At 42.1% G+C, this 72,089-nt stretch overlaps 4 protein-coding genes across 4 annotated transcripts; 2 read left to right on the forward strand and 2 right to left on the reverse strand.

The window, feature by feature from the left end:
* On the forward strand, window positions 18,157-20,457 carry LOC108635907 (olfactory receptor 2F1-like). Its single transcript, XM_018047510.1, has one exon. The coding sequence runs from the start codon at window positions 18,157-18,159 to the stop codon at window positions 19,096-19,098; it is 942 nt and encodes a 313-aa protein (XP_017902999.1). The 3' UTR covers window positions 19,099-20,457.
* Window positions 29,691-30,971, forward strand: LOC102186275 (olfactory receptor 2F1-like). Its single transcript, XM_005679627.2, has 2 exons — window positions 29,691-30,090; window positions 30,599-30,971. The coding sequence occupies exons 1-2, from the start codon at window positions 29,768-29,770 to the stop codon at window positions 30,969-30,971; spliced, it is 696 nt and encodes a 231-aa protein (XP_005679684.2). The 5' UTR covers window positions 29,691-29,767.
* LOC102185981 (taste receptor type 2 member 41-like) lies at window positions 38,864-39,799 on the reverse strand. Its single transcript, XM_005679626.2, has one exon. It carries the CDS (start codon window positions 39,797-39,799, stop codon window positions 38,864-38,866), a length of 936 nt encoding a protein of 311 aa, XP_005679683.2.
* On the reverse strand, window positions 67,481-68,434 carry TAS2R60 (taste 2 receptor member 60). The gene has a single exon (XM_005679625.2). The coding sequence runs from the start codon at window positions 68,432-68,434 to the stop codon at window positions 67,481-67,483; it is 954 nt and encodes a 317-aa protein (XP_005679682.2).

Consider the following 72,089-nt stretch of genomic DNA (forward strand, 5'->3'; position numbering starts at 1 on the left):
GGATGTGGGCCCTGGATTGGCCGGTTTGCATATGAAAAGCACACTAAAGGAAGGTGCTTTGCAATGTCTAGGAATTAGCCAGCTCTTGAGAGGGGCAGCCTACCCCTACCAGCAAGGCCCCCAAGATATCAAAACATCATAAAGCATGAAAAATTTAAGACATGATTAATACAAACACAAACTCTACAAATGATAACTGAGACTGTTATGTGTGGAATAATTATAATCCTTCTGCTTGGGTTCCAGATTCCATATTTATCTACTTCCTCAGAGAGCTCATACATTACTTACTGCTGAATCTCCCATGCCTTGAACTCGAGCGTATAAACATCTTTATGATGGGAAAATTCTGATTACTTTGATTGCAAGGTCCTTTTCTTGAAGTGGCAAATTCCAACTGGAGTGGTGGTTAGACGAATGACTACTTCCCCACCTGGGGTAGGTAAAGGGACAAGCTGGTTAGAAGAGGATAGAGGGAAGGATCTAGAATACAGTCATGCAGAGAAGAAAAAGAAAGGTGAAGTGAGCATGGAAGATGTTTATTAAGTCTTTAATGAAACTTCCCTATGTATGAGGCAGTTGCCCACATCTAAACTAAAGCTCACTTAACAGGTGCATGAAAATAGACCTTTAAAGTCATTCCACTGATGTTAATGCTATAAAAACTAGTAGAGGAGGATTTTAAATATATGTCTGATATGGTGATAATAATTACCATGGTTACAGTACTTCTCCCACTAGAACTCTTAAAAGAACCAACCTAATACAACCTTTGGAGTAAGACTTAGGAAATTCTTGATAATGGGCACACTTTGTGTAGCCTAACAGCCTCAGTTTTATCCTTCCTCAGATGATACTGTGTCTGTGACATTGCTTCAAAGTAATTACGCATGATATAAGTGTAAGTTCTTTTTTTCTCTTTTCAGGATAAGGAGAAGACAACGCCCTTCTAGCCAAATCGGAGCTGGAGAGTTGTCTTTCTTCTGGGAGCGGAAGGAATTTCTCTAAACTTTTTTCCACTGGGCTTGGAGGAAGCAGGGAGGAGTGTGTAAGGCAGTTTCTCAGGACAGCACTCCTCACCTGCTCACCCTTTCTTCAGGACATTGGCAGGAAGCTCTCCATCAGCCTGAACAGAGGCAGGATGGGAAGGGCTGGTCGCCTCTGTGAATAGCTTCTGCACCCATATCTGCTCTTGAATAATCCTTCCCGGCCCCTGCACTCACTTTCCTCTTGAACTCCCTTCAGGCTTCAGTATCCCCGGGCCCACACCACTTGGTCAGAAGAAGGCTTCTTGGGCTGGAATCTGTCCTCTCCTTTGGTTCAGTCCCAACTGCCCTCTCCAGCTCCGCAGAACAGGAGCTTGGAAGTTCTCTATACGTACACCAAAGCATGCGCATCAGTTCAAACCAGTGACGTTTCTAAAAAGGTACTTCCAAAACATCTCACAAAATCGCAAAGTGGCATGAAACATTCTGTATCTGATGCAGAAAACTGTGGGAACAGCTTGTATCTTCCAAAAGAGAAAACAAGAAAATTTTGAGTTTACAGGGCTCAACGGGATGGAAGTAAATGTGTGAAGGGGAAGAAGCAGTTTTCTATTTATAGCACTGGTTTGGCTAGCATCTTTTTATAAAGTGTTGAAAGTATTTTAAACATAAAAATACCTAACATTGGTTGAGGATTCACCATAGAATAAGACCCTGTGTTGATGGCTTTACATGTATTCTCCATTTAATCCTCAAAAGAGCCACATGAGACAGATATTATCACTCTCAACACTTTACATTTGAATAAACTGAGGCAAAAGAGACTTTAACGTGCCCAGTGTCATCAGGACACAAGGTAGAGAGTCAAGATTCTGATGCTGGCATTTAGGTTTAGGCACTTACACTCTTAGCCACCAGGCTTTGCTGCCTCCAGCTATGGTCATGATCTGCTAAGTTGATAAAACCACCTCTGCTACATTGAGTCCATTTGAGACTTTAAAATGTTTGAAAGTCTTAGGCAAAGGTCACAGCCAGGATGGAACTCCCAGGCTCTAGACCACCGGATCTCAAGGGAACTAAGAGGAACTGGCTCATCAAACATCCTGAACTCTCAAGGTATAAGCAGAAAATAACTTTATTCCTTCTCACCTCCATCCCCTCACATCTGCATTGTGGGGTACCCTTGAGTTAAATCCACAGCATGGAGCATAATGTCCTGGTTCCCATAGAAAATATAAAGTTTTATAGTCACTTTAATTTCCCTAAACATCCCCATTTTGGTATATCAAAAATAGCCAACTTTGTTAGGGCAAAATTGAGGCAAATGTTGAGGCCTGGAGGTGAGAAGACTCTAGAGAAAAAGGCATTTCAGCTTCCTCATCTAACAGCCAGGAAACCAGTTGTATCTAAGAGTAGCAGGAAACATCTGGCCAGAACTTTTCTCTGCTCCTTTTGAGTGAGAGGCTTGGTTTTCTTAACTGGGACGTGGAAAAGATCCCAACTCAGGAAGATACTACTTCCCCTTCTGCTGACCTCTATGAAGTTCAGAACATCAGGGCATGAAGAGACTTCTCTATTCTTCCACTTGAAACCCCTTCATTTCAGAAGGAAAAGAAAGGTGGAGGCAGCAAGGTCTAGTGAAAAGAGACTAAGATTTGATGTCAGACATATGATAATTTTCATCTTAGCTGCTTTTTATAAATAGCCTAGCTCTGGCCGAGTCTGTATCACAGTTGTTCTGAATTTGACAGAACACTGTTATCCTCTCCTCACTCCCTGCGACATGGAAGATACCCAAGTCCCCCTTTAGGGTCAAGCCCATACTAACCTAGGGGAACTCAGAAGGGACTCTCAAAAAGAACCAAACAGGCTCCTTAAGCAAAGTATTCCACACAGCTTATGATTGAAACTGAAAGTTGCTCAGTCGTGTTCGACTCTTTGTGACCCCATGGACTATACAGTCCATGGAACTCTCCAGGCCAGAATACTGGAATGGGTAGCGCTTCCCTTCTCCAGGGGATCTTCCCAACCCAGGGATTGAACCCAGGTCTCCTGCATTGCAGGCAGATTCTTTACTAGCTGAGCCACAAGGAAAGCCCGAGAATACTGGAGTGGGTAGCCTATCCCTCCTCCAACAGATCTTCCTGACCCAGGAATCGAACTGGGGTCTCCTGCATTGCAGGTGGATTCTTTACCAACTGAGCTATGAGGGAAGCCCATCTTATGCTTAGTGATCACAATCTGATTGTCATGTAGCTGCTTGGTCCTGTGGTCAGAATTGTTGGTATATTCCTTCAATCTTTCCTCTTCCTAGATGCTTCCACAGTCCTAGTCAATAGCATCCATGGAACAGAATGAAACAGAATGACTGGAAATTCCAGAAAAGGCCAAGAAGGAGAAGCTGCATGCTAGATCAGGGCTGGGATACATATGGAACACAGAGATTAAAGGATGGAGAAGTAATAGGGGGAGGGGAGGGTCAAAGGTAGACATGTGTTCTTGATCCCCATTTGGAAACCTCGCAGGAGATAGTTGTTCAGGGAGGCCACAGTACGGCAGGGGAAGAGGGCACCAGATAGGTCTGGGGCATGTTCCTGGCCCCTAGAACATGGGCTGGATGCCCCAGTTCCTGCACATTTCAAATGAGAGGTACAGAAGGCAGCTGAAAGCCCTACCAGAGGACCTGCCAGGGTAGGATCAGGTACAGAAAAAGGCCTCCAGGTGGACTTTCTAAGCCATGGCCCCAAGAGGAATCACAGTCAGTTCTTGGAGGTGATGTGTGTTCTTGAAGGTAGGGGGAAATCACATCAGAAAAGTCTAAAATGGAGCCATCTCAACAAAAGGATTGCCACTGAACCCTGACAAAGCCAAGACAACAAACTGCCCCTTAGGCCCTTGGGCACAGACTTCAATAGTGGATGCCATGGGCTAGGTCCAGATTGGCCACATCTCAACAGAAACCAGCCAGTGTGTATGCACAGATAAGAGTGATCACCCAACTGCAAAGACCAGCGCCAGCACCAGCCTGAAACACAGGGACTCTGTACCCTCATCCCACATTCCACATTGTCCCATAGTAGCAGTTTTCTCTTATACCCAAAAGCCGCCTTGAGAAAAGAAAGAAACCATTCTGAACAAAGGCTGAACTTTTAATTAATTATTTAGCTGGAAAGATTATTTTTAGTCAAAAGATAATGTTTGTACTGTAGGAAACTAACATCCCTTAGTTCAGTTCAGTCGCTCAGTTGTGATCAATTCTTTGCAACACCATGGACTGCAGCACGCCAGGCTTCCCTGTCCATCAGCAACTCCGGGAGCTTGCTCAGATTTATGCCATCCAACAATCTCATGCTCTATCATCCCCTTATCCTCCTGCCTTCAATCTTTCCAAGCATCAAGGACTTTTCCAGTGAGTCAATTCTTTGTCAGGTGGCCAAGTATTGGAGCTTCAGCTTTAGCATCAGTCCTTCCAGTGAATATTCAAGACTGATCTCCTTTAGGATTCACTGGTTTCATCTCCCTGCAGTCCAAGGGACTCTCAAGAGTATTCTCTAACACCACAGCTCAAAGGCATCAATTCTTCGGCACTCAGCCATCTTTATGGTCCAACTCTCACATCCACACATGACTACTGGAACGATATCCTTAACAGGCCATGTTATATTGTTTGCTTTTTTTGGCTTAGAAGCTAAAGTTGAACGGTTCTATGAAGACCTACAAGACCTTTTAGAACTAACACCCAAAAAAGATGTCCTTTTCATTATAGGGGACTGGAATGCAAAAGTAGGAAGTCAAGAAACACCTGGAGTAACAGGCAAATTTGGCCTTGGATTACAGAATGAAGCAGGGCAAAGACTAATAGAGTTTTGCCAAGAAAATGCACTGGTCATAGCAAACACCCTCTTCCAACAACACAAGAGAAGACTCTACACATGGACATCACCAGATGGTCAACACCGAAATCAGACTGATTATATTCTTTGCAGCCAAAGATCAAGAAGCTCTATACAGTCAACAAAAACAAGACCAGGAGCTGATTGTGGCTCAGATCATGAACTCCTTATTACCAAATTCAGACTCAAATTGAAGAAAGTAGGGAAAACTGCTAGACCGTTCAGGTATGACCTCAATCAAATCCCTTATGATTATACAGTGGAAGTGAGAAATAGGTTTAAGGGCCTGGATCTGATAGATAGAGTGCCTGATGAACTATGGACTGAGGTTCGTGACATTGTACAGGAGACAGGGATCAAGACCATCCCCATGGAAAAGAAATGCAAAAAAGCAAAATGGCTGTCTGGGGAGGCCTTACAAATAGCTGTGAAAAGAAGAGAGGCAAAAAGCAAAGGAGAAAAGGAAAGATATAAGCATCTGAATGCAGAGTTCCAAAGAATAGCAAGAAGACATAAGAAAGCCTTCTTCAGCAATGAATGCAAAGAAATAGAGGAAAAGAACAGAATGGGAAAGACTAGAGATCTCTTCAAGAAAATTAGAGATACCAAGGGAACATTTCATGCAAAGATGAGCTCGATAAAGGACAGAAATGGTCTGGACCTAACAGAAGCAGAAGATATTAAGAAGAGGTGGCAAGAATACACAGAAGAACTGTACAAAAAAGAATTCATGACCCAGATAATCACGATAGTTGATCACTCATCTAGAGCCAGACATCCTGGAATGTGAAGTCAAGTGGGCCTTAGAAAGTGTCACTATGAACAAAGCTAGTGGAAGTGATGGAGTTCCAGTTGAGCTATTTCAAATCCTGAAAGATGATGGTGTGAAAGTGCTGCACTCAATATGCCAGCAAATTTGGAAAACTCAGCAGTGGCCACAGGACTGGAAAAGGTCAGTTTTCATTCCAGTCCCAAAGAAAGGCAATGCCAAAGAATGCTCAAACTACCACACAACTACACTCATTTCACATGCTAGTAAAGTAATGCTCAAAATTCTCCAAGCCAGGCTTCAGCAATACATGAACCGTGAACTTCCAGATGTTCAAGCTGGTTTTAGAAAAGGCAGAGGAACCAGAGATCAAATTGCCAACATCTGCTGGATCATGGAAAAAGCAAGAGAGTTCCAGAAAAACATGTATTTCTGCTTTATTGACTATGCCAAAGCCTTTGACTGTGTGGATCACAAGAAACTGTGGAAAATTCTGAAAGAGATGGGATACCAGACCATCTGACCTGCCTCTTGAGAAATCTATATGGAGGTCAGGAAGCAACAGTTAGAACTGGACATGGAACAACAGACTGGTTCCAAATAGGAAAAGGAGTATGTCAAGGCTGTATATTGTCACCCTGCTTATTTAACTTCTATGCAGAGTACATCATGAGAAACGCTGGACTGGAAGAAACACAAGCTGGAATCAAGATTGCCAGGAGAAATATCAATAACCTCAGATATGCAGATGACACCACCCTTATGGCAGAAAGTGAAGAGGAACTAAAAAGCTTCTTGATGAAAGTGAAAGTGGAGAGTGAAAATGTTGGCTTCAAGCTCAAGATTCAGAAAATGAAGATCATGGCATCTGGTCCCATCACTTCATGGGAAATAGATGGGGAAACAGTGGAAACAGTGTCAGACTTCATATTTTGGGGTTCCAAAATCACTGCAGATGGTGACTGTAGCCATGAAATTAAAAGACGCTTACTCCTTGGAAGAAAAGTTATGACCAACCTAGATAGCATATTCAAAAGCAGAGACATTACTTTGCCGACTAAGGTCCGTCTAGTCAAGGCTATGGTTTTTCCTGTGGTCATGTATGGATGTGAGAGCTGGACTGTGAAGAAAGCTGAGCACTGAAGAATTGATGCATTTGAACTGGTGGTATTGGAGAAGACTCTTGAGAGTCCCTTGGACTGCAAGGAGATCCAATCAGTCCATTCTGAAGGAGATCAGCCCTGGTATTTCTTTGGAAGGAATGATGCTAAAGCTGAAACACTCCAGTACTTTGGCCACCTCATGAGAAGAGTTGACTGATTGGAAAAGACTTTGATGCTGGGAGGGATTGGGGGCAGGAGGAGAAGGGGGCGACAGAGGATGAGATGGCTGGATGGCATCACTGACTCGATGGACGTGAGTCTGAGTGAACTCTGGGAGATGGTGATGGACAGGGAGGCCTGACGTGCTGGGATTCATGGGGTCGCAAAGAGTCAGACATGACTGAGCGACTGAACTGAACTGATACTAAGCATCAGAACATAGACTTAGGATGATAAGATCACTGTAGGAAACAAAGCTACACTTTCATTTAACATCCATGAAGAGTGTATTTAAAGTTGTTTTCCCATCTTGAAGTAAAGGCTGCTCCGTGCTCCATGTGTGTGCTAGTAATCTACTAAGGAAAGCCTTCCTTTCTAGAAACGGGCTGTACTGTTCCTGCCCAATGTTAATACATAATAAGGAAATTACTTAAAGTTTCAAGGAGATGACTCATAGAGCATTGAGTACTCATTACATATTAGTTGTCAAGTGTTTCTTTCTCATCCCCGCCACTACTACTTAAGTGGTTTCCCTCAAGTTGCACAGTTGGTTATGCACGGAGAGGAGACCAAAGCACAGAAACATCATTTTACATTGCTTAGTGTGTAAGGGGTAGGAATCAGGGTATTCAGACTCTTTCATGACAGAGATAATAGTGATGAATTGTAGCCAAAACTATTTAAGCTACTGTCAAATGTAGAGGTCATCAACCCAGGTAACCTGCTTCCTATAAGTTGCCTATTGACATTTCATGGGAGAAAGCTTGTCCTGGTTAAGAAAAAACAGAGTGGGAACTTCCCTATTGGTCAGGTAGTTAAGACTCCACCTTCCAAAGCAGGGGACACGGATTCCATCCCTGGCCCTGGAAGAGTCCACACGCCTCGGGGCAACAAAGCCTGTGCGCCAACACTACGGAGCCCACACGCCTACCACCCATGCTCTGCAACAAGGGAGGTCACTGCAATGAGAAGCCCATGCACTACAATGAAGACTAGCCTCTGCTTGCCACAACTAGAGAAAGCCTGTGCACAGCAATGAAGACCCAGTGCAGCCCAATAAAAACGTAAATAAATAGATCGATAAATTTTAAAGAGAGAGACCTTCTTTAAGAAAAAAAAGAAAGAGTGGAAAGAACTAAAAGGGGGTGCTTAACTGAGAACTAGATAACTGGGAATAAACTAAACTATTCCTAGTAACAGGAAAGTCCTGTGTCAAGGAGATAGCCTGGGAGAGAAATAAGGGTGGGAAGCAGCAGTGATGGGGCAATTTCATCAGAGAGAAGGGAGAGACCAGGGAAGCAGCAGGCCTGGGGCTGCACAGATAATTCACTGCAGGAAGTGAATTATCTCCAAGGGCTGGGGATCCAAAGAGTGCATAAAATATCAGTTCTGTCAATGAAACTCCTCATGGGAATCAAGCTGGAAGGAGGTAATTACTCCTATGGACCACAGTGTGGATCCTATGATGGTCTGACTCCAGTCTCAGACATCAGTATCTGGGAGAATACTGCAGTGTCCACCCTGGAAGACACAGACTTCCAGAGCTGCAGGGTCCCTAGAGTCTCACTGAATCTCTGTTTCATAAGTGTAAAACAAGGAAAGTAAATGACATGCCCAAAGTCATAGAGCTATTTTCACTGGAGCCAGAGCAAACATCAGCAAACATCCTATCCCCAGTCCGCAGTGTTTGTTATAGAATATTTACAGATTTACTTTTCATGGTATAAATGATTTAAAGCCTGCAGTCATATCTACTTTGCTGAGGCAGAATTTTAATTACTCCTTCTCTCCACCCGTTAACACTCACCCATTTTGTCCAAGGGCCAGTCAGTAGTGCAGGACATTAAGCCAGCAAGCTAACTTCCCAGCATCCCTGTCTCAATGTGATATATCAATAATAATTTCAAATTTTAATTTGGATTCATATTGGAACAATTATGTTTATTATAGACATTTTTTAAACTAGAGATGAGCAAAAAGAAGAAAATAAAAATACCTCTAAACCTATTACCAGAGAAAATCCATTGACATTTCATGATCATCCTTCCAGCTCTTTCTCGTGTTTGTCCTTATGCACATCTAATTGTATGTGTATTATTCTTTTTAACTTAGAATCTTACTAAATCTACTGTCTTTAACCTTTTCATTTCATCCAGTAACAGGTCATCTGTAACCTTGGTACTTGGGAAAGTATGAAAGATGGTTTTTTGCTTTAACAGCAAGGAAATATTTTTGTTAGAAGATCACACACTATGTCACCCAACAGACGGTGCCCAGCAGTCATTTTACCCTTGAGTCACCTCACTGCTTTATAGCTCAGTCCGTCTTTGATGTGCATCAAGAGTCCCGCCTGTCCGTTGTCAGTCTCTCTTTCTCTTCTCCCTCAGGGCACCCTCAGACTTCTTTTTTACCTCTGTGATCCCTTCAACTTTTGGCTCAAACTCTCAGTCCAAAGGCCCCATCAGTTTTCACCGCTTGAGGCTGGGAGAGCTTCAGATCACTTGAGTCCTGGGTTTATCTGAAAGGTGGAAGGAACGGAGGTGACCCTGAGGCAGGACAGGTCCTGCGCAAAGGGAAGAGCAGGGAGTGAAACTACCTTTCCTTAGCCCATCGTCATGAGCATGACAAACTTTCAAGATAATTAAAACTTTACCTTGCTGAAGAGTTCAGTTCAGTTCAGTCACTCAGTCGTGTCCAACTCTTTGTGACCCCATGAATAGCAGCACGTCAGGCCTCCCTGTCCATCACCAACTCCCAGAGTTCACTCAGACTCATGTCCATCGATTCAGTGAAGCCATCCAGTCATCTCATCCTCTGTTTTCCCCTTCTCCGCCTGCCCCCAATCCCTCCCAGCATCAGAGTCTTTTCCAATCAGTCAACTCTTCGCATGAGGTGGCCAAAGTACTGGAGTTCCAGCTTCAGCATCACTCCTTCCAAAGAAATCCCAGGGCTGATCTCCTTCAAAATGGATTGGTTGGATCTCCTTCCAGTCCAAGGGACTCTCAAGAGTCTCCAACACCACACTTCAAAAGCATCAATTCTTCAGTGCTCATCCTTCTTCACAGTCCAACTCTCACATCCATACATGACCACAGGAAAAACCATAGCCTTGACTAGACAGAACTTAGTCGGCAAAGTAATGTCTCTGCTTTTGAATATACTATCTAGGTTGGTCATAACTTTTCTTCCAAGGAGTAACTGTCTTTTAATTTCATGGCTGCAATCACCATCTGCAGTGATTTTGGAACCCCAAAATATGAAGTCTGACACTGTTTCCACTGTTTCCCCATCTATTTCCCATGAAGTGATGAGACCAGATGCCATGATCTTAGTTGTCTGAATGTTGAGCTTTAAGCCAACTTTTCACTATCCACTTTCACTTTCATCAAGAGGCTTTTTAGTTCCTCTTCACTTTCTGCCATAAGGGTGGTGTCATCTGCATATCTGAGGTTATTGATATTTCTCCTGGCAATCTTGATTCCAGCTTGTGTTTTTTCCAGTCCAGCGTTTCTCATGATGTACTCTGCATAGAAGTTAAATAAGCAGGGTGACAATATACAGCCTTGACATACTCCTTTTCCTATTTGGAACCAGTCTGCTGTTCCATGTCCAGTTCTAACTGTTGCTTCCTGACCTCCATACAGATTTCTCAAGAGGCAGGTCAGATGGTCTGGTATCCAATCTCTTTCAGAATTCTCCACAGTTTCTTGTGATCCACATAGTCAAAGGCTTTGGCATAGTTAATAAAGCAGAAATAGATGTTTTTCTGGAACTCTCTTGCTTTTTCCATGATCCAGTGGATGTTGGCAATTTGATCTCTGGTTCCTCTGCCTTTTCTAAAACCAGCTTGAACATCTGGAAGTTCACGGTTCATGTATTGCTGAAGCCTGGCTTGGAGAATTTTGAGCATTACTTTACTAGCATGTGAAATGAGTGCAATTGTGCAGTAGTTGAGCATTCTTTGGCATTGCCTTTCTTTGGGATTGGAAAGAAAACTGACCTTTTCCAGTCCTGTGGCCACTGCTGAGTTTTCCAAATTTGCTGGCATATTGAGTGCAGCACATTCACAGCATCATATTTCAGGATTTGAAACAGCTCAACTGAAATTCCATCACCTCCACTAGCTTTGTTCATAGTGATGTTTTCCAAGGCCCACTTGACTTCATATTCCAGAATGTCTGGCTCTAGATGAGTGATCACACCATCATGATTATCTGGGTCATGAAGATCTTTTTTGTACAGTTCTTCTGTGTACTCTTGCCACCTCTTCTTAATATCTTCTGCTTCTGTTAGGTCCAGACCATTTCTGTCCTTTATCAGGCTCATCTTTGCATGAAATATTCCCTTGGTATCTCTAATTTTCTTGAAGAGATCTCTAGTCTTTCCCATTCTGTTCTTTTCCTCTATTTCTTTGCGCTGGTCCCTGAAGAAGCCTTTCTTATGTCTTCTTGCTATTCTTTGGAACTCTGCATTCAGATGCTTATATCTTTCCTTTTCTCCTTTGCTTTTCGCCTCTCTTCTTTTCACAGCTATTTGTAAGGCCTCCCCAGACAGCCATTTTTCTGTTTTGCATTTCTTTTCCATGGGGATGGTCTTGATCCCTGTCTCCTGTACAATGTCACGAACCTCATTCCATAGTTCATCAGGCATTCTATCTATCAGATCTAGGCCCTTAAATCTATTTCTCACTTCCACTGTATAATCATAAGGGATTTGATTGAGGTCATACCTGAATGGTCTAGCGGTTTTCCCTACTTTCTTCAATTTGAGTCTGAATTTGGTAATAAGGAGTTCATGATCTGAGCCACAATCAGCTCCTGGTCTTGTTTTTGTTGACTGTATAGAGCTTCTTGATCTTTGGCTGCAAAGAATATAATCAATATGATTTCAGTGTTGACCAGCTGGTGATGTCCATGTGTAGAGTCTTCTCTTGTGTTGTTGGAAGAGGGTGTTTGCTATGACCAGTGCATTTTCTTGGCAAAACTCTATTAGTCTTTGCCTTGCTTCATTCTGTAATCCAAGGCCAAATTTGCCTGTTACTCCAGGTGTTTCTTGACTTCCTACTTTTGCATTCCAGTCCCCTATAATGAAAAGGACATCTTTTTTGGGTGTTAGTTCTAAAAGGTCTTGTAGGTCTTCATAGAACCATTCAACTTCAGCGTTACTGTTTGGGGCATAGACTTGGATAACTGTGATATTGAATGGTTTGCCTTGGAGACGAACACAGATCATTCTGTCATTTTTGAGATTGCATCCAAGTACTGCATTTTGAAATCTTTTTTGATCATGATGGCTACTCCATTTCTTCTGAGGGATTCCTGCCTGATGTAGTAGATATAATGGTCATCTGAGTTAAATTCACCCATTCCAGTCCATTTTAGTTGGCTGATTCCTAGAATGTCGACATTCACTCTTGCCATCCCTTGTTTGACCACTTCCAATTTGCCTTGATTCATGGACCTGACATTCCAGGTTCCTATGCAATGTTGCTCTTTACAGGATCGGACCTTGCTTCTATCACCAGTCACATCCACAGCTAGGTATTGTTTTTGCTTTGGCTCCATCCCTTCATTCTTTCTGGAGTTATTTCTCCACTGATATCCAGTATCGTGTTGGGCACCTACTGACCTGGGGAGTTCCTCTTTGAGTATTTTATAATTTTGCCTTTTCATACTGTTCATGGGGTTCTCAAGACAAGAATACTGAAGTGCCTTGCCATTCCCTTCCCCAGTGGACCACATTCTGTCAGACCTCTCCACCATGACCCGCCCGTCTTGGGTTGCCCCGTGGGCATGGTTTGGTTTCATTGAGTTAGACAAGGCTGTGGTCCTAGTGTGATTAGATTGACTAGTTTTCTGTGAGTATGGTTTCAGTGTGTCTGCCCTCTGATGCCCTCTTGCAACACCTACCATCTTACTTGGGTTTCTCTTACCTTGGGCATGGGGTATCTCTTCACGGCTGCTCCAGCAAAGCACAGCTGCTGCTCCTTACCTTGAACGAGGGGTATCTCCTTACCGCTGCCCTTCCTGACCTTCAACCTGGGATACTGGGCAACTATTACAGGATAACTCTAATGGATTACTTGCTAACCTTGTCTCTCTTTTTTCTTCCCATCTTACTAAAGAATCATGTTCTATTGTTACGGAAATGGATAAGTAAATAGGGAAAAATTCCCACACTAACCCACTGTTTTCTCTGCTCCTTGGAGTGATTCTGGTGAAGAGACCGAAACTTTCATGGAAGATGATTTAGATTTTGGAAGTCAAGTTTGGTGAAAAATGGACAAGTTTTGATAGCATGAGAATACACAACTCAAGTCATGTGAGATGGGAGACCACCAAGGAGACTGTGGCAGGATTTCAATGACTATGAACTTGCAACTTCTTGAAGGCTTCCAGGGCATGGACGTGACAGTTCTCCTTGACAATTTTTACTTTACTCACTACTCCCTGGTCACTAAAACTATATATGTGGAAGGAGGGGAGAAGATGCATTCGTCTTCTCTTAGTTAGGAGTTCAGATCTGGAGTTTAGTTCTACTTCTTCCCAGTTAACTGCAATCCTTCCCCCTCAAGTCAGAGGTGTAAACGGTCTTGTCTCCTGACTTCTGCCAAAAGTCCTCAGCAATGTCATAGCCTTGAAAAGCAGTGAAAGACCCAAAAAAGTCAGGGAAGAGCTCATTAGTCTGGAAACTAGAAAGACAATTAAAAGTTGAGGTAAAACATTTTCAGAATGTTTATCCCATTGGGAACTTAGAAGAGTGGAGAGCTGTGCTTGCTGGAGTGGGAGGAGGGGAAGAATGAATGAAAAAACACAGCAAGAGCAAGTAATTGCCCTCTGGGGATTCTTAGGTTGTGAAAAGTTATCACTAAGACTGAGAAAGTAAAGCTTCATTTCCAAGAAGAGGATGGACAGCTGCCTCAAGGACTTCCTGAAAGACAGTTCCCCCTCACCTAAAGTGAGTTCCATGCATAAGGTAAGCACTCAGCCTTGGTGAGTCCTCCACCGAGAAGAATAGGAGGAAGGTGAGAAAATAGAACCCAAACCCCCGGGAGCAGCCAGGACTGTCCTGGGATCCTCCACTGGGTTTTTCTCACTGGTTGCAGTTGGAGGCACTTTGATTCTTCCCACCCAACAAAGTCCTTGGCCTTGGTTAGTGATCCAATCCCCTCTATAAACTGAAGTGCTTAGTATACAGACATACATTCAACAAGCTAAAGAGTGGAGATCAAAAGACATAACACTCTTTTCTTAGCTTTATGTATTATATTGAAAAGGAACCGAGAAAGCGGAATTGGTATAAGAACCGAAGATAGACATGGATTCCTTGTCTTCTCAAGTTTGGCCCCTGATCTGGTGTTAGAAATTACCTCGCTATACAAAATATCTGGGATGAACTTTGAGAAGAAACTTGTGTGTTAAAGCCTACAAGTCTTTCAGCCTTGACCCAAATCATTCTCCCGTTTCTATTTGTTTTGTCCCTTCCCTATTTCCTTAGCTTCTGGTTTTCAAGTCAACTTGGTCTCATTCATCGGCACCTCACCAAACAGTTACATGTGATATTAATACTTTGAACTTTAAACTCAGTAACCCATATCTTATTTCCTACAGTCTCACTAGCTACCATATTTAGGATGATCAAAAGCAAAGATTTTTATCTTACATGCAGCTTACATAAATTCATTTATTGCAGAGCTTTAGAACGAGTAGAAATCTTAGTGTTTACCTAATTCACTCATTTTACAGATGAAGAAATTACAGTTCGAAAATATAGTGACTTACAACAATACCTAGATGGTTTATTGATACAAATTGAAAACCAGGTCTCCAGGTCTTACTACCTATCTACATGTGCCATAAACCATATCTACTTTTTCAAGAAGCAAATGCACTGTTTATTTCTTTGCTTCTACATTAGTATTTCTACATACCTTCCTGGCTATTTACATAGTCCAACTCTATTTGAACTCCAAGGAGATCAAATCAGTCAATCCTATAGGAAATCAATCCTGAATATCCATTGGAAGGACTGATGCTGATGCTTTGGCCACCTGATTCGAAGAACTGACTCACTGGGGAAGACCCTGATGCTGGGAAAGATTGAAGGAAGGAGGAGAAGGGGACAACAGAAGATGAGATGGTTGGATGGCATCACGACTCAATGGACATGAGTTTAAGTAAGCTCTGGGAGTTAGTGATGGACAGGGAGGCCTGGCGTGCTGCAGTCCATCCATGGGTCACAAAGAGTTGGACACAGTTGAGCAACTGAGCTGAACTGAACTGATGTCTCCAGTTACCAGACTTGATACTCAAATGTTCTCTGATAAGATCATGGTAACTTATCCTCTCTATCCACCTGCCAGGCTGAGTTCCTGGAGATGGAGACCAGGCTGTATTGATCCTTCTCACCCTGGCACCTGCCACTGGTCCAGGCTCTACTCAGTGCTCAGTAAATGTTCACTAAGTCAAGCAAAGTAGAAAGAAATTATCTAATTATCCTCAAAAGCTGAGAACAAAGCCATCTATTAATAAAATCAATGTTTTATCATCATCTAAAATTTTTGTTGAAAAAAGAAAAAGAGATTGTGCTTATACTGTATGTGGAGCATGGTATACTCACTGAATATAGACAGACTCTACATTAATTCATCTTATTTAAATAGGATCTTTTTAATTAGGTGACTTAGGTAAGAAGATTTATTGCAAAGGGGCTTTATGGCCCACATTCTGTTAACTCTCTGGCCATTATAGCACAAATTGATATTGTTTCTTATTCCCTCATCACCAGGCAAATTGACCTCACTTGTTGATTATAATAAAATAGCCCTTTGTGTTTACTTAGTACTTTACAAACCACAGTCATATTCATATCTTCATCTGTTCTTACTCAAAATACAGTGAGACAGGCATTATTATTATTACCACATTTCAAATGGAGAAACTGAGGTTCAATGAGGTCAACTAACTTGCCAGGGCACACAGCAGGCTAACTAGAACTTGGATCCCTTGATTTCTCATTCAAAGATTTTCCCACTAATCACATAGCATTTCTCTGCGTTGGCAGGATAGCTGTCCTGGGTTTCCAAACTAAGATTCTTCAAGTGCCTCCCTTCCTAGACCACATCCTTCTAGAACCCCTTCCCAGCCCTCACTAACAGGCTCAGTGAGAACTGAGCTGTGCAGCACAGCGTGAAGCCTCAGGTTCCAGGCCTGTTCCAGGTTTGCTCCCAGGTAGACCTGACCCCAGTGCCAGTCACCTCACCCCATTTCCTTGGTTTCCATCTGTAGAATGAAATGGGTGCAATACCTGATCTCTGTGGTTTCTTTCCTTTCTAACATTTTTAACTTTCTCATACAGTAACAGGGACCTTCTGGAGGGAATGTGAATCCATGACATCAACTCTGAAGGTGAGGATTCTGGATGTTGCAGCACCTCCAGAGATCAGAGCTGAATTGCTCTCTCTACTGACCCAAGGACTAAGCTCTGCGGGTAGCCACGGACTCCTTGGGACAGTGCTCAGAATCCCAGCCACCAACTCCTACACTCCGGACGCAGAACTGGGTTCCAATCCTGAGACCCTAAAGCCAGTTTCTATTCTTTGCAGTTTCTACAGTGACACCTGCTGGCCACTGCAGGCCCAGGGCTGAACAGACGGCAAGAGCTGCCTGCTTCATCCAGCTCTTGGCTCTCTCCTGCACCAGAGTCCAGGCCCTGCCCCCAGCCAGAAAGACTCTGAATTAGATTACCCTTCTCAGTTCTGTTGTATTTGATTATGTGCCTCCACTCTGGTTTCCTTAACACTGATATATTGCCTTTGTCCTTTGTTACACTGTCTCATTTGATTCTCATAGACTTTACAAAGATCCAATTTTTAAAATTTTTTATTTGATTCTGTTGCACTGCTGATTTTCTAAAACAAACTCCTAACATAGAAAGGCAGTATTTCCCAGAAGTTGGTTGAAAGCATAGTGCCTCATATACTCAATAAATATTTTGAATTGAATTAATTAATTTACTATTTTAAGAGCAAGAAATACACCTTAAGATTCTGTTTCTATTAAGAAAAAGCTGATGACATTTATTTATGCTTATAGAAGACTGGTCAATGTGCTGGAAGGAAAATAACCCAGTGCAATCTTAGCTGAGAAAGAATTCACTCCCCCTAAAAAAGTCAGCAGATGTCAGTCACTTCATACTCAGTACAAACATGTAAGTATCAATGGTTTACAAATGTTCTCATTACATTGTTTACCATTTATTTAAACACCTAAATAAATGCCCACAACTTACTATATAAATTGCATATTATTGAGAAATAAGGCACAACTGCAGTCATAATTTAATTACAGCTGCGAATTTAATTAACTAACTAGAAACCCTGTTCTTCTCCTTCCTGGCACTTAGCACAATTATACATAATTAATTTTGTAATTATTAATTTAGTCTGTGTCCCTGATTAAATTATAAGAACCAAAGGAACAGAACTTGTGCTTCTGTATTTCTGTTTCACAGACAGGCGTCTGATGTCTCGCACAGTCCGTGACACACAGCAGGGGCTTGGAGATACTGATTTAAACTTTATCCAGACTGTTGGGCACAAGCCCTATGTGAGAAGACTAGGCAGAGACCCAGACCTGAACATCAGAGAAAACATAAGGAGCGGGTGAGTTCAGACTTAGGCATCAACCCCTAGGCGCTCCTCTTGAGCTCAAGTGTCGTCTTTGGCCACCCCACACTGCAGACTCTTTCCTTTCTTCCCTGCCTTCCACTTTCCTTCCCTCATTTTTTGCTCTCCTACCTCCCTTCCCTCGTTTTTCTTTCTCTTTTACTCCCTTTTTTCTTTCCTATCACCCTTCCTCCCTTCTCTCCACCACCTTTTCCTCTATCTTTCCTTTTACACTGATCGCTTATATCCTATGTAATTGTAACTGTGTTGGATCCTAGATGCTTAAGGACGACCAGAACAGGGACTTCATCCTTGAGTCCACTGTGAGAACTCAAATCTCCCTTTCCCTCCCGCCTCATGGCATTGTCCCCTCAGCACCTAGGTTAAGGAACCTGAGGGGAGGTGCCCCACTTCCAGCTCCAGACCTGGCCCATGGCTTAATCCCAGACTCCTAAAGAGAGACCTTTACTTGCCCTTCCCTGCCTCTGCTCCTCCCTTGGCAGCCTGGCCCGCCTGCTCCATGGGGAGGAACAACCTGACCTGGGTGAGTGAGTTTGTCCTGCTGGGCCTCTCCGGGGACTGGCAGACCCAGGCTGGGCTGTTTGTCCTGTTCGGGGCCACCTATCTGCTGACCTTGCTGGGCAACGGGCTCATCCTCGTCCTGGTCCGGCTGGACTCCCGCCTCCAGCTGCCCATGTACTTCTTCCTCGGCAACCTCTCGGTAGTGGACATCTGCTACACCTCCAGCGGGGTTCCTCAGATGCTGGCGCACTTCCTCCTGGAGAAGAAGACCATCTCCTCCGCCCGATGTGGTACCCAGCACTTCTTCTCGCTGGCCCTGGGGGGCACCGAGTTCCTGCTGCTGGCCGCCATGGCCTATGATCGCTACGTGGCCGTCTGCGACCCCCTGCGCTACGCGGCCGTCATGGGGCTGCGGCTCTGCGCAGGCCTGGCCGCCGTCTCCTGGCTCGTGGGCCTGGCGAACGCGGCGGTGGAGACTGCGGTCACCGTGCGTCTGCCCACCTGTGGGCGCCACGTGCTGAACCACGTGGCCTGTGAGACACTGGCGCTCGTCAGGCTAGCCTGCGTGGACGTCACCCTCAACCAGGCGGTCATACTGGCATCCAGCGTGGTGGTGCTTTTGGTGCCCTGCTGCCTGGTCGCGCTGTCCTACGCGCGCATCGTGGCCGCCGTCTTGCGGATCCGCTCCAGCGCGGGGCGCCGCAAAGCCTTCGGGACCTGCGCCTCGCACCTCACCGTGGTCTCCATGTCTTACGGCATGGCCCTGGTTACCTACATGCAGCCCCGCGCCACCGCCTCCGCCGAGCAGGACAAGGTGGTGGTGCTCTTCTACGCGGTGGTGACCCCTATGTTGAATCCGCTCATCTACAGTCTGAGGAACAAGGAGATAAAGGCTGCTCTGACTCGGGTTCTGACGAGGAGCTCTGAATCAAAATGGTAGCCTGGGACCTTGTGGCTCAAGGGCTTCGCTCTGAGGACGGTGGGCAGGGCAGCGTGCCTGCCGCCTACTGTGCGTGCATGTACGTGTGTGGACATGTGAGTGCACGTGTGTGGTGTGTGTCTGTGTGAGGGAGCAGATGGGAGGGTCCTCAATCCCACACCATCGTTTGAAGTCCACAGAGAAATGGAATTTTATCTCTGGGCTCTGTTTTTGGTCCCTGACTTAGTCTTTAAAAAATGTGAATTACAACGACTTAGAAACACATACAGTCCACAGAAAATTATATGGAGAAAAAAAAAGATATACTGGTATATATGAATTAGAAAGGAAGACTAAATCGAAATGTTGGGCAGTGCACAGAATTTATGCCAAGAAAGTCTATTTCCTAAATTCTACAGCCACAAGTCTAAGCTTTTCTGAAATGAGTGGGGAAAAAAAGAGAGGAAAAGTTGTGACTTACAAGATTCACCATGCCCATGGGATCAAACAGGCCTTGGGCCAGAGGTAAAAGGGTCATCATGTGGTCACCAATGGTCCCACTCAGCTCCAAGGGTGGAGAGTTCACAGGGGGACCTGGAGCCAAAGTCGCAGTAATTATCCGCACATCCATGAGGAACAGGGCTGGCTCCATATGAGTCAGTGGATATCACGTCGCTCATTTTCCTTTCAAACTTGCCATGGTGGCAAGTGGCTGGCCAAAAAGTGAAGAGTTCATAACCGCAAACATCTCTCTACATAATCAGGTCTAAGGATATGCTCTTATGAAAACTGAAGGATATTATCAGAACTCATGCTTGCCTAAGAATCGTGCACAGACCATCAGAGGTAAGTCAGGCTACTTAAGAAAGAAGGGATCACAACTCCCTGTTAGTGATCTTTTCACTCTACTGACACAAAAATTAATGATTGAGCTCAAAACATCCTAGAATGTAAAGTGAGACCATGATATTTTATCTGGAAAAATGTTTAAAACTACTTTTAAAAATTGGAATGAAGCATCTCTTACATAAATATTATAGCTGTCTGGTTTATCTTACCCACAAACAAACAAAATATAAATTGAGAATAATTCAAACTGAGTCTGTTAAGAAAATATCGAAAGATTGAGGAGGAGGAGATGAAGTACCTTTGAAAATTCCTAGTAAAACAATTTTTCAAACATGAGGTAAAATTCACATCGCATACAATTCAAGATTTTGACCATTTAAAGTGTACAATTCAGTGGAATTTAGTATATTCACAATGTCATGGAACCTCATGCTTACACAGTTCCATAACATCTTCATCACCGCTAAAAGGCACTTCATACCCTTTAAACAGGACATCATGGGAAATGCTGAACTGGATGAAGCGCAAGCTGGAAACAAGGTTGCAGGGAGAAGTATCAATAACCTCAGACATGCAGATGACACCACCCTTACGGCAGAAAGCGAAAAGGAACTAAAGAGCCTTTTCATGAATGTGAAAGAGGAGAGTGAAAAAGCTGGCTTAAAATTCAACATTCAAAAAACTAAGATCATGCATGGCATCTAGTCCCATCACTTCATGGCAAATAGATGGGGAAACAATGGAAACAGTGACAGACTTTATTTTGGGGTGTTCCAAAATCACTGCAGATGGTGATTGCAGCCATGAAATTAAAAGACACTTGCTCCTTGGAAGAAAAACTGTGACCAATCTAGACAGCATATTAAAAAGCAGAGACATTACTTTGCCAACAAAGGTCCGTCTAGTCAAAGCTATGGTTTTTCCAGTGGTCATGTATGGATGTGAAAGTTGGACCATAAAAAAGACTGAGTGCTGAAGAATTGATGCTTTTTAACTGTGATGTTGAAGACTTTTGAGAGTTCCCTGGACCACAAGGAGATCAAACCAGTCAATCCTAATGGAAATCAGTCCTGAATATTCTTTGGAAGGACTTATGCTGAAGCTGAAGCTTCAATACTTTGGCCACTTGATGAAGAACTGACTCATTGGAAAAGACCCTGATACTGGGAAAGACTGAAGGTAAGCGAAGGGGATGACAGAGGATGAGACGATTGGATGGCATCACCAACACGATGGACATGAATGTGAACAAACTCCAGAAGTTTGTGATGGACAGGGAGGCCTGGCATGCTGCAGTCCATGGTGTCAACAAGTCACACACAAATGAGCGACAACTGAGTGACTGAACTGATTCCTCCCTCCTCCCAGGCTCTTAAAGCCACAGTGTATTCGGTCTTTAAGGATTTGCCTGATCTGGACAATTCATATAAATGGAATCATATGATATGTGATCTTTTGTGTCTGGCTTCTTTCACATAGCATATTATTTTTGAAATTTATCCATATTGTCAAATGTAGCAAGGCCTCATTCCTTTTTATGTCTGAATAATGTTCCCTTGTATGGAAATAGCCACATGTTTTTTTACCTATTCATCAGGTGATAGACATTTGGGATTTTTCCTAACTTTGGGCTATTGTGAATAGTACTGCTATAAACTTTCACGTACAAGTTTTTGTTATTAATAGAAAAACCTGTTTTTAATTCTTTTGGGTACATACCCGGGAGTGGAACTGTTGGGTCAGTCAGTAATTCTATATTTAACTTTTTGAGCAAATGCCAAACTGCTCTTCACCATAGCCGAACTGTTTTACATTCCCACTAGCAATAAATGAGAGTTCCAATTTCTCTGCTTTCTTGGCAAAATTTATGTTCTGTTTGACTGTAGCCATCCCAGTGTGTGTGAAATGACATGTTATTGTGTTTTTAATTTGCATGTCCCTAATTACTAAAGATGTTGAGCATCTTTTCATGTGTGTGTTGGCCATTTGTGTATGTTCTAGCAAACCTTTCATTTTAAATTTTATTGAAGACCCCCCCTTCCCTTCCCTTCCCTTCCTCTCACTCCTTGCTTTAGCCCCTCTCTGCTACCCTCTCCCCCTAAGACCATGACCACCAGCCTCCATCCTCCTCTTAATCCCCTCCCTGGTCCTTTCCCCTATCACGTATATGTGTGCTAAGTCACTTTTGTCGTGTCCAACTCTTTAAGACCCCATGGATGATAGCCCACCAGGTTCTTCTGTCCATGGGGTTCTCCAGGCAAGAATACTGGAGTAGGTTGCCATGCCCTCCTCCAGAGGATCTTCCCAGCCCAGGGATTGAACCCATATCTCCTGCTGTGGCAGGCGGGTTCTTTACCACTAATGCTAACGCCACTTAAGGAAGCCCCTTTCCCTCCCACTCCCATCTGAGGCACCCAGCCCTATCCCCTGGGAAAAATTTGTTAACTCTCGTTTTCAGACTCTTCTCATTTTTATATTATCAATTTCTCCCCCAGATCAACAGATTATCTTTTCCTTTCTCTATTCCTCCTCAAAGATCTCTCCCCCAACAAAAGCCTTCACACTTAGGCATCTGCTTGCCATTTGCCTGCTGTCTGTGATTTCTACAGCAAAGAAACCTCAAGAGTTTCTCCTGAAAGAACAAACCGAAAGCACTTATACTTTGGTATATTTTCTTTTACCCTTATCACAGGTCTATGGAAGCAGCTTTGAGCAGTGTGATATTCTACTATACTTTCAAACATAACCTGCCTACAAAAATGCTCATCAAATAGTTGAATGAGCAAAGTTTGTGGATGAGGTTTGATAAAAACCCATTAAAAGTTGGAAGTGGTCAACTGATGTTCATTCTATACTTGTTGAGCTATAATTCTTCATCAAATTATTATATAGTTGGGACAATAATCTACTGACATCTTCTAATCCTAATAATTACAGAGACATTACTTTGCTGACTAAGGTCCCTCTAGTCAAAGCTATGGTTTTTCCAGTGGTCATGTATGGATGTGAGAGCTGGACTGTGAAGAAAGCTGAGAGCCAAAGAATTGATGTTTCTGAACTGTGGTGTTGGAGAGGACTCTTGAGAGTCCCTTGGACTGTAAGGAGATCCAACCAATCCATCCTAAAGGAGATCAGTCCTGGCTGCTCATTGGAAGGACTGATGCTGAAGCTGAAACTCCAGTACTTTGACCACCTCAGGCAAAGAGTTGACTCGTCGGAAAAGACTCTGATGCTGGGAGGGATTGCAGGCAGGAGGAGAAGGGGATGACAGAGGATGAGATGGCTGGATGGCATCACTGACTCGATGGACATGAGTTTGGGTAAACTCCGGGAGTTGGTGATGGACAGGGAGGCCTGGCCTGCTGTGATTCATGGGGTCGCAAAGAGTCAGACACAACTGAGCGACTGAACTGAACTGAACTGAATCCTGATAATTAAAACGTATCTTTTGTAAGTAAAACTTAATTTCTATTGTCCACAGTTGTAGTGCATACATGTAGTTTATCCAAAGAAGATACCAATTCATGAGAATTATACAAAATATTTTCCTATTTCCTATTTTCTGCTCCGATTCCATTAGTTGAGCTTTAGGACTTTTTTTTTCAGCCCTTTAAAGTCTTTTTGGCCCTTTTGAGTCTTTAAAGAGAAACTCAATGTATTTAAAGGACAGTTACTATCAGGAGGCAAAAACTCTATTATCCTTCAAGAGACCCTTCTGATTAGAGTCATTTCACAGAGTGAACTCTGTGAAAACATCAATACTAAGGTTCTACACTGAGCTCCTAGATAAGACAATGAAATTTAAAGGAACCACTTCTCAATGAATAAATGATGTTCAGTCAGTCAGTCAGTCCACCAGCTCTATATGCCAGTCTCTGTTCAAACTAGAAAGCGCACAATAAAAAGCAGAAAATACTCTATCCTTTAAGCAGTTTGTTTGTTAGAAATCAGAAAAGGGGAGTGAAAGAGCTGGGTTTAGTGGAGGCAGTTTTCCAATTCTATCTCCTGGCTTCAGAGAAAGTTGAGAGTCCAGGTATGTGGGCTCCATCCTTCTACTTCACTATGGGGTGGATGCTTCCCTTTTATAGATAAAGTGGAAAGAGGTCAGTTGGTACTTGGCAAACTGGACTGCCAGTCCACTGATCTGGCCAGGCTACTCTTCAGTCTGTGTTCCTGCATTCAGTGCATCGTGTCCAACTCTTTGTGACCCCATGGACTGCAGCACGCCAGGCTTCCCTGTCCATCACAAACTCTCAGAGCTTGCTCAAACTCATGTCCATCGAGCCAGTGATGCCATCCAGCCATCTCGTCTTCTGTCATCCCCTTCTCCTACCTTCAGTCTTTCCCAGGATCAGGGTCTTTTCCAGGGAGTCAGTTCTTCACATCAGGTGGCCAAAGTATTGGAGCTTCACTATCAGTCCTTTCAATGAATATTCAGAACTGATCTCCTTTAGGATAGACTGGTTGGATCTCCTTGCAGTCCAAGGGACTCTCAAGAGTCTTCTCCAACACCACAGTTCAAAAGCATCAATTCTTTGCCACTCAGCTTTCCTTATGGTCCAAGTCTCACATCCATACATGACTACTGGAAAAACCATAGCCTTGACTAGACAGACCTTTGTTGGCAAAGTAATGTCTCTGCTTTTTAATATGCTGCCTAGGTTGGTCATAGCTTTTCTTCCAAGAAGTAAGCATCTTTTAATTTCATGGCTACAGTCACCATCTGCAGTGATTTTAGAGCCCTTTATGACAAAGTTTCCATCTGATTCCCCAGGAGCAGCATCCAAACACCACATCTTTTCTGACACCCCCTTCCCTATAAATCAAACCTGTCGTACATTTCATTCTATGGTGATGCTGCTCTCCAGTAGTGGCTGTGATACACTCTTGATGCTCCAGATGGTAACATATGTGATGTTACAGGAAGAACATGGGATTGTGGTCATCAGACTTCAGATTCAGTTCCAGTTTTGCTCCCAACTGGCAGAACAATCCTGAGAAAATCACTTCTGCTTTCTGAGCCTCAGCTTCCTCACTTGTAACCATCGAGGTTGAGATGATGATCCTAAAATTTCCTCCCAGCTTGTATTCTTTTTTGTGACTCTCACTGTGCATTTCACTTTCTTCAGTGGTGAGCATTTCAGGTGCTGTTCTCAGCACTCAAGAACCACATTTGGGGACCACAGCTTGGTTACTTACTGCACTGATGAAAGAAATAGGCTCTGTGGAAAGCCAGGGCTGGGTATTGTGCCAAAGCCAGTTTCTATTTTTGGCATTTTCTACAATGATACCTTCCAGCCACAAAAGGACTGAAAGAAGGAACTGGGTAGGTTCCAACTCAATAGGAAAGACAGAGGATAGCATAGAGCTGCTCTGCCCTCTTCACCCCCATCCAGCCAGAGCCCTATCTTCAAACCCTGTTAGAAAGACTTGGGTTGAATTGTTTTCATTTCCATTTCATTAGATTTTATGGCCCATCCCACATATCTTTACTACAAATCCTTTTTATTTAGATAATGCTCTGAAGTTATAAGCATTATCTAAATGCTCTGGAGCACCACTGGAGCAAGGGTGAGGAGATGCCCCACGTCTGCCACATGGCATTGGAGCAGCACCTGCGCTGTGCTGGAGTTACTTTAAGGAGATATCCCATGTCCAAGGGCAAAGGAGAACTCCCAGCAAGATGGTAGGAGGGGCAAAATCATGTTTAGAATCAAAGCCCATACTTGCCAGAGATTCTCAGAGTGCTCAAACAAACCTTGTGTGCACACCAGGACCCAGAGACCCCACAGAGACTGAGACAGAACTGTGTTTGGGTGTCTCCTGTGGCAGTATGGGTCAGCAGTGGACTGCCGTGGGGGCAGCACCTCTGGATGCAGCAGACCTGGGTGTGGCATAAGCCCTCTTGGAGGATGTCACCATTAACCCACCATAGAGCTGCCAGAACTTACACAGGACTGGGAAACAGACTCTGGGAGGGCACAAACAGAACCCTGTATGCACCAGGACGCAGGAGAAAGGAGCAGTGACCCCACCAAAGACTGACCCAGACTTGCCCGTGAGTGTCCAGCAGTCTCTGGCAGAGGCATGGGTCAGCAGTGGCCTGCTGCAGGGTTGGGGGCACTGAGTCAGGCAGTGCATGCATGGGACCTTTTGAAGGAGGTAGCCATTATCTTCATTATCTCCACCACAGTTTGGCCTCAGGTCAAATAACAGTGGATCACAATAAACTCTGGAAAATTCTGAAAGAGATGGGAATACCAGACCACCTGACCTGCCTCTTGAGAAACCTATATGCAGGTCAGGAAGCAGCAGTTAGAACTGGACATGGAACAACAGACTGGTTCCAAATAGGAAAAGGAGTGCATCAAGGTTGTATATTGTCACCCTGCTTATTTAACTTCTATGCAGAGTACATCATGAGAAACGCTGGGCTGGAAGAAGCACAAGCTGGAACCAAGATTGCCCGGAGAAACATCAATAACCTCAGATATGCAGATGACACCACCATGATGGCAGAAAGTGAAGAGGAACTAAAAAGCCTCTTGATGAAAGTGAAAGAAGAGAGTGAAAAAGATGACTTAAAGCTCAACATTCAGAAAATGAAGATCATGGCATCTGGTCCCATGACTTCATGGGAAATAGATGGGGAAACAGTGGAAACAGTGTCAGACTTTGTTTTTTTGGGCTCCAAAATCACTGCAGATGGTGATTGCAGCCATGAAATTGAAAGGCGCTTACTCCTTGGAAGGAAAGTTATGACCAACTTAGATAGCATATTAAAAAGCAGAGATATTATTTTGCCAACAAAAGTCCTTCTAGTCAAGTCTATGGTTTTTCCAGTGGTCATGTATGGATGTGAGAGTTGGACTGTGAAGAAAGCTGAGTGCCAAAGAATTTATGCTTCTGAACTGTGGTGTTGGAGAGGATTCTTGAGAATCCCTTGGACTGCAAGGAGATCCAACCAGCCCATTCTGAAGGAGATCAGTCCTGGGTGTTCATTAGAAGGACTAATGCTAAAGCTGAAACTCCAGTACTTTGGCCATCTCATGTGAAGAGTTGACTCATTGGAAAAGACTCTGATGCTGGGAGGGATTGGGGGCGGGAAGAGAAGGGGACGACAGAGGATGAGATGGCTGGATGGCATCACCGACTTGATGGACATGAGTTTGAGTGAACTCTGGGAGTTGGTGATGAACAGAGAGGCCTGGTGTGCTGCGATTCATGGGGTCGCAAAGAGTCAGACACAACTGAGCGACTGATCTGAACTGAACTAAGACAGCATATTAAAAAGCGGACACATTACTTTGCCAACAAAGGTCCCTCTGGTCAAGGCTATGGTTTTTCCAGTAGTCATGTATGGACGTGAGAGCTGGACCATAAAGAAGGCTGAGTGCAGAAGAATTGATGCTTTTGAACTGTGGTGTTGGAGAAAACTCTTGAGAGTCCCATGGACTGCAAGGAGATCCAACCAGTCCATCCTAAAGGAAATCAGTGCTCAATATTCATTGGAAGGACTTACGCTGAAGCTGAAGCTCCAATCAATACTTTGGCCACCTGATGTGAAGAACTGACTCCTTGGAAAAGACCCTGATGCAGGGAAAGATTGAAGGTGGGAGGAGAAAGGGATGACAGAGGATGAGATGGTTGAATGTCATCTCTGACTCGATGGACATGAGTTTGAGTAAATTCTGAGAGTTGGTGATGGACAGGGAGGCCTGGTGTGCTGCACTTCATGCGATCGCAAAGAGTTGGACATGACTTAGTGACTGAACTGAACTGAACTGAAGTTATGAAGAGCTTTCTCACATATCATCTCATTTGACACTAACTAGTTTTTCCCTGGATCTAAGATATTCTAAAACATTTTTTTGGGGTCAGACCTTAGAAGGTTAAGGGCTTCCTGGTGCTCAGACAGTAAAGACTCCTCCTGCAATGCAAGAGACCCAGGTTTGATCCCTGTATCGGGAAGATCCCCTGGGGAAGTGAATGTCTACCCACTCCAGTATTCTTGCCTGGAGAATCCCATGGACAGAGGAGTCCATGGGGTCACAAAGAGTCAGATATGACTGAGTGACTAACACTTTCACTTTAGAAGGCTAAAGCTAAGGGAGACCCAGCACACAAAAGGCAAGATATGCAGGATCACTTTTTAACTGATTCAGTGGGATTTGAGGCAAATCATTTTAACTCTCTTGGCCTCAACTTTTTCAAACAAAGAATGAGAAGTTTAGGTCACAGATTTTTCCTCCTCAAAAACTCTTCTGGGTTTTTATCTCAAAAAAGTACATCTTGAGTTTTCAAAAATAAGGTTAAAAGTTCCCGCGAAAGCAGTGATTCTCAAACATGTAATTAACGTTTTACACTTTAGTTACCAGGAAACAGTAAAGTTACTCACATATGAATGTCTGGGTTTCACCCTCCTGAGATTCTCTCTTAATTACTTCAGAGTTTGGTCTGGGCTTCTGGAGTTCTCAAAGCACCCCAGTGATTCTAAGGTATAGCTGATGTGGAAAGCACTGCTCTGGTTCCTACCATGGGTCCTGTGGGATTTTCATAGACAAACCCTTTAATCTGGAGTTTTTTCCTTCCCTCTCAAACTTCCCCTGTTCAGTTCAGTCACTCAGTCATGTCCAACTCTTTGCGACCCCATGGACTGCAGCACGCCAGTCTTCCCTGTCCATCACCAACTCCCGGAGCTTGCTCAAACTCATGTCCATCGAGTAGGTGATGCCATTCAACCATTTCATCCTCTGTCATCCCCTTCTCCTCCCGCTTTCAATCTTTCCCTTCATCAGGGTCTTTGCCAACGAGTCTGTTCTTCACATCAGGCGGCCAAAGTTTTGGAGTTTCAGCTTCAGCATCAGTCCGTCCTTGAATATTCAGGACTGATCTCCTTTAGGACGGACTGGTTGGATCTCCTTGCAGTCCAAGGGGCTCTCAAGAGTCTTCTCCAACACCACAGTTCAAAAGCATCAACTCTTCGGCACTAAGCTTTCTGTATAGTCCAACTCTCACATCCGTACATGACCACTGGAAAAAGCATAGCTTTGACTAAACAGACCTTTGTCTTTTTACCTTTTTGATAGAGGTTAAAGACCAGCAAAGTAAACAGGGAGGTGTTCCAGGGGCAAACATGTCTTTGCTATGACAGAAGGATTTACACATAACAAAGCTCCAAGGGCTTTACAGGCACTCCCTTACTGACTTCATCAGTGGGCACTGTCAGTTTCCAAATGTTGTTATTGCAAGTAAGTGGTGTGTGCATTCATCCTTTATTAATCACTTAGTTTAACATCCAAATGAATGCCAGAGTTTCACCAAGGAAATAGCATAATCACACAAAGTTGGGACATAATTATAGTTGGTATAATGTTCTACAGTGAGGCCTTGATCTTATCATCCTAGGACTAAGCCTGTTTAATCAGTACATTGAGAACCAAATGAGGGATTTTTTTTTCCCTGTCACTGACCCAGCCTGGATTACAGGAGAAGCTGGAAAACCACTGGCTCCAGAATGAGTAATAAGGACAAGGGAGAGTTTCAGTACTCAAGTCTTGTGTTTTGTGATCAGATAGTAATCCTCAACACTAGCACTTGAAAACTGTTTTATTCATTTCCCCAACACAAAGTTTGTTATTGTGAAACATTCATTAGAAATCTTTGTATGCAAAGAAAAATCAGGAAATGTCCCTGACTTCAAGAAGCTCAGAGTCTAATAGAGAAAACATACAAGTACTTGCAGTGTTACTTAAAGTCCTTTGTTCAGACTCAGACTGTGAATTCTGATTCTGGACTCTTTAAGCCACCACCTCCTCAGGTAGCCTGACCTGCCTGCTCCATGGGGAAGAACAACCTGACCTGGGTGAGTGAGTTTGTCCTACTGGGCCTCTCCGGGGACTGGCAGACCCAGGCTGGGCTGTTTGTCCTGTTCGAGGCCACCTATCTGCTGACCTTGCTGGGTAACGGGCTCATCCTCGTCCTGGTCTGGCTGGACTCCCGCCTCCAGCTGCCCATGTACTTCTTCCTCGGCAACCGCTCCGTAGTGGACATCTGCTACACCTCCAGCGGGGTTCCCCAGATGCTGATGCACTTCCTCCTGGAGAAGAAGACCATCTCCTCCGCCCGATGTGGTACCCAGCACTTCTTCTCACTGGCCCTGGGGTGGGGCAGGTCAGTTCAGTCAGTCATGTCCGACTCTTTGTGACCCCATGAATCTCAGCACGCCAGCCCTCCCTGTCCATCACCAACTCCCAGAGTCCACCCGTTAAACCCATGTCCATTGAGTTCGTGATGCCATCCAACCATCTCATCCTCTGTCGTCTCCTTCTCCTCCTGCCCTCAATCTTTCCCAGCATTGTATAGACTATATAGCAAAATCACTCAGTCATGTCCAACTCTTTGCGATCCCATGGACTGTAGCCTACCAGGCTCCTCTGTCCATGGGATTTTCCAGGCACCAGTCCTGGAGTGGATTGCCATTTCCTTCTCCAGGGGATCTTCCCAACCCAGGGATTGAACCCGGGTCTCCCATACTGTAAACAGACAGACGCTTTACCATCTGAGCCACAAGGGAAGTCCTAGCATCAAGGTCTTTTCAAATGAGTCAGCTCTTCGCATCAGGTGACCAAAGTATTGGAGTTTCAGCTTCAACATCAGTCCTTCCAATGAGCACCCAGGACTCAGGGACTAAGTTCTCACTGCTGACAGCAATGGTCTATGAACACTACGTGGTCAACCCCCTGCACTGCGGAGCAGCAATCAGTCCAAGGCCGACAGTGGTCTCTTGGTTTGTGGGCCTGGCTAATTTTGAAGTGGAGATGGCAGTCCCCATGCACTTGCCCACCTGTGGGCACTGGGTCGTGAGCCATGTGGCCTGTGTGGATGTTGCAGTGTTCCCTCTTAGTGTTGAGCGAATCATGGGGCCCTGGACTCCATGCAGGACTTGGAGAGAAATATCAATCAACAAACAGATTTTTGTCAAGCTCCACTGTGTTCAGTACACCATGCCAGGTGCTGCAGGAGACACACCCAATCTAATATGAAGTCCTTCCCCATAACCTGGGGATTATATGAAAAGATAAAAGGTAAATACCAAAAAGAAATTGCAACATAATTCAGTAATGGCAAAGTACAATTAGGCAATATTTGGTTAGCTGCCAAATATGAGATAGACATTAAAGCCCATGGAATTCACAAAATTCCCTTATGAAGGAAAAAAACCTAGGTGGTTTGCAAAAGAATTGATGGGGAAGGAAAAATTAAAATGGCCATAGAAAATGGTAGAACTTGGACAGATGAGAGAGTAGAGAGAGAGTTCATTCTTGGCTCACAGGGAAATGATGCAAGCCAGGTGAGGAGATAGAAAACACTAAGGTCTGTCTGGGAAAGAGTGAACAAACCAGTTTGGATAGAGCAAAGATTTCATTTTGAGGAGTCAGTGAAGAGGAAGTAAGGCTGGAAGGTGGGGGTGGTGTGCATAGTAGGGCTTTAAAAACAAGGCCATGGAATTTGCATTAGAGGCAATAGCAAGAGAGCACAGTTTTTGAAGTAGGGAACAGCACACCTAATATATAATATTCTAGAAATTATCCTCTTCTTCTCCACCAGGCATGTTAGACAAATTGAGACAAACTATTTTCTTCTTTTAGTCCAGCAAACTCTCTATTTCATGCTTCACTGGTGAGAGTAAGTGAATCAACTGTTTATAATTCAACTTCCTTTACTTAGGGAAGACTATAAGATAAGGTTGAAAGACCAAGAATTGGAAAGCTAGGGGACACAGACCAAAATTTATTTACAATGAAGAGAAATGTTAGAAATAAAAATGAGTGATCAGGTCTTGAAGTTGATAATTGAACAGAGGTTATAATGATAGATGAGGCACCTTCTATTTTCCTTTTTTTAATGCAGAAGATAACCATGCCATCTGAGTAACAGCTGAAGATCAAGCAAAAATAAATAGAGCTTACTTGGTGTTTTCTTTCAGTGTCAGCTCTGATGACAACCCTGTTTTTCTGGCTTGGGGTTAGACAACAACCCCCTGGTTAAGTAGGTCCTGCCCCAGTTCGGGGAGATTTGGAGTTTGTTTTTCTAATGTCAGTTCACAAAATGAGTCTGACTCTCACCAAGGCACTAGCCCAGGAAAGCCTTCAATTTCTTTTTTCATGGAGAATAAATCAGCGCATGAACCCCAGGAAAACAAAATTCAGGGTCCAAAATGGAAGCCAGATTAAGAGAGTATTTCTGGACTCCCTTAGAGACCAGGGAGATAGCAAACCAGTGCGACAACAGAACATCTGTCTGAGCCCGCCTGGAAACGCCCAAGACAGAGGGCCCCCTGACTTCAGGGCCTCCTGCTCCTTGGACACAAACCCAGTTTCTTCTACTCAGAACAAAATCTCCTCCATAGCATTCTCCGCTTTACACACTCAAGACCAGGAACACCACTAGAGAGCAGGGCTTCTTAGTCTGGAACTGACAGGTTTGGGGTCTATGAGCCCCCAGAAATGTGTGCTAAAGTGGGGTCTTATCCCAGTTTTATCATTTCTTGAGTAAGTCCTGCTGGTGCGTGCCTCTTCCCACCCCACCCACCCGAGTCCTCCTGCTACACACTCACAGGACACCAGGGTTTTCCTTCCTCACACTTGTCCCAATTTGTAATGACATGCTCACCTGAATGACTAGACACTATTCCCAACTCCCCACAGGACTGAACATTCCATGGGGTAGAAGCTTAATCTGTGATACTCACTACTTTATCCCCAGCTCAGGGCGTTGTCTACAGGTAAGCACTCAAAAAATATTTGATAACTGATACATTCTCAAAGAATCTGCGGCCACCACAAAAGGTTAACACATCCCAATTTATGTATTGAGTTTTAACATGTTTTTAAATTTTAGAAAATATGTTTTATAAAAGCTTTAGTAGTAAGCTGTGATATTTGCCACTGATTGATAAGATGAGGGTTTTAAATGAGCTTCCCTGACGTTATAGAATTGGACTTGTGTGCATGCTAAGTCACTTTAGTTGTGTCCAGCTCTTTGCAACCCCATGCACTGTAGTTCCACCAGGCACCTCTGTCTGTGGGATTTTTAGGCAAGAATACTGGAGTGCGTTTCCATTTCCTTCTGCAGAGGATCTTCCTGACCCAGGGATTGAACTCATGTCTCTTATGTCTCCTGCATTGGTAGGTGGTTCTTAACCACTAGTGCCACCTGGGAAGTCCATAGAATCCAACTTATCATTAAAAAAAAATTGCCCAAAAAGAGCATGTGATCAAGGGTCCACCAGTCAGTCTGATTTCCCATTGATCTAATGTGATTTCTAACACTTCTTTTTTTTAGTCTTTTCAATTTTCAATATAACAGTGTAACACAGCAACCTTACAAAATAAAATATAGAATCAAGTTTAAGGGTAATAGCTATTGTATAGTAACGCTCAGTATTCCATTATAATTTCATCCTTTCTCCTTTATTTCTTCAAAGGAAAAAAAAAGAGAAAAAATAACTTCTAGTTCTATTCTTACTTCCTCAGTTCAGTTCAGTCGCTCAGTCGTGTCCGACTCTTTGCGACCCCATGAATCGCAGCACGCCAGGCCTCCCTGTCCATCACCATCTCCTGGAGTTCACTCAGACTCATGTCCATTGAGTCAGTGATGCCATCCAGCCATCTCATCCTTGGTCGTCCCCTTCTCCTCCAGCCCCCAATCCCTCCCAGCATCAGAGTCTTTTCCAATGAGTCAACTCTTCGCATGAGGTGGCCAAAGTACTGGAGTTTCAGCTTCAGCATCATTCCTTCCAAAGAAATCCCAGGGCTGATCTCCTTCAGAATGGACTGGTTGGATTTCCTTATGGTCCAAGGGACTCTCAAGAGTCTTCTCCAACACCACAGTTCAAAAGCATCAATTCTTCAGTGCTCAGCCTTCTTCACAGTCCAACGCTCACATCCATACATGACCACAGGGAAAACCATAGCCTTGACTAGACTTACTTCCTCAGCTGATGTCAAAATGCTACTTAAGTAAATTATTCTCTTAGTCACACCCTCTAGTGAACTTGCAATGGCCTTCTTCAGCATCAGACTTTCTTCTCTGTGATTTCTTATCCACCACAAGTGGCTTTTCTTTATCTCAGTCACACTTGGCATATTTGCACTGCTTGGCAACTCAAAAAATTGAAAAAAAAAAACAACAAGAGTCAGAGAAAGAGAAAGAAAGCCTGGTCTTTCCTGCTGGCTAGAAAACTCCTTGCCACTTCCTGTTTCCTCTACTATTTTCATACTGATGAAGATACAAAAAATAATTTTTAAAAATAACATTAACTATGCATTATTATAATACTACTAACAAATTATGATGAATACTGTTAACATGTCATACACATATATTACACATTAAATCTTCGCAATTATTCTAAAATTAGATTTTATTGCTCAGTCACTAAGTCATGTCCAATTCTTTGCAAACATTGCCAACTCCTGGACTTTGCTCAAACTCATGTAAATTGAGTCGGTGATGCCATCCAACCATCTCATCCTCTGTCGTCCCCTTTTCCTCCTGCCCTCAATCTTTCCCAGCATCAGGGTCTTTTCAAATGAGTCAGTTCTTCTCATGAGGTGGCCAAAGTATTGGAGTTTCACCTTCAACATCAGTCCTTCCAATGAACTTTCAGGACTGATCTCCTTTAGGATGGACTGGGTGGATCTCCTTGCAGTCCAAGGGACTCTCAAGAGTCTTCTCCAACACCACAGTTCAAAAGTATCAGTTCTCCGGCGCTCAGCTTTCTTAAGTCTCACATCCATACATGACTACTGGAAAAACCATAGCATTGACTAGTCAGACCTTTGTTGACAAAGTAATGTCTCTGCTTTTGAATATGCTATCTAGGTTGGTCAAAACTTTCCTTCCAAGGAGTAAGCGTCTTTTAATTTCATGGCTGCAGTCACCATCTGCAGTGATTTTGGAGCCCTTAAAAATAAAGTCTGACACTGTTTCCACTGTTTCCCCATCTATTTCTCATGAAGTGATGGGACCAGATGCCATGATCTTCGTTTTCTGAATGTTGAGCTTTAAGCCAACTTTTTCACTCTCCTCTTTCACTTTCATCAAGAGGCTTTTTAGCTCCTCTTCACTTTCTGCCATCATGGTGGTGTCATCTGCATATCTGAGGTTATTGATATTTCTCCCAGCAATCTTGATTCCAGCTTGTGCTTCTTCCAGTCCAGTGTTTCTCATGATGTACTCTGCATAGAAGTTAAATAAGCAGGGTGACAATATACACCCTTGACATACTCCTTTTCCTATTTGGAACCAGTCTGTTGTTCCATGTCCAGTTCTAACTGTTGCTTCCTGACCTACATACAGATTTCTCAAGAGGCAGGTCAGATGGTCTGGTATTCCCATCTCTTTCAGAATTTTCCACAGTTTATTGTGATCCACACAGTCAAAGGCTTTGGCATAGTCAATAAAGCAGAAATAGATGTTTTTCTGGAACTTCCTTGCCTTTTCCATGATCCAGCAGATGTTGGCAATTTGATCTCTGGTTCCTCTGCCTTTTCTAAAACCAGCTTGAACATCCGGAAGTTCACGGTTCACGTATTGCTGAAGCCTGGCTTGGAGAATTTTGAGCATTACTTTACTAGCATGTGAGATGAGTGCAATTGTGCAGTAGTTTGAGCATTCTTTGGCATTGCCTTTCTTTGGTATTGGAATGAAAACTGACCTTTTCCAGTCCTGTGGCCACTGCTAAGTTTTCCAAACTTGCTGGCATATTTAGTGCAGCACTTTCACAGCATCATCTTTCAGGATTTGAAACAGTTCAACTGGAATTCCATCACCTCCACTAGCTTTGTTCGTAGTGATGCTTTCTAAGGCCCACTTGGCTTCACATTCCAAGATGTCTGGCTCTAGATTAGTGATCACATCATCATGATTATCTGGGTCATGAAGATCTTTTTTGTACAGTTCTTCCATGTATTCTTGCCATCTCTTCTTAATATCTTCTGCTTCTGTTAGGTCCATACCATTTCTGTCCTTTATCGAGCCCATCTTTGCATGAAATGTTCCTTTGGTATCTCTAATTTTCTTGAAGAGATCTCTAGTCTTTCCCTTTCTGTTGTTTTCCTCTATGTCTTTGCATTGATCGCTGAGGAAGGCTTTCTTATGTCTTCTTGCTATTCTTTGGAACTCTGCATTCAGATGCTTATATCTTTCCTTTTCTCCTTTGCTTTTCGCTTCTCTTCTTTTTACAGCTATTTGTAAGGCCTCCCCAGACAGCCATTTTGCTTTTTTGCATTGCTGGAGCAGCCGTGAAGAGATACCCCACGCCAAGGTAAGAGAAACCCAAGTAGGATGGTAGGTGTTGTAAGAGGGCATCAGAGGGCAGACACACTGAAACCATACTCACAGAAAACTAGTCAATCTAATCACACTAGGACCACAGCCTTGTCTAACTCAATGAAATCAACCCATGCATGCAGGACAACCCAATATAGGCAGGTCATGGTGGAGAGGCCTGACAGAATGTGGTCCACTGGAGAAGGGAATGGCAAGCCACTTCAGTATTCTTGCCTTGAGAACCCCATGAACAGTATGAAAAGGCAAAATGATAGGATACCAAAAGAGGAACTCCCCAGGTCAGTAGGTGCCCAATATGCTACTGGAGATCAGTGGAGAAATAACACCAGAAAGAATGAAGGGATGGAGCCAAAGCAAAAACAATACCCAGTTGTGGATGTGACTGGTGATAGAAGCAAGATCCGATGCTGTAAAGAGCAATATTGTGTAGGAACCTGGAATGTCAGGTCCGTGAATCAAGACAAATTGAAAGTGGTCAAACAAGAGATGGCAAGGGTGAACATCGACATTCTAGGAATCAGTGAACTAAAATGGACTGGAATGGGTAAATTTAACTCAAATGACCATTACATCTACTACTGCAGGCAGGAATCCCTCAGAAGAAATGGAGTAGCCATCATGGTCAACAAAAGAGTCCAAAATGCAGTACTTGGATGCAATCTCAAAAACGACAGAATGATCTCTGTTCGTTTCCAAGGAAAACCATTCAATATCACAGTTATCCAAGTCTATGCCCCAACCACTAATGCTGAAGAAGCTGAAGTTGAACGGTTTTATGAAGACCTACAAGACCTTTTAGAACTAACACCCAAAAAAGATGTCCTTTTCATTATAGGGGACTGGAATGCAAAAGTACGAAGTCAAGAAACACCTGGAGTAACAGGCAAATTTGGCCTTGGAATGTGGAATGAAGCAGGGCAAAGACTAATAGAGTTTTGCCAAGAAAATGCACTGGTCATAGCAAACACCCTCTTCCAACAACACAAGAGAAGACTCTACACATGGACATCACCAGATGGTCCACACCAAAATCAGATTGATTATATTCTTTGCAGCCAAAGATCAAGAAGCTCTATGCAGTCAACAAAAACAAGACTGCGAGCTGACTGTGGCCCAGATCATGAACTCCTTATTGCCAAATTCAGACTTAAATTGAAGAAAGGAGGGAAAACCGCTAGACCATTCAGGTATGACCTAAATCAAATCCCTTATGATTATACAGTGGAAGTGAGAAATAGATTTAAGGGTCTAGATCTGATAGATAGAGTGCCTGATGAACTATGGACTGAGGTTCGTGACATTGTACAGGAGACAGGGATCAAGACCATCCCCATGGAAAAGAAATGCAAAAAAAAGTTGCAGGTTAGTCTCTGAAATATACGCATTGATACTTTTACCAAAAACTTTTTATATTCTGCCTTAGAGGCACCTAACTCTAATTAAAATTTTTTCCAAAATTATTTCTTAAAACTTCTGTGTAGTAATTGAAACAAACTGTTTTAAACAAATAGTTAAACATAAGATTTAATGGGGTGATTCTTTAAAAAAAAAAAAAGTTAAACAGTTTTGAACACAAACTAAGTGAAATTCTTTAATTTTTTCAGAATAAAAAGTACATGTTTATTTAATTCATTTATTTAATTCACATGTGACTTTGAGACATTTGCTTTAGGAAAAAGTTTGAGACAATCTGAAAAAGAAGAAAAATCACAACATGTGATTCCAAAGGAAGAATAAACATGGGAAAAGTCTGACTGTCACTTAGAGAAAATCAAAACCAGAACAACAGAAATATTAAGGAGAAAATGTATTGTGAAGAAACCTAGTAGTTTTAATAAAAATTAAAATCGAAGTGTCCAAGTTTGGTAAGAGAAAAAGAATCCCCATAGAAAGAAGGACTATTAGGTCTCGCAGCCCAGGCCACTGCCCACCACAATTACTGTCCTTTGGGACTCACATAGTGACTATTACATTATCCTCAGGAAGGTCACTGCCTCCCCAGCCACATACTAGTTCAGTAACAGACACGATTTTTCTTAGTTTCCCAGCAGACAACTGAGATAAGATGGTGCAGTTAGGGGGCTTCCCTAGTGGCTCAGCGGTAAAGAATCCACCTGCCAATGCAGGAGACATGGTTTTGATTCCTGGTCCGGGAGGATCCCACATGAGAAGCCCACGTGCCACAACTAGAGAAAAGCCGGTGCAGCAACAGAGACCCAGCACAGCCAAAAACAAAGAAATAAATAAAATCACTTTTTTTTAAAGATAGTGCAGTTACGACTTTTTAACCAAACGCTTCCACATAACAGAGGGGATACAAAGAGAGAGAATAACACAGAATTTTTATATTCTGACCTTCTGGATGATGCTGGCTCTCTGGGACCTGTGGGGCCACATTTTAGCAGTGTTCCAGGAAGAAATTATGCTCAAAGAGTTCCCAGATTTTACTTCCCTCCTCTCCTTCCCAAAGGAGAAAGCCCACAATATGATCCAACAGATATTGAGGACATTTTCATGTATTTGGTCTGCGGCTCTGTCATCCTCATTTGAGCCTCTTCTGATGGACTGGTTAAGGGGATCACACCACCTCGGCCATCCAGAAGCCCCTGGCCAACAAAATCAGCTGCCCAAATGCCCCTCGAAGCCTGAGGTTGCCAAGGATGAGGATAAAGGGATGGATGGACGTGCACGAGTAGACTAAAATTTGCCATGGCCAGTACCAGTCACTCTCTGAGGAGCAGAACCCTGCAGCATCAATGATCAGGGACACGAAAGACAGAATATAAAGAACAAGGAAGGAGACTAGTGACTTCAGAGCTCTGGTGTGAGCCTGGCCACTGGGATCCTGCAGGCTGTGACCACTGCGCTGCATCCTCCATGCGTGTCTCCTCAGAGAGTGAATCAACAGAGCAATCGAGACCAGAAAAACAGAGCCAGGAACTGAAAGAGTGATCATTTTCAGGGGCAGGAAATAGTACATTTCCAGAATCCTGCTCCATTGATGATAGGTCATGTTCCTGAAAGGTTTTCTAGTGAAGGACCCTTTATACAAAGCGTGGTTCCCTGAAAAAAAAAGCAGGGTGACAGTGAAGGAGGTGAGGAGAGAGCCCAGCAAAAGCCAGGGCACCCACCTGGGGAACCTCCACTTTAGCCAGAGGAAGGCAGGGTGGGTAAAGTTAGCAATCTTCATGCAGAAGAGGACGCTGAGCCAGGAGCCAAACCAGGAAGTGACGGAGTTGAGGAAGACCCAGGGTAGACCGAAGAACTGCCGGGCGGGACCGCTGCAGTAGTCGACCAGATGCAGGAAATAGTAGAAGTTATTCCCCATTCCAACCCACTGCAGGCAGAAGCGGGAGAGTCCCAAGCTAAAGAGGATCAGATCAGAGGGGAGCAGCCTCCCACGTTGCACCCATTCTCTGCTCAGCACCAGCACAATGAAGCCATTGGCCAGAAGGCCCAGGATACACAGCAGGACAAAGAGCAGCATGAAGAGGACTGTGAATTCTGGGTGCATCTTGGACCGTCCTCCGGTCACCATCCCAGGCCTTGGTCCCTGGCCTCCTGCCTCCTCCATCCACAGTCCCTGTTTCAGGGAATGTGAGAAGAGTCCTTCTTTTCTGGGGATGCGAGAAGAAAGCTCAGGCTCTGCATCTGAGCCAGAGCTCCCTTAGAAGGAGGATGCTCAGGCTTCAGAGGAAGGTGATCTCAGCTCAGCGAGGATGCAAATTTCCCCCCGGGCTCAGTTACCATCAGGCCCACTGACTGCCCCCCATTTGCCTTCTCTGGTTTTGCCTACACGTGGCCATGGTTAGTGTCATTGTGGAGGGTTGTTCAGGGTGTCTGTGACTGAGCTCTGAAGGAAGGAATTTTCATGTACCGACGTATGGGGAAGTCATTCTGGCTTATCCATGATTTGGCTTGAAACTTACACCAACTAGAATGGCCTGTTGTAGCGCCTGTCAGACACGCACGGTATACCTACTTTAAGCATTTAAAAAAAAAAAAAAAGAGTGCATTTACCAGATTGTTTAGAATGTCCACTTTGAAGACAGGAATAAAGGCCTTGCCCCCTTCCTAGGATCCCAATGTTAGTTACTTGTTCAAAAATGAGGGTCCCTTCCCAGGAACCAAGGACATGCTGACTCACTGTGTATGTGCTAATCTTCCTCTTCTGAAAGTTTGAAGGAATGTACCCCTGTCATATTTGATGTTTGTTCTTTGTTCTGATAAGATAAAAACTGTGGTTCAGGCATCTCAAATGGAGCTGGGTGGCCACCGTGGATGGGGTTTCAAACACGTGCTTACTTTGCCGAGAACTTGAATTTTATGAACTATATCAAATTCAAAGGACACCAACAGTGGTTTTCAAAACAGTATCTGCTAACAACTGCCAACTACAGTCTTAACCGTCTCAAGGTTTCCCCTTGCAACCATTTCAGAGCTCAACCTATTTTTGCTTAACAAGCACTATTACTTGCCAGTTCCAATCTTAATTCTTGACAAACAATTTATGTAACTTAGTGGATTTTGCCTACATACAAACTTCTCCCATATTTTAGTCCAGAGGAACACAATTCAAGTGCTTCTTGAATCTGTGTCTCCTGGGCTGTAGCCCTCAGTTTGGCTTGAATAAAATTCTTTTCAATTCCTATGATAGACTGTTTATTGATTCTGTTGACAACCTCATCCCTCTTTTTCCACCTTTGGGCTCCAGAAACACATCTCTCCTCATCGGATCTTTGTAAAGACATTAAGTATATGGGCAACAATTCATATGGCCAAGACCCAGGGAAGTGGTGATGCTGGAGGGATATATCTCCAGTTGAGTTTTCCTGTTACAGATCTATTCTCACCTAGAGCAGTCATCCCCTTCAAGGTCAGATTCTTTGATCCACCTTTCTACCAAACCTCTTATTAAATCCTTCATGGACCCTGGAGTGTTAATGATTGATAATGGTTTAAGTGGAGTTTATGTTTCCAGTAAGAGAATTTCTTCCTTTGTTGTTGCGGAATTGAGGGTATCTGCTTCTTGCTGGGTGTCAGTTGAAGGCTGCCCTCAGATCCTGGTGGGCACCCTCAGTCTTTACCAAGTGAACTGTTTCAACATAACAGCTCAAGCCAGCAAAGAGAGTCCCTAAGAGAAGAGCTGGCTAGAAAGATGCGGGTTAACTACCATATCATAATCATGGAACAACATTCTATCACCTCTACCATATTCTATTAGATAGAAGGAACTTGCAGTCACCATGGACACTCATAGGAAGGGGGTTCCACAAAGGTGCACTTTCCAGGGATGAGGGTCCTGCGGGGCCAATTTGGAGTGTGTCCCCCACACTGAGATTCCTTCTCTTACTGGGCATATGTGAGTCCTGCCCTCCAGTACGAATGGTAAAGAGAGATGTTTGAAAGACCATGTTGAAAAGTAAAAATATATTATTGAGTAAAAATAGATTCGAATCGATCTACAGTCAAATGTTTTTGGTTGAATACTTCAAACTGGTCCTGCCTCCATGTTTGTTTAAAACTTCCTTACTGTTTGTGTTTCCTTTTGTAATATGACTTTTTCATGAAGGTGTCAACTAAAAAAGTCATACAAATAATGTGACCGTTGTTACCACCACAGGATGAATGAATAATTGTGTGAAAACAAAAACCCCGTTGAAGTGGGATGAATGTGCATTTTTCCCACTCTTTGACCTATAGTTTTTACTCATTCATTCACTCAAAAAATACTTAGTGAGCACTTATATACACAGGGCACCTATTGTAGTCAGTAGGTAGATACAGCAGCGAGCCAAAGAAAGGATTCCTGCTTTTATGGAACCAAGGGAAGACAACTGACAATAAGCAAACACCTGAACAAGATACTTTCACACTGTAGTCAGTGCTTTGAAGAAAAAACAAGAGTAAAATTGCTGAAGAACAGGCGGAGAAAAAAATGTTGCTCCTTTAAACCTATAGGCTGGGGAAGGCTTTCTCAGGGGATAAAGTGAGGGATCAAACAAGCAGAGCCTTTGCCATGGGGAGCTGGCTGTACTCATAATACTATCACACCATAGTTTTATTCATTCTCTTCTACTACTTCTTCCAACTTTATTCAGCAAGGGAAACTTCTCCAGCAGAAAGAAAAAACTCCAGCATGTCATATGAATTTACTTTTCACTCTTGTCAAACAGGTCGTCCCAAGATTGCTTCAAGTCACAAAGCAGCCTCAAGCCAGAAATTGGACATTTCAATGCAGTAGGCGAAAACTAGATAACTATAGCTTCGACCCCTCTGAGATTGGCCGATGCAGATGGAGACTGGTAAAGTAGCAAGAAGGGTCTCTTTTGGACCAGAACCAAAGTAATCTGGCTTTGTGTTTCCCAGACCTGGTGGAGGTTTAATGCTGACTCTCTCCCTCATGGGAATTTTCAGGACTCTCCTGAGCCCTCTCTGCACTTCTGTGTGCTGGGGCAAAAAAATCTCTATTTTGAGTGATCCCTCAGGACTCCTTCCTCAGTTTCGGGGAATTGACCACCAAGAGTCGCAGCTGGAGCTGCCACACTCCACTGGACAGCCCTGTTAGTCAGATCTCAGGACACCCTCACACACAAGCTCTCCTCTTGAGGCCCACAGCTGGCCATTAACCCTGTCCCCCAGGCCTAATGTAGCCATATTCTCCTGACTCTGTCCCCAAAATCACCCGCTTTTTTCTCATTCTCTTAGTCCTACAGGCAGAAGCAAGACCCTAGTCCGTTTCCCAACAGAAGAAATAACCCAGTAAGTTTCGTGTGTGGCCCCATGGAAGCTCCCAACCACCACCAGGTTTGAGGGGAGGAGGAGACATTCCTAGTCTTCCTTGGTAGAATGTGGAGTTGGACTCACAATGTAGGATTTTCTAAATATTTCTCACAAAGTCTTCTCTCGTCTACTGTCTCAACTCTTTTATTTTATCAAAGAGTTTCAAGACTTATGAAAGGTTTATGTCCGTTTCCTTTGAACATCTGCATACTGTGAACTGGCAACTCAGTCTGAAATCTCCTTTCATTAAATCTTTGCACCTGGTAGAAATTTCAGCCTTTAACATGCTGTTATGTAAAGGATAAGATCAAGAAAGTCATGTGGGCAATGGTAAGAAATTTGGATATCATCCAAATGTAACTGAAACCATTAGAGGGTATTAAACAGAGGAGCAAGATAACTTATGTTTTCAAACATCTTCTGGACTATTATGTAAAGAATGGGGTTGAAAGAGACTAGAGTGGAAGAGGCTACTGTCTTAAACTGAGTACAAGCAGAGGGCTTGTCGTTAAGTGGAAGCTTTGGACGTGGTAATTGGGCATAAGATGCTAGTATATTTGCGAGGCAGATCTGATAGGATTTGTTTGATATAGAGATGAAAAAAAATCAGGGGCAAATCCTAAACTTTTTATTTCAGCAACCAGGAGAATTTTATGTAGTCTTTTCTGTAGAGAAGGAAATGCAACCCACTCCAGAATTCTTGGGAAATTCCATAGACAGAGGAAGCTGGCAGGCTACAGTCCGTGGGGTTACAAAAGAGTCAGACACAACTTAGCAACTAAACAGCAACAACAACCAAGATGAGGAAGACTGAGAGAAGAAGTGAAAGAAGCTGTTTTGTTTATGTTATGTTTGAGATGACTATTAGAGATCTGAGATGAGACGTGAAGAAGACAATTGAAATACAAGTCTGGATCTCAGTGAAGATTTACGGCTGGAATAACAAGTTTGGGAGTCATCACCACTTATGTGGTATTTAAAGCCATTAAACCAGATGAGATCATGTAGGTAAAGAATGTAGACAGAAATAGTTAAGGTGCTGAGAGTAAGCCTTGAACCTTTCAACTTTTAGAGGTTGAAAGCCAAAGGATCCAGCAGAGGAGGTTTGGCTGAAGCAAATATCAGGGAGGGATTCCACTCCCTGAGTTCATGCTCAGGGACAAGTGGAGGGCAAACAAACAAGTGTGGAGGGCCATGTGGAAATGATAAGCATGCTAAAGAGATTCTAGTTGTCCAGGGTGATCTGCATCAAGGGGTTGTGTGCTATGCTCTCTGGGAAGATACCCTAAGGCAGACGCTGTTGGTATGTTCTAAGCTTGAGAGGCCCTCTGGTTGGGACCCACAGTTCATAAAGAATGTCAGTGCTGAGACTAGCATCTGCCCTGTACTTTACCTGCAGCCTCAGCAGAGAAGTCCTATTTATCATTCGCCCATTCAACAAAATCCTTTTAGCGTGTAGCATGCACTGTCTGTCAGGTGCTAGGACAAGCCTGGAGGTACAAAGATCCAGGGAGTCTTGAGAGGGAAAGACAAGTAGACATATAATGAGGATTTAGCGTAATAAATGATAAAATAACAACTAGTATTTACTCAGTGCTGCTTGCATCCCATGTACTATTCTAAGCGCTTTATAGAAATTCATTTTTTGAAACTCATTAAAACTTAGTGAGCTTCAAAAATGATGCTGGGACGAGGTTCCACATTGTTGTTGTTTAGTCACCAAGTCTTGTCCAACGTTTTTGCGACCCTGTGGACTGTAGCCTGCCAGGCTCCTCCATCCACGGGATTTCCCAGGCAAGAAAGCTGAAGTGGGTTGCCATTTCCTTTTCTGGGGGATCTTCCTGACCCAGGGATAGAATCCACATCTCCTGCATTGGCAGGTGGATTTTTTTACCACTGAGCTAATGTAACATACGACATGATAAATATAAAGAACACTGCTACATTATATATGACAGTCATTAACAGAGTAACTTCTAAGAATTCTCATCACAAGGAAAAACTATTTTTTCCATTTAATTTTATATCTATATGAGATAATGGATGTTTACTAAACTTATTATAGTCATCATTTCATGACATATATAAGTCAAATCATTATGTGATACACCTTTACAGTGCTATATTCAATTATATTTAAATAAAACTGGAAAAAAAAGGATCAGGACTGAATAGTTATTTCCTCAAAGATAATATACTAACAATGGTATATGGCTAACAAGCACATGAAAAGATGCTCAAAATCACTAATCATTCAGTTCAGTTCAGTTCAGTTCAGTTCAGTTCAGTTCAGTTGCTCAGTCATGTCCAACTCTTTGCGACCCCATGAATCCCAGCACGCCAGGCCTCCCTGTCCATCACCATCTCCCGGAGTTCACTCAGACTCACGCCCATCAAGTCAGTGATGCCATCCAGCCATCTCATCCTCGGTCGTCCCCTTCTCCTCCTGCCCCCAATCCCTCCCAGCATCAGAGTCTTTTCCAATGAGTCAGCTCTTCGCATGAGGTGGCCAAGGTACTGGAGTTTCAGCTTTAGCATCATTCCTTCCAAAGAAATCCCAGGGCTGATCTCCTTCAGAATGGACTGGTTGGATCTCTTTGCAGTCCCAGGGACTCTCAAGAGTCTTCTCCAACACCACAGTTCAAAAGCATCAATTCTTCTGCATTCAGCCTTCTTCACAGTCCACTCTCACATCCATACATGACCACTGGAAAAACCATAGCTTTGACTAGGTGGACCTTTATGACTTTCCTAAAGACTAATCATTAGGAAAATGCAAATCAATACCACAAAGAAATGCCACCTCACACTCATTTTTTTGCTACTAGCAAAAAAAAAATAAAGGTAGAAAATAGAAAATAACAAGTTTGATGAGAATGGGGAGAAATTAGAACCTGTATGCTCTGCTGGAGAGAGTATAAAATGGTGCAGCCACTATGACAGTTCCTTAAAAAATTAAAAATAGAAATACCACACAATCCAACAATTCCACTTCTGAGCATACACTCAAAAGAATTGAAGCAGGATCTCAGAAGATTTCTGTACTCCCCTGCTCATAGCAGCATCATTCACAAAAACTCCAAAAGCAGAAATACCCAAGTACCAGTGGTCAGATTAATGGGTTAAAAAAAAATGTGGCATTTACATACAATGAAATATTATTCAGCTTTTAAAAGGAAGAAAATTGTGACATACAATGAAAGAACATTGAGAACAAGCTAAGTGAAATAAGTCCATCACAAGAAAACAGATAATGTGTAACTAACTTATATTAAGTACCTAAAGTAATTAAATTCATAAAGATAAAAAGTAGATGGTGACTGCCAGGGTCTGGGGGATGGATGTGCATGAAATGAGGATTTTTTTTATTTGTTTAATGGTTATGGAGTTTCAATTTTGCAGAATGAAAGAGTTCTGGAGATTAGCTGCATGACAAGATCAAGATCAAGGATCAAGTGAAGTCGCTCAGTCGTGTCCAGACTCTGCAACCCCATGGACTGTAGCCTGCCAGGCGCCTCCGTCCATGGAATTTTCCAGGCAAGGATACTGGAGTGGGTTGCCATTTCCTTCTCCAGGAGATCTTCCCGACCCAGGGATCAAACCTGGGTCTTCCATACTGCAAGCAGACTCTTTACCCTCTGAGCCACCAGGGAAGGTTCAATGAAGCTGCATGACAATGTGAATATATTTGATACCACTTAACTGGACACTTAAAAATGGTTAAAATGACCAACTTTACGTTATGCATATCTTGCCAAAATTAAATTTTTTAAGTAAGTAAATTTTTAAAAAGAATTTAAGTGACTACTTCAAGGTCACTAGAGGAAGACTTTCGAGGGAGATTTTCTCATTCTGAGTTCTGTTCTCTGTCCGCTTACACTCTGCTCTGGTCTACTCAGCACCTCTGCACATGCAGCTATGAGAGTGAGAGAGAGAGAACTAAGGTGACATCACCAAGATGACGACAGAAGAGGCTTCTGACTTTCCTTCCCCCCCAGCGATACAACAAATACACAACTGTCCCGGACCAATCCCTTTGAAAGAAGCCCAGAAACTAGTTGACTGACTCCTACACATTGGGTGACTAAGAAGATACCTATGTGGAAATGGGTTCAACAGGCTAAGACACTCTCTCACCAGAAACCCCATCCCTGGCATAGTGCCTTATAATAACAAGGGAGCCTGCAACTACCAGCTTCCCCCGAAGGAACAGAGTTTGGAACGCACATCTAGCGCTCCAGCTCTTCAGGCTGCCCCCCGAGGCACGGAGCCCCCTCAAATCACCTCCTTCTGAGGGCTAATGAGACTTGGGTTCGCAAGTCCCACAGGACTGCAGCAAACAAAGCGGTTGCTCAACGGTCACACAAGCACTTCCCACAGCTATCTCTGGGCTCGGGGCAGAGGGAGCCTTCTCAATCAACTGTGCTGCAGAAAACTGCATGGCTGCATGCCAAAGAGTTGAATCGGGCCCCATCTTAAACCATGCACAAAAGTCAACCCAAAATAGATTAAAACTTGAATGTAAGACCTGAAACCATAACACTCCTAGAAGAAAGCTTTGGGAGTAAGCTGTTTGACACTGGTTTTAGCAATAATTTTTTGGATTTGACAGCAAAAGCAACAAAAGCAAAACTGAACAAGCAGAACTCCATTAAACTCAAAAGCTTCTGCACAGTAAAGAAACAGCCAACAAAATCAAGACAGCCTGCGGAATGGGAGAGAACATCTGTAAACCGTATAGCCCATAAGGGTTTATCTGAAATATGCAAGGAACTCACACCTCAGCAATATAAAAACAGATACTCCAACTTAAAAATGGGTAAAATCCCCAAATAGACATTTTTTCCAAAGACTTACATGAAAAAGTACTCAGTATCACTAGGCATCAGGGGGGAATGCAAATCAAGCCCAAAGCAAGATATCACTTCACACCTATCACGATGACTGAGAGTGTTAGTTGTTAGTTGTTCAGTTGTGTCTGACTCTGAGACCCCGTGGACTGTGTAGCTTGCCAGGCTCCTCTGTCCATGGAATTCTCCAGGCAATAATGCTAGAGTGGATAGCTATTCACTTCTCCAGGGGATCTTCCTGACCCCAAGATCAAATCCAGGTCTCTTGACTGCAGGCAGATTCTTTACCATCTGAGCCACCTCAAAAAGTTAAGAGATGACAAATGCTGGCAAGGATAAGAGAAAAGGGAACCCTTGGACACTGTTGGTGAAAACTGATATAGCCACTATGAAAAACAGTTTGTGGATTCCTCAAGAATCTAAAAATAGCACTACCTTATGATCTATCAATCCTACTTCTGGAATATATATCCGAAGTAAATTACATCATTGACCTGAAGAGATAACTGTACTCTTACGTTCATTGCCAGCTATTTACAATAGCCAAGGTATGGAAATAACCTGAGTGTCTGTTGATGGATGAATGAATTAAGAACATATGATATAGATATAAGGATATATACATAAATATACAGTGGAGTATTATTCTACCTTTTATTAAAAAGAAAAAAAAAAGAAATCCTGCTATTTGTAACAACATGGATAAAACCAAAGGGCATTTTCCTAGCTGAAGTAACCCAGAGAAAGACAAATACAGTGTGAACTCACATGTGGAGTCTTTAAAACAAAAGTTGAATTTGCAGAAACAGAGTAGAATGGCAGTCTCCAAGGGTTGGGAGTGCTTTAAATGCTAAAAGAGTATGAATTTTCCATTATAAGATTAATAAGATCTGAATGTATAATATATAGTCACATGGTGCCTATAGTAGGCAATGCTGTATTGTATAATTGAATTTTTTGACAGCAGAACTTAAGTGTTGTCAAGAAAAAAGGTGAATATACGAAGTGAGAGGTATATTAATTAACTTGATTATGGAAATGCTTTCACAGTGTATGTTGCTGTTGTTCAGGCACCCAGTCGCACCTGACTCTTTGTGATCCCATGGACTGCAGCACTCCAGGTCTGCCTATCCCTCATCATCTCCCAGAATTTGCCCAAATTCACATGCATTGTATTGGTGATGCCATCCAGTCATCTCATCCTCTGACACTCTCTTCTCTTTCAGCCCTCAGTCTTTCCCAGAATCGGGGACTTTTCCAATGAGTCATCTGTTTGCATCAGATAACTCAAATATTGGAGCTTCAGCTTCAGCATCAGTACTTCCAGTGAATATTCAGGGTTGATCTCCCTTAAGATTGACTGGTTTGATCTCGTTGCTGTCCAAGGAACTTTCAGGAGTCTTCTCCAGCACCACAGTTTGAATGCATCAATTCTTTGGCATTCTGCCTTCTTTACGGTTCAGCTCTCACAGCCATATGTGACCACTGGGACGACCATAGCCTTGACTATACAGACATTGGTCAGCAGAGTCATGTCTGTTTTTCAACATGCTGTCCAGGTTTATCATTGTTTTCCTGCCAAAAAGCAATAGTCTTCTGATTTCATGGCTATAGTCACCATCCGCAGTGATTCTGGAGCCCAAGAAGAGGAAATCTGTCACTACTTCCACGTTTCCCCTTCTATTTGCCATGCAGTAATGAGGGTGGATGCCATGATCTTAGTTTTTTTAGTATTTAGTCTTAAGCCTGCTCTTTCACTCTCCCCCTCACTCTCATCAAGAGTCTTTTTAGTTCCTCTTCACTTTCTGCCATTAGAGTGGTATCATCTGCATATCTGTGGTTGTTGCTGTTTCTCCCACCTATCTTGATTCCAGCTTGTAACCTGTCCAGTCCGGGATTTCTCACAATGTGCTCATCATATAGGTTAAACTAACAGGGTGACAGCAGACAGCCCCATCATACTCCTTTCTCCATCTTGAACCAGTCAGTTGTTCCATACAGAATTCTAACTGTTGCTTCTGGACTGGCATACAGGTTTCTCAGGAGACAGGTAAGATGGTCTGGTATTCCTATCTCTCTTAAGAGTTTTCCAAAGTTTGTCATGATCCACATAGTCAAAGGCTTTAGCGTAGTCAATGAAACAGAGATAGATGTTTTTCTGAAATTCCCTTGCTTTCTCTATAACCCAGAGAATGTTGGCAATTTGATCTCTAGTTCTTCTTTCTTTTCTAAATCCACTTGGACATCTGGAAGTTCTTGGTTCACGTAATGTTGAAGCCTAGCATTAAATCATCATGTTGTACACTATATATATAGTATAATTTTATTTTTCAATTATACCTCAGTAAAGCTGAAAAAAGACTGTAGCCAATCAAAAAATAATTGAATGTTAACTAAGAAGGGTAGAACAATATGATGTTTTTTAACTATTATATTACCATTTAAATATAGGTGTCTACAACAGGATGAATAAAAACAAGGATAAATAAACATGTAATTTGCAATTATAAGAAAGAGAGAACCAATGACAATTTTTGATACAAAATAGAGTAATCATAATAAATATCCTCAAAGTGTCAGAGACAACAAATATGGTCTCTAGGACAGTCTTAGAGAATATAACTTTGGTCTATAGTGGCTAAAAACAGTAAATATTAAGTCAAGACACATGAAAGCATGCTCCTTGGGACATAAAACTATAATACCAAAAAACATGGACTGAGATTCTAGGTAGGACTGGCCCATGAGTCCCTCCTTGAAGGAGGAAATGGAACATTTAAAATGACAGTCATTACAGTTTAGATTGCAAAACAACAAGCAAAGATATAAAAATATTTCCTGCAATAAAATATACAGAATCTGCCTTTTCAGACTGTCCTGCTGGGTGCTAGGAAGTGAGTACCACTGTGACAGAATAATTCTAAAACAACATCACCAAGTTTATCGTGTCCTAGTTCCATTTAAAATCACTGTAAAAGATTTATAATAAAAACTTGCTCATTCAGCTAAGTTTTTGAATAAAATATTTTTACTCCTCAGCTTTATGGTTTCTTCATATTCTATGCCATACTTTCCACAAAATATTTGTGTATCCTAGAAAACTGCCATCTATGAAAAAAAATGATAATTCCTTATGAAAAATTAATGATTATTTTTCTCATTATTCATTATATTAATTCATTATATTTTGCATGCTTTTTCACTTATAAATTTCAAAGTCTCTTTCAGTATTTATTTAAAGGCTATGCCTGTCATTGCATAAAAGGAAAGTATTCATAATACACAAAAATATATAAATTTATTACCCCAATTTTACAAAAATTATTTAAATGTCTGAGATATTAGCATTACTTATATCTGTGGACACACACATATATAAATATACCTCCACATAAGAAAAAAGTGTCTGAAAGGACATAGTGAATTTTTTTTTTAATTTAGGATTTTCTTTCAAGTGTCAGGTTTGAAGTTAAAGTACTTTTTTTTAAATGCTTATTTGTTTATTTATTTATTTTTGGCTGTGCTGTCTTTGTTGCTGCATGGGCTCTTTTCTAGTTGCAATGAGTAAGGGCTAGTCTTTTGTTGCGGGCTTAGTTATCCTACAGTATGTGGGATCTTCCCAGATCAGGGATCATAACTGTGTCTCCTGTATTAGCAGGCAGATTCTTTACCAGTGAGCCACCTGGGAAGCCTAAGTTTGAGTGATTTTTAAACTTTTTTACAATATTCTAGTTTCCTACAACAATCATATATTATCAAAAAATACTAAAGTTTTAAAACTAATAAACCACTTGTGGTATATTTAAATAAAGGAGACTAAATAACTACTTTGTCTCCAACATTAACCTTGACCCGCAAAACCCTATGATTTAAAACTAGAAAGAGTTGACTGATCTGGCATAGTGTAGGACAAGGCAGGGTAGATAGAACTGGTAGTAGTATTCAAGGTCCCACTATTATGCAGAGTTGTATATTAATCTAAAGACTGACTTCAAACCAGTCAGTCCTAAAGGAAATCAACCCTGAATATACATTGGACGGACTGAAGCTCCCATACTTTGGCCGCCTGATGCAAAGAGCTGACTCACTGGAAAAGACCCTGATGCTGGGAAAGATCAAGGGCAAGAGGAGACAGGAGAGACAGAGGATGAGATGGATGGATGGCATCACTGACTCAACTGACATGAGTTGTAGGAAACTCTAGGAGCTAGGGAAGGACAGGGAAGCTAGGACTGCTGCAGTTGATGGGATCGAAAAGAATCAGACATGGCTTAGTAACAACAAAGACTGACTTACAGGAATTCCTGTGTTCATAGAAGTATTATTCTTCTACGAACAAGGGCCAAAAAGTGGAAACAACCCGAGTGTTCATCAACAAATAAATAGATAAACAAAATGTGACACATACAGACAATGGAATATTGCTGCACCATAATAAAGAACAAAATTCTGGGACTTCCCTGGTGGTCCAATTGCTAAGACTCCCCATTCCCAAAGTAGGTCAGAGAACTAGATCTCTGTGCCATGGCTGAGACCAAGTGCAGCCAAATAAATGAATTTTTAAAAGAATGAAAGAAAAGAAAATTCTGACACATGCTACAATATAGATAAACCTTAATGACATTTGGCTAAGTGATATTAGCCAGTCACAAAAAGACTATATGACTCCACTTATGGGAGGTTCCTAAAGCAGTCAGATTCATAGAGACAGAAAGTTGAACGGCGGTGGCCAGGGACTAGGAGGGAGAAGGAAATGGGAAGTTATTGTTTAATGGACACAGAGTTTCAGTTCGAGAGGGCGGAAAAAGTTCTGGAAATGGGTGGTGACAATGTGTGAATGCACTTAATGCCACAGAACTGTAAACCTTTAAATGGCTGAAAGGGTGGATTCTATGTTATGTTTATTCTTACCACGGTAAAAAAGTATTTTCTCAAAGAATATTTTCTGGACACAGCAAAGGTCTTAATCTTTTAAATGCATTCTTGAATGTTAGACATTGCTTTTGGACTAATAGAAAGGTATGTTGTTCTTCTAAAGAACAAAGACGGTCATCTCCAACCCCCACATCTCCCACACAGTGGGCACTCAGGAAATAAATATTTGTTGAATGACCTTGATTGCTTTTTCTTTTTAAAATAATCTTTGTGTCACCCTTGTACAAATTGCATTATTGGCATATTTAGTTATGTGCTTTAATATTTGGTTCTTTGAGGAGATTGAGTTGACAAGATTTTATATAAGTGCCATCATAATAGAAGTAGTAATGCTTATATCTAACTTAGAAATGCCGAAAAGAAACACATACATTGTACAAACAAAAATGTTTTCAGCCTTACTTGTTAGCGCCCTGAGAGTCTGGTCTTGCTGCTAAAGGCTGGTGATGATTTTTCCCCAAAATAACAGGTTGGTAAAAACTCAACTACAATACATGTAACAAAAAATTGCAAACACAGATGAAGGAAAGTATACTGTTATTCACTCACATAAATACAGTCATTGGCTTTAACTTGAGAAATGCAGCTTTCGCCCCAGCTTCCTGGTGGATTTCTCTGTTACAGTACAAAGCAGTCAGAATGCAAATGCTTTCCAGTTCTAAAACTTTGAATATAGAATCTAAATCTCAAAGTCTAAATTTTCCTTCTCCATTTAAAACTGTCCAGCAATAAGATCAACAGTCTTCTTGAATCTGATCCCTACAGGATTGAATAGATCCTACTTTTGGTGTTGACCCAAATCTCAGTGCTCCCAATGAGTTTGTCAGCAGGGTAGGAAACTCCTAACCTCAAAAAACTAGTCCTAGTCCCTTATCTTATGAAAACTATAGTTCTCCCTGAAGGCAGAGTTTCCATGTTGCTTTCAAAATTTATCGCACTTTAGTTCTGATGTGATAGAATAATCTGATTACACAGGAGTATTTTCTCATTAAAAAAATCATCTTGAGAAAAACAGAGAATGAATACTATTCTGTAAATAGTGTATCAAGTTCTTCTTTAAAATGGTTTAATTTTATTGAAAGGAAATTTTGTTGTTTTTGTTCAGTCGCCAAGTCATGTCTGACTCTTGGCAACCCCATGAACTGCAGCACATCAAGCTTCCCTGTCCTTCACTGTCTCCCCGAGTTTGCTCAAACTCATGTCCATTGAAAGGAAAATAAAAGTCCAGAAAAGAAAAAAACTGCCAACCACCACCCGCCCCCCCACCCAAGCCTTGAGTTTTCATCACTATAGTCCAGGAAAAGTATTATTTATAGTTAAAAGATGTGTTAGTCAGCTTAGCCTACTAAAGTTCAAAATGCATGCAGCTGCCTGCTGCTAAAGCGCAGCTTCAAAAGCTTTTATCTGTTACCAAGGCCAACCATCCAAACCATTGGAACTTAGATTCATTACAAGCCTGTGACAGAGGCCAACCCCATGAGCAGCCACCAGAAGCTACATCCTGGCTCACTCCTGCTTCACAACTCTGATCTGATTTCACTGTTTATATCCCTTCACAACTCTCCTCCCACGCGAGCCCTTGATCTTGTGACTATTTTTTGGCCTGTGCCATGGGTCATGTGGGATCTTAGTTCCCTGATTAGGGAGTGTTTAAGGCCCCCTGCATTGGAAGTTTGGAGTCTTAACCATTGGACTACCAGGGAAGTCCCATAACTTTTTTAAATATCAAGATTATTACCCTTCACCTGAGTGAATCACACAAAAGTGGCCAGTGATACAGGCTATAATTCTATAAAAATTCAGGAAAGGAGGCCATTGGTGATAGTAAGAAATGTCAAAATCAAACAGACTATTATCAAAGATAGATGGAAACTCTCTAATATCATGTAATTGAGACAAAAAAAATTTGTAACTAAACATTATAATATTAGACAACTGTGTCTGATTAATTTCCATTTTAGAATTCTCTCTACTGAAAACTCTCTCTCTCTCTCTCTTTACTATATAAACTACTAGTACTTGACAACGGTCAGTTGAGTTCTTCAGTTCAGTCGCTCAGTCGTGTCTGACTCTTTGCGACCCCATGAACCTCAGCACACCAAGCCTCCCTGTCCATCACCAACTCCCGGAGTCCACCCAAAACCATGTCCATTGAGTCAGTGATGCCATCCAACCATCTCATCCTCTGTCGTCCCCTTCTCCTCCTGCCCTCAATCTTTCCCAGCATCAGGATCTTTTCCAATGAGTCAGCTCTTCACATCAGGTGGCCAAAGTATTGGAGTTTCAGCTTCAACATCAATCCTTCCAATGAACATTCAGGACTGATCTCCTTTAGGATGGACTGGCTGGATCCCCTTGCAGTCCAAGGGACTCTCAAGAGTCTTCTCCAACACCATAGTTCTTAACTGTTCTATATTTCTCTAACTGGTTTAGTATGTTACACAGTAGGTTTAAATCCTATTTTCATATCTCCATTTCACTTAGCAGGGAGATATGTACCTAGATCTACATGTCTAGATGGTCAATAAAATCTTGTTCAAATGTAAAAGAGGTATGGCAGCAATGACCTCTAACAACTGTAGAAAAATGTGAAGACTAAATATTTTATTAGTGAACCAGCAAAAATCACTGAACTGTCTGACTTTATAAGAGAATATCAGTTGATGATCCAGGTTCTAGTAGCCATAGTTATTTCTACAGGCATAGAAATAATGAAATTTTACAACAGTAAAGAAACCTAGGTAATTATGATAAAATAAGGCATTCATGTGTTTGATAAATATTTATGGTTTACCATTTGCCAGTGGGGGAAAAAGATACATCCCTGTCCTTATGAAGTTTATGTTAGATTGAGGGAAATAAATGATTAAAACAAATACACAAATAAGTAAAATAGATGATGATGATACTAAGGAGAGAAAGCAGAGCAGGGAATGGAGGATTTAGTTTGGATGACAATGACAATGCCAGAAAGAAGAGAGGGAGTGAACCATGCCAGTATCTGGGGAAGGGCCTTCCAACCAGGGATCATCAAATACAGTGGCCATGGAGAGTCATATATATGCCAGGCATAGTCAAGAGACATCAAAGGAAGACAAAGTGGCTACAGCAGAGTGACAGGAGGGAAGAAGAGCAGGATGTGACTTCAAAGGTATGAGGTGGAGGACAAAATCATAAAGGGCATGTTAGTTCATCATGAAAACTTAGGCTTTTGCTCCAGGTTAAAAAGCAAGTGGAGAATTATGAAAGAGATGTGGCATATTTTTAAAGGATCTTGTTAGCTGCGATGTTGAAAAGAGACCAAAGGCAAGCAAGAGTAAAAGCTGCAAGACCCATTAGAAGGCCATTGCAATAAAGCAAGCAAGAGATAATAGTGCCTTGTACTGAGTGGTAGCAATGAAGGTGGTGGTAAACGGTACAAGTTCATTTGGAAAGTTGAATTAGGAACTCTAACCCTAATTTTTTCAAACCCTTGTGTCAAGGGTTGGCTTTCAACAGATTGCAGTGAAGGAGCTGCTTATTGCATATGAACCCAACATAAAAGCAGTTTATCTAAAAATGGTTTACCTCTAGGTTAAATGGCTTAGCATTAGAACTGCTGCCTGACTGAAATGTAGAAAGTTTCATCCAGAGCAGCTAGATGAATGGCCACATCCGGAAATATGAAAAATAGTAACCAAAGGTCAAAGAGTAGATACCAGAGTTTAGTTTTGCACACGATAAGTTTGATATACAAATGTAGATCAGAAAAGATACAATCTGAAGATCAAACCACTTAGATCAAGCTCTCCAGAATCAGAGCCTGTAATGAAGGTCCCTGTATAAGTGATTTTTATAGAAATCTAAATTTTCTAATTTTCTATAGAAAATTAAGAGATTCAAGGCAAGGCAAGGGGAAGAAGCTAGACCAAAACAACAACAACAACAATAGGGAGTCTGAAGGTTAATACACTCTTTGTTGTTTGGTGGCTAAGTCAAGTCCAACTTTTTGCGACCCCATGGACTCCAGCACGCCAGTCTCCCCTGTTCTTCACTATCTCTTGGAGCTTGCTCAAACTCATGTCCACTGAGTCAGTGATGCCATCCAACCATCTCATCCTCTGTCACCCCCTTCTCCCTTCTTGCCCTTTATTTTTCCCAATTTCAGGGTCTTTTCCAGTGAGTTGCCTCTTTACATCAGGTGTCATCTTTGTCTGATACTATAGGAAGATCTGGAGTGTAGTTTGCTAGAAACTTGAATCTCTAAATTCTGTCAAATCTTCTTTATCAAGAGAGGCAACTCTTCCTCCCTTATCTGAGTAAGCTAGTCACCCCATCCCCGCAGAGCCTGTCATGGATGCCTCTGTGGTAGTTCCTTGGAAGGTATTATTGAGCCTTCTAGTAACACACTCTCTCTCCCCTCATTACTTCCAGAACTATAACCATACTCAAGCCCAGCATGCCCAAGAGGGTAAGACATTAATTGTGATCCATGAGACGGTAATATACACCAAAATCCTAAGGGGAGATTGCAAATCAAAGGGTGCACACATAAGTCAATTTAGTTGTTCTTGTTTAGTCTCTAGGTCATGTTTGACTCTACGGACTGTAACCCACCAGGCTCCTCTGTCCATGAGATTTCCCAGGCAAGAATACGACGGGAGTGGGTTGCCATTTCCTTCTCCAGGGATCTTCCCAACCCAGGGGTTCAACTCATGTATCCTGCATTTGCAGGCAGATTCTTTACCACTGAATTTGATAGATACTGCCAAATTGCCCTCCACAGAGATTTACTAATTTATACTTCCATCAGCAATGTGCAGAAAACATATTTCTCCAATAACTTGACAAAAAGTACTTCCAAAGTTCAGGAGTTTTTCCAAGTGGATAGTTAAAAATGGTATCTCAGTATAGTTTTAACTTGTGTGTCTCTTGTTATAAATTCACTTGACTACCTTTCTTGTTTTTAAGAACTATTTGTATTTCCTTCTCTGTGAATTATGTATTCATTATCACATGACTCTTCTCCTTTTCTTTTTTTAAAAATATTTATTATTTATTTGATTTCCTTGGGTCATAGCTGTGGCATGTGGGATCTTTGTTGCCTTGTGCAGGATCTTTCCTTGTGTCACGTGAGCTCAAGACATGTGGGATCGTTCTCTGACTAGGGATTGAACCCATGGCCCCAGCATTGCAAGGCAAAATCTTAACCATTCGGCTATCAGGGAAGTCCTGCTTTGGGGTTGTTAATTTTTTTCCTATCATTTGTAAGAGCTCTTCATATATTAAAGAAGTAAATTTTGCCAATGAATGCATATATTTTCAAAGATTGGGATTTTTATTTTTCCAAATCTCTTATTAATTTTTACCATGCATAATTTAATTTTAATTAATTGATCTTTTAAGAGTTTAAAAGATTTTCCACACCCTGAGGTTTTAAAAGAATCTTCACCCTCTCACTTTTTTCCAGTAACTTTGTTTTTAACATTAAAATATTTGATCCACTTGGACTTTATCTCACTATATGGCAGCACCTTTTTTTTTTCAGATGGCCATCCTGTTATCTCAGTATCAATTATTGAATAATCCGTTTATTCCTGATCTGAAATATAATTTTTATCTACTGAATTTATACTAAATTCCCATATTATAAATGTTTGCTTTCTGGACTATCTATTCTACTACTGTAGAGCCATATACCTTTTTTAAACTTTGAGGTTCATACGGCAAATTAAATCATGCTTTTTAATGTATGATAGACCTTATCTACCCGTTTTTTGGTGGGGAGGGTTCCTCCAACTTCCATATTAACCTTAGAATGTTAGCACCTACTTTTTATAGGTTTAGAAAGAGGGGGTAAATTTTGATTTTGTAGTTCTTATATCATAAGAAATTAGCTTTAGAGTAGCTGACATCTTTACAGTGCTGATTCTTCTCATCCAAGCCCATGGTATTGTATTCCATTGATTCATATCTTTTTCCATGTCCTCTTGAGTAATTTGAAGTTTTCTTCATATACGTCTTACATATTTCTCGTAAAATTTATTTCTAAGTATTTTACTTTTGTTGTTATTGTAAATAGAATCTTTCTACTTTCTGAGTTTTGATTATTTGTATGTATTAGAAATTTTTTATTTCCATGCATTTATTTTACACCCCACTATTTTTTGGCCACCTGATGTGAAGAGCTGACTCTTTTAAAAAGACCCTGATTCTGGAAAAGATTGAAGGCAGGAGGAGAAGGGGAAGACAGAGGATGAAATGGTTGGATGGCATCACTGATTCAATGGACGTGAGTTTGAGCAAACTCCTGGAGTGACGGACAGGGAAGCCTGGTGTGTTGGCAGTCCATGGGGTCACAAAGAGTTAGACGCGACTGAGCGACGGAGCAGCAACAATTTTACAAAATTCTTATTGTTCTATAGTGGCTTTTATTTTTGGATTTATGCTTGGACTTTTAAAATATGCAGACATATATTTTTACCTCCCATTTTCAGTGTCTGTAACTAATTTCTCTTATATTTGATATTATAATGTTAAAATGAAAATAGCGGTGACAATATTCATCCTTTTAATAGTTTGAATTTTGTAAGAATGTCAAATACGCTGCAGGTTTGGGTTGAGATAGATATATGTGTCATGTTATTGAATATATGTATTACTGAGTAGTTTATCAAGAATTTCTATTAAACTTTTTCAAGTGCATTTTAGCATTTGGGGAGTTGACTATATGAATTTTCCTTTAGATTTATTAATGAGATAGTTTATAGTAATGAATTTCCTAATAATGAATCATTAAATTCTCAGGTTAAACTCTGTGTGTTTTGTTTTGTTTTTGGCCACACCAAGCCGCTTGCTGGATCTTAGTTCCCTGACCCAGGATTGAACCCGTGCCCTTGGCAGGGCAAGTGCAAAGTCCTAGCCACTGGACAGCCAGGGAATTCCTGATTAAATTCTATTTGATAATGATTTAATGCACTATTGGACACTGCTTTCTAATTTTTTTTTAGGATTTTGTTGCTTAAGTGAGATCATGTTGTAATTACCTTACGTAATTTTTGTTAGATTCGTTTTCATGACTATTCCACTAGTATTTACAAAGAAGTTGTGTTTTCTGAAAGTGTACAGTTTGACATTTATCAATAAAAGCTAACATTTGGTTATATTTAATTTTTCTCTATTTGACAAAGAATAAGTCTTTTAATAATTCTGCTTATATTTCTTATAATTATGACTGTAGCCCGCCAGGTTCCTCTGTCCATGGAATTCTCCAGGCAAGAATACTGGAGAGAGTAGCCATTCCCTTCTCCAGGGGAATCTTCCTGACCCAGGGATCAAACCCAGGTCTCCATATTACAGGCAGATTCTTTACCGTCTGAGCCATGAGGAAAGCCCCCATAAATAAGACTGCTATGTTTTTTGTCATATAGATATTTATACTATTTCTATCTTAATTTTGCATTTTACCTGTTAACATTAAAAACTTCTCTTGTTATCTCATTGATCATTTAGGTGTAAATTTCTTTTGTTGGCAGTTACTTGACATATTATTTTTCATTCTTTTATTTTCAAACTTTCTCTTTTTATGGATCTTAGAAATATCACAAAGTTGTTCTTTGCTATTTAGATAATCCAAAGACCAGTGTTTTTAGGCGTAAAGCCCATTTTTATTTAATTATATATCCAATGTTTAGTCTTAGTTCTAGCACATTGTTTTATGTTATGTTCTATTTTTGAAAAGGCGTTTTTTTTTAAGATCTGTATTGTATTTATATTTATTGTATGTTTCTTCAGTTTTGTCTGTGGCTCTATTAATTCTAAGAAAAGTATGCCTTTTCTGTTCTAGTGCTTACCTTTATAAACATAATTTTATGTAATTTTCTCATTCCTCATACTTTTTTTGACCAAATCTGTTGGTTATTACCTCTGAACAATAATGAGGAAAATAATGAATCATGTTACAAAGTCTGTGACTTCCGTCTTGCTGGCACTCTCTCTCTTGCTGACACCTTCTGCCTTCCCATTTGCTCACTCTGGTCTAAGGAGAGGGTTCTGTGGCCAGGAACTTAAAGAGGGCTCCAGCCAACAGCTCATGAGGACCTTATGGCTCAGTCCAACAACTCATGAGTAACTGACTCCTGCCAATAGCTCTGTGAGTGAGTTGGAAAGTGGCTCCTTCCCAGTTGAGCCTGGAGATGACTGTAGCCTGTGAGAGACCCAGAGCCAGAAAATACAGTTGAGATTCTCAACGGTGTTATGATAGACCTGGATTTCTTATATACAGGAGCTATGAGTTTGTAGTAAGGTTGTTTTAAGCCAGTAACTGTTGGGGCAACTTGTTATGCATCAATAGACAGCTATCACATGCATACTAAGGGGCTTTTGCATTTCAAGTTGTCTCTTTTCTGAAGAGTGTGTTTTTGCTGGAATATTTTCTCTGTCCCCGCTGGGCCCTCTCATGTCTCTTCATACTTCTTTTCATCTTCTTTCTTGACTCTACCTGATCTCATCTGTGATACTGCATAATTTGAAATTTCTGGATTATCTGTCTCTTAGCTTCATTTAAAATGTAGTTTTCATAATGTTTTTCAACTTTCCTGTTGCTTTTATGTGATTTCCAGGGAAAGGAGGGGGGAAAACATTGGCTTATGCAACTGTGTTCATAGCAGAACTCTTATTGTTTAGCTTGGTCAATAGTGATGATAAACTTTACATGTTTACTTGGCAATCTTTATCGATTTTTGTCATTTAATCAATATTCTATCAATTTATCTGTAGTTTTATTACTGATTGGTAGAAGCTCTTTATACACTAGAGATATTAGCTTTTATCTTATTATCGCTTTTCCCTTTTAAAACTGAAAAGGATTTCAGTGATCCCTACATTTATAAAAAATTTTATTAAAAGGTCTTAAATTTTTCTGTAGTCAAATTTACAATTATTTCCATTATGAGTCGGTATTTTGAGTCTGGCTTAAGACGGCCAGTGAAAACATGGATTTTGAATTGTGGGAGCTGAAGGATAATACATACATAGCCTGCAATGACACCTGAAAAGATAGGGAGAAAACAGTTAACATTTCTGTAAAATATAAAGACAATGTTTCTGGAGTAAAAATACTGGAAAATTAAATTATCCAAAATGGGGAGCTTTAAAAAAATTAAATAACATTTACATTAAAGATCATCTGTCTGGAATCTAAAATAAAATGTTTACTCTATATTTGCTGCCACACTATTGAATGACTATCTTTTCCCTCATTGAGTTGAAATGCTTTACTTATTAAACATAACTTTTCATGTAACTATTATCTGAATTGTCTGCTGGTGAACTTACCTATCCCTATACCAATAATCACACTGGTTTACATATTATAGCACTAAAGTATCCCAATTCTTGGCTTCCCAGGTGGCTCAGACAGTAAAGAATCTGCCCGCAATGCAGGAGACCCAGGTTCGATCCCTGGGTTGGAGAGATCTCCTGGAGAAAGGAATGGCTATCCACTCCAGTATTTTTGCCTGGGGAATTCCATGGACAGAGGAGCCTGGTAGGTACAGTCCATGAGGTCACAAAGAGTTGGACACAACTGAGCGACTAACATACACACACACAGACACATACACACACACATCCCAATTCTATTATATCATACAGTGGCCATGAGACCTCAGTAAACTCCTCTAAGCCTCAGTTTCTACTTTGCAGTGTTATTTTAGGAATTCAATGTATAAAGCATATAAGTAAATAAATTTTCTGGTCCCAGCACTCATACAAAATAAGCATTCATAAATGATTGCCATTAATACCATCATAAAGCATAATGAAATTAGACTGTAGGTAAAAAAAATTAATGACAATAATATTACCAGGCATTTAAAAAATACAACAAACACTATCTCTCTCATATTTCCCTGTGTGTTCAAGGGATAGCTAGGGAGTTTGGGATGGACATATACACATGGCTATATTTAAAATGGATAACCAACAAGGACCTATTGTATAGTACATGGAACTCTGCTCCACCTTACGTGGAAGCCTGGATGGGAGAGGTGTTTGGGGGAGAATGGATACATGTATATGTAAGGCTGTGTCCCTTTGCTGTGCACCTGAATCTATCTCAACATCTTTAATCAGCTCTGGTGGTGGTTTAGTCGCTAAGTTGTGTCTAAATCTTGCAACCCCATGGTCAGTTAATGGCTAATCAGCTATACTCCAATATAAAATAAAAAGTTTTTTAAAAAGTTCCAAGAGAACTTCCTCCTATAAGGAAGATCATACTTCTCCTGTGGGGAGATCATTCAGATTGGGGTAGATGCTTAATTCTCCTAGGCTAACAATACAAACAGTGGAAGGAACAAAGGAACTGATAGAGCATGCTAGGAAAGGGCCACTGGGTCAGTAACAAAGGGGAGAAATGGCACTTCACGCAAATTTTCAGAGGAAGGAGTTTCATGGTTGCCTAGCAACATGTAAACACAGAAGAAAGAAGAGAAAGGCATCCAAAAAAAATCAGGCAAATGTTACTCTCTCACCCATTTATTATTCCTACATTGTGTATAACTCAAGAGAAACAGGATATATGTTTGATCTCCAAAAACAAGCCAGCCAGACAGTGAAGCACATACAGCTCAAATATAACCATAAAAATATAATTGGTAGTAGTAAGTAGCTCAGATTATATATATACAGGCAAAAATGCATGTGTTTACAGCAGGATTCCAGGTGCAACAGAACCATTCCATTCAATGCAGCAAGAATTTGTAAGACTTCCAGGGATACATGGAAGAGAATGAGGCAGCCCACACCTCTAAGAACTTTAAAATCTGAGAATAAAATGGGCTTCCTCGATGACTCAGAGGGTAAAGAATCCACCTGCAATTCAGGAGATACAGGAGTTGCGGGTTCAATTTCTGGGTCAGGATGATTCCCTGGAGGAGGGCAAGGCAACACACTCCAGGATTCTTGCCCAGAGAATCCCATGGACAAAGGAGCCTGGTGGGCTACAGTCCAAAGGGTCACATAGAGTCAGACACAGCTGAGGAACTACACATACACAAACACACACACACAAGGATAAAATGAATATACAGATAATACCACTACAAGGCAGAATTCATGTCACAACTGAGCAACACTTCATTTGTGTGTCCTCTGAGGTGAAAGAGATCAAAGTTTGAGGTGGGGGCACATCCAGAAAAGCTTCCCAGAAGAGAAGCCATTTCAATGAACCTTTAAAAATTAAACAGGGGAAAAAATTAAATAGAATTTTGACAGGTAGATGTGGGATAAGAGATCACATTTAGTACATCATGGAGGAAGCTCCAGGCATGTTCACAATAATGATAACCCAAATTTTGCTGCAAAATAGGGTTGCGTCTACTAGAATGGAAGCCGGGAGTTTTCTGAAATCTTAAGTATCCAATACAGATGAATCTCTTCATGTCAAAGATAAAACTGTTGCCACGTTGTGGTGCATGCCAATTTATGAACCTGTGTTTCAACTGATAGGCACTGGGCGGTGAAAAGGCTATGGGTGAAATGGTCAAGAGATTAATCTGGTAATGGTATTTTGACTTGGTGGTGGGTGGGGAGTCACTATAATAAAGTAAGTGGTGAAAAATAAATATAAGCAGTCGAGGTGGGAGAAGAGGACAGTCTAATCTAAGAAAGGATCTTCTAGAACAGGAAGACAGGAACAGATAATACAGACAATTGTTGGGTTACCAATTGTAGACAAGTTGCTGATTAGATGGAAGTGTTCCATGGAGAGTGAGGAGTGAAAACTAACTCAGAGCTGGTAAGTCTGACTTATTGGACATCAGTAATAGAAAAAATAGATTCAACTGGGTGGCAGAGGGAAAGAAAGAGGAGGAGGAAAAAAAGGGACAGCTGTTTCAAACTTGCTAAGTCTGACGTGCTCATGGTACTATCACATAGAAATGCTCAGCAAGCAGAGGAAAACATAGGCTTAGAGTTTTGGAGACAGTCAAGACTTTGGTGATTATTCACACGAAGGTCATAATTGAAGCTATTGATATGTAAATAGATGTGAACATAAAGGAAAATGGGAAGATTCATGTCCAGGAAGGAAGAGAGCTGGCTAAGGGAAAAACTGAGTCAGACAAATAGCAGATAGTGAAGAAGACATAAAAGGAGCCACAGAGCAGGGGACAAAACCTCGTGCAGCATCTCAAAGGCCAAGAGGAAAGAGTTTTAGGAAGATGTGTGGGTAAACAGTTATGGGTGACACTGATTTTCCTGTTTTAAAACCTTCTTCCAAAATCAGGTATTACCTTTTGTCAAATATTTTAATCAGATTTTTTGAAGAAATCATTTTTTATTAAGAGGGGCAAATTTTATAGAAACACAGGAAAATGGGGGCTGAGGATACCACATTTAGAGATCAGGAGCTCTAAAGGGTGTCCTTTAGAAACACATTTCAACAGAAAGAGCATTAGAAAAGTGTGTCTGTGGAGGAGGGGTGGGGAGGAGCAGGGGGAGGGGACTCTTAGCAAGTGACTAATAAGCAGGTTGATTACTTGAACCAATAAGAGCATGGAGGGGATTTATTTTATTTTTTTAGGGAAGAGAGTAAGGGGCACACTTAATGAAGAAGGGAAGAACAATAAAGAGGAAAAGGTTGAAGATGGGTAGAGCAGGAATTCTTGATTGAGCAGGAGATAGAAAGGAGGCTAGGAGAGTGTGAACATTAGCCTTGAAAAGTGAAAAACCAATTTCTATCTTCTCATACAGATGGGAAAGGGAAGAAAAACAGAAAATGAGGCTGAGAGATTTTGAAGCAAACAGAGGGACTTTGAGGGATCTCAGTTTGAATGGTTCAAAAGATCACTGATCTTAAGGAGAGTTTGAGAAGACCTGTGGAAAGCAGAAAAGCAGTCTACATGCTTCACCAAACCAAGCCAGGCATTTCTTAGATCTGTATCAGATACAGATGAATCTTTCCATGTCACAAGTTTTAGTAGGTCCCAACAGGAAAAGGAGTACATCAAGGCTGTGTATTGTCACCCTGCTTATTTAACTTCTATGCAGAGTACATCATGAGAAACGCTGGGCTGGAAGAAGCACAAGCTGGAACCAAGATTGCCAGGAGAAATATCAATAACCTCAGATATGCAGATGACACCACCCTTATGGCAGAAAGTGAAGAAGAACTAAAAAGCCTCTTGATGAAAGTGAAAGAGGAGAGTGAAAAAGTTGGCTTAAAGGTCAACATTCAGAAAACGAAGATCATGGCATCTGGTCCCATCACTTCATGAGAAATAGACGGGGAAACAGTGGAAACTGTGTCAGACTTTATTTTTTGGGGCTCCAAAATCACGGCAGATGGTGATTGCAGCCATGAAATTAAAAGATGCTTACTCCTTGGAAGAAAAGTTATGACCAACCTAGATAGCATGTTCAAAAGCAGAGACATTACTTTGCTGACTAAGGTCCATCTAGTCAAGGCTATGGTTTTCCCAGTAGTCATGTATGGATGTGAGAGTTGGACTGTGAAGAAAGCTGAGCATTGAAGAATTGATGCTTTTGAACTGTGGTGTTGGAGAAGACTCTTGAAAGTCTCTTGGACTGCAAGGAGATCCAACCAGTCCATTCTAAAGGAGATCAGTCCTGGTGTTGACTGGAAGGAATGATGCTAAAGCTGAAACTCCAGTACTTTGGCCATCTCATGCGAAGAGTTGACTCATTGGAAGAGACTCTGATGCTGGGAGGGATTGGGGGCAGGAGGAGAAGGGGACAACAGAGGATGAGATGGCTGGATGGCATCACTGACTCGATGGACATGAGCCTGAGTGAACTCCAGGAGTTGGTGATGGACAGGGAGGCCTGGCGTGCTGCAATTCATGGGGTCGCAGGGAGTTGGAGACGACTGAGCGACTGAACTGAACTGAACTGAACTGAACTGAAGAGCAACATAAAAGAAGTCACATCTGGCTCATGAGCCTTATCATTTATAGAGCAGTCTAACCGGTTGGACTATAAATCATAAACTCCCAGCAATCAGCAGTCCTCAAAAGGTAATCTGCAAATATACAAATCCCAGGTCACACACACAGCTGCACACATGCACAAATTACACCATGCTCTGTAAAGGGAGTTCAGACACCAGGAACTCTTGCATGAAAGGAAAGAGAGTTTCATTGCAGTAGATGGCTGGAAATCAGTTAAGGCTGAAAAAGGAAACATGGTTTTACAGGATGAAGTCAGAGGAAAATTGATGTTCCAAAAATCTTCTCCAGTGTGATTTAACAGATAAAAAATGAATCATGTGTCAGGATCCTTGCATTCAGTTTCCAGGAGGATAATTTTAAACACCGAGTTTAGTCACAGGGAAATAAAAGTTTCCTGCTTCTTTGGCCACATCAGGTCCCACAAGGAACATTAACTATATCAGCTACACCCTTGCTAGTGTTGATACAAGTCAGTGGTGCTGGGCCACTACTTCAGTACCTTCTATTTCACCTTTAATCCTGTTTCAATGAAGTTATTCTTCTAATCATGAAACACAGCAAAGAAGGAAAGAGAATTAAATGTGATTAAACGTGGCAAAGAAATTTAAAGAAGCAACATCCCATTCGATCCAGGCAGGCCTCCTGCAGCAGAATCTGAGGCTTTTCATTAATTGCAATTCAAGATGCCCCATGTGCTGAGGAGCAGCCCCTCCCTAGCAGAGCTCTCAGCCTGCGGTTACTTAAGAGAAGAATAATGGGGTGGATTGCTGTACCCAGATAAATCACAATCTGCCATATCCAGAACCCGAACTCCCGAAAGGGAAACATACCTGAGGCAGTGAGAACCAGTGACAGAAAAGAGGAAGTGAAGAAGATAGCAAAGGAGAGAAAAGCCAAGAGGGCCTTGATGTGTGCCTGGGCACTGGAACTGTGAAAGCCTGAGATGGAGAAGAAGACCTTCTTGGTGTGTCTTCCCAGAGATGTAATGAGCAAAACCGTGCCCGCAATAAAGACAACAGTAGGGACGGTCCAGGTAACAATTTTCAAAGGGAAGAGGTAGAACCTCTCATACATTCTCACAGCATTCCTAGTGACATTCCAAGATTGCAGACCCCTCCTTAAATAGTTCTGATACATTCTCTGGTTGCCTATGAAAAATAGAACGGTGGTAAAGGTAGAGAACCCCAGAGAGCTGAGTAGCATCCAAGGAACCAACCCAGATACATTCCGCTTTAGCCAGAGGAAGACAGGGTGGGTGAAGGTTGCGATTTTCACACAGTAGAAGACACTGAGCCAGGTGGAGAACCACAGTGTTGCCGAGTTCAAGAAGTCCCACTGAACGGCCAGGAGCTGGAACACAGGGCTATAAAGGAAGGTCGTTGGATTCAGGAAAATGTAAATGTTCTTACTAATTACCACCCATTGCAGGCAGAAGCGAGAGGTCCCCAGGCTGACCAATAACTTATCGCAGGGTGACAACGTTCTCCGCAGCAGCCACTCGCTGCCCAGTGCCGCGATGATTAAGCCATTACCTACCAATGCCACCAGGAACAAAAGGAATAAAATAACAACGCAGATGAGGGCTGTCTTATCAACCACCTGAGGTCCTGGAACCACGTCCTCTCCCCTCATCTCTCCTGCAGACTTCAAGGTCTCTTCCTGTAAGGCGGTTCTGGAAGGTCCTGGATAATATTGGTCCCTCCAGCTGCCCCAGTACAGAGGATAAAGTCGAGGATGTGGGCTATCTGAGGAGGGTGAAGAGGTATTTTCTTCTCAGAACAGATGCAAATATGATTAAGGCTCAGTTTCAGAAGTCTCGCTGCCTGTCCATGAATTTGCCTGTCCTTCCTCTGTCTGCTTTCTGCCCGTGTCAACACTAGCATGGATACTGTATCAGGTCCTTGCATTTAGCATCCCTCATGCGGGAACTTACACCTCTCTAAGCTGACACCGAAGACATGACCACACACCAGCTGGCCACTCCATGAGGAAATCTGGTGAGCACACCCCGATCTGACAGTCGGAGATCACATCCATGGTTGGTGGTGTGTTCTGGGCACTGTTCTAAGTGATCTTTGTTGTCCTTAGTTCTCACAATGACCCTATGAAGCAGGTGACTTTAGAAAATTCCTTTGACAGGTATAAAACTGAGCAACACTTCTACTTAGGTTAACTCAAATCCTATTACTTGTGGGGACCATTATTATCAAATAGAACACAGGAGACAATTATACATAATAAAGGATTTCCTAGGTGGTGCTAGTGGTAACGAATCTGCCTGCCAATGTAGGAGACGCAAGAGGTGCATGTCCAATCCCTGGGTCAGGAGTATCCCCTGGAGTAAAAAATGGTGACCCACCCCAGTGTTCTTGCTTAAAAAATTTCATGGACAGAGGAGACTCACGGGTTACAGTCCCTGGGGTCACAAAGAGTCCGACGTGACTGAGCACACGATGCACCTGCAAGTGAATTTTAAACCATATTTTCTTAGTGACCTTTAAAGGGCAGTTCTGGGCTTCCCTGGGGCTCAGCTGGTAAAGAATTCTCTTGCAACGCAGGAGACCTGGGTTCAATCCCTAGGTTGGGAAGATCCCTTGGAAAAGGGAAAGGTAACCCACTTCAGTATTCTGACCTGGAGAATTCCATGGACCGTATAGTCCATGGAGTCGCAAAGAGTTGGACACGACTGAGCGACTTTCACTTTAGGGATTTCCTGGTGGCTCAGATAGTAGAGTCTTGACTGCAAAGTGGGAGACCCGAGTTCAATCCGTGAGTTGGAAAGATCCCCTGGAGAAGGAAATGGCAACCCACTCCAGTATTCTTACCTGGAAAATCCCATGAACGGAGGAGCCTGGCGGGCTACAGTCCATAGGGTTGCAAAGAATTGGATATGACTGAGCGACTTGACTTTCATTTTCAAAGGGCATTTCATGTAGGAAACACTCTATGACAGCTATAACACCAATCTGCTATGGCAAGAAGAGCCCTGGGCTAGGGTTAAGGCAGGTGTTAGTCCTAGAGACATCCATCGCTGTGAGTTACTGGCTCTGTCAGTAGGTTGAAGCATCATCTTTTCTACTGCACAGGATAAGACTAGATTCTAAAACTAGAATCTCAGTTTTCAGAGTAAAAGAAGACATTAAATAATTTAATGATGAAATAAATGAAGCATCAAGTTTTAGATTAAAGCTCTCTCCTAAAGTCACAGTTAAATGGAGGAAAGACCAAGACCCAGGATGATTCCAGGACCAGAAATCCTTACATAGTTAGCAGGACATCTTGTACTCCTATCTTCTTCATCCCCAGATGAAGTCAGAAGACCAAGTTTTGAGTCTTGTCACTGTCACTATTTGGTGTAATTGTTCTGCAGTTTGTGAGTTGTCTGCTCAGTGGCTCTATGGTGAGGTTAATGGTGACCTCCTCCAAGAGGGCTTATGCCACAGGCTATGTGACTCAGGTCTGCTGTACCCAGAGCCCTTGCCCCTACAGCAGGCCGCTGTGCTACTGGAGAGGAGTGGAGAAATAACTCCAGGAAGAATGAAGTTCAGTTCAGTTCAGTCACTCAGTCGTGTCCGACTCCCTGCGACCCCATGAATCGCAGCACGCCAGGCCTCCCTGTCCATCACCAACTCCCGGAGTTCACTCAGACGCACGTCCATTGAATCAGTGATGCCGTCCAGCCATCTCATCCTCTGTTGTCCCCTTCTCCTCCTGCCCCCAATCCCTCCCAGCATCAGAGTCTCTTCCAATGAGTCAACTCTTCGCATGAGGTGGCCAAAGTACTGGAGTTTCAGCTTTAGCATCAGTCCTTCCAAAGAAATCCCAGGGCTGATCTCCTTCACAATGGACTGGTTGGATCTCCTTGCAGTCCAAGGGACTCTCAAGAGTCTTCTCCAACACCACAGTTCAAAAGCATCAATTCTGCGGCGCTCAGCCTTCTTCACAGTCCAACTCTCACATCCATACATAACCACAGGAAAAACCATAGCCTTGACTAGATGGACCTTAGTCGGCAAAGTAATGTCTCTGCTTTTGAATATGCTATCTAGGTTGGTCATAACTTTTCTTCCAAGGAGTAAGCATCTTTTAATTTCATGGCTGCAATCACCATCTGCAGTGATTTTGGAGCCCCCAAAAATAAAGTCTGACACAGTTTCCACTGTTTCCCCATCTATTTCTCATGAAGTGATGGGACCAGATGCCATGATCTTCGTTTTCTGAATGTTGAGCTTTAAGCCAACTTTTTCACTCTCCTCTTTCACTTTCATCAAGAGGCTTTTTAGTTCCTCTTCACTTTCTGCCATAAGGGTGGTGTTGTCTGCATATCTGAGGAGACAGAGCCAAAGCAAAAACAATACCCAGTTGTGGATGTGACTGGTGATGGAAGAAAGGTCCGACACTGTAAAGAGCAATATTGCATAGGAACATGGAATGTTAGGTCCATGAATCAAGGCAAACTGGAAGCGGTCAAACAGGAGGAGGCAAAAATGAACATCAGCATTTTAGGAATCAGTGAACTAAAATGGACTTGAATGGGAGAATTTAATTCAGATGACCATTATATCTACTACTGTGGGCAAGAATCCCTTATAAGAGCTGGAGTAGCCATTAGAGTCACCAAGAGTCCAAAACGCAGTACTTGGATGCAATCTCAAAAGTGATAGAATGATCTCTGTTCGTCTCCAATGCAAAGCACTCAATATCACAATAATCCAAATCTATGCCCCAACCAGTAATGCTGAAGAAGCTGAAGTTGAACAGTTCTACGAAAATCTACAAGACCTTCTAGAATTAACACCCCAGAAAGATGTCGTTTTCATCACAGGGGACTAGAATGCAAAAGTAGGAGGCCAAGAGATACCTGGAGTAACAGGCAAATTTGGCCTTGGAGTACAGAATGAAGCAGGGCAAAGGCTAACAGAGTTTTGCCAGGAGAATGCACTGGTCATAGCAAACACCCTCTTCCAACAACACAAGAGAAGGCTCTACACATGGACATCACCAGATGGTCAATACCAAAATCAGACTGATTATATTCTTTGTAGCCAAAGATCAAGAAGCTCTATACAGTCAGCAAAAACAAGACTGAGAGCTAACTGTGGCTCAGATCATGAACTCCTTATTGCCAAATTCAGACTTAAATTGAAAAAAGTAGGGAAAATCACTAGACCATTCAGGTAAGACCTAAATCAAATCCCTTACAATTATACAATGGAAGTGAGAAATAGATTCAAGGGATTAGATCCGATAGATAGAGTGCCTGAAGAACTATGGACAGAGTTCGTGA

The sequence above is a fragment of the Capra hircus genome, chromosome 4 (genome assembly GCF_001704415.2).
Source record: "Capra hircus breed San Clemente chromosome 4, ASM170441v1, whole genome shotgun sequence".
Lineage (NCBI taxonomy): Eukaryota > Metazoa > Chordata > Mammalia > Artiodactyla > Bovidae > Capra > Capra hircus.

Bases quoted from the DNA above. Each gene is read 5' to 3' on its own strand.
- LOC102186275 (XM_005679627.2), top strand. From the start codon at position 29,768: ATGGGGAAGAACAACCTGACCTGGGTGAGTGAGTTTGTCCTACTGGGC. The intron at 30,091-30,598 runs GTGGGGCAGGTC...CCTTCCAATGAG, and splicing joins TTCTTCTCACTGGCCCTGGG to CACCCAGGACTCAGGGACTA.
- LOC108635907 (XM_018047510.1), top strand. From the start codon at position 18,157: ATGGGGAGGAACAACCTGACCTGGGTGAGTGAGTTTGTCCTGCTGGGC.
- TAS2R60 (XM_005679625.2), bottom strand. From the start codon at position 68,434: ATGAGGGGAGAGGACGTGGTTCCAGGACCTCAGGTGGTTGATAAGACA.
- LOC102185981 (XM_005679626.2), bottom strand. From the start codon at position 39,799: ATGCACCCAGAATTCACAGTCCTCTTCATGCTGCTCTTTGTCCTGCTG.